Source organism: Lampetra fluviatilis, chromosome 15 (genome assembly GCF_964198595.1).
Source record: "Lampetra fluviatilis chromosome 15, kcLamFluv1.1, whole genome shotgun sequence".
NCBI classification, from domain to species: Eukaryota; Metazoa; Chordata; class Hyperoartia; order Petromyzontiformes; family Petromyzontidae; genus Lampetra; species Lampetra fluviatilis.
This window is the reverse complement of record NC_136289.1, coordinates 14368657-14438803: the sequence shown is the minus strand read 5'-3', so window position 1 is coordinate 14438803 and position 70147 is coordinate 14368657. Positions and strand designations below refer to the sequence as shown.

The 70147-nt window shown below is 56.7% G+C and overlaps 3 protein-coding genes across 3 annotated transcripts; 2 read left to right on the top strand and 1 right to left on the bottom strand.

Annotated features, from left to right (window-relative positions):
* Positions 1–11599: 11599 nt before the first annotated feature.
* On the bottom strand, positions 11600–32686 carry TMCO6 (transmembrane and coiled-coil domains 6). Its single transcript, XM_078862888.1, has 13 exons — positions 32676–32686; positions 23991–24087; positions 21641–21765; positions 20496–20620; positions 19652–19832; positions 19009–19113; positions 18089–18174; positions 17220–17342; positions 16530–16638; positions 15976–16156; positions 14401–14495; positions 12958–13149; positions 11600–12083 (listed from the first exon to the last, which is right to left on the bottom strand). The coding sequence occupies exons 2-13, from the start codon at positions 24079–24081 to the stop codon at positions 11940–11942; spliced, it is 1557 nt and encodes a 518-aa protein (XP_078719014.1). The 5' UTR covers positions 24082–24087; positions 32676–32686; the 3' UTR covers positions 11600–11939.
* Positions 25250–30002, top strand: MND1 (meiotic nuclear divisions 1). Its single transcript, XM_078862887.1, has 8 exons — positions 25250–25290; positions 26365–26430; positions 26819–26876; positions 27373–27521; positions 27737–27811; positions 28792–28906; positions 29561–29605; positions 29735–30002. Exons 1-8 carry the CDS (start codon positions 25288–25290, stop codon positions 29839–29841), a joined length of 618 nt encoding a protein of 205 aa, XP_078719013.1. The 5' UTR covers positions 25250–25287; the 3' UTR covers positions 29842–30002.
* A 1292-nt stretch (positions 32687–33978) lies between the features above and the next one.
* Positions 33979–56447, top strand: TBC1D1 (TBC1 domain family member 1). The gene is made up of 18 exons (XM_078863342.1): positions 33979–34247; positions 37062–37457; positions 38527–38616; positions 39136–39243; positions 43443–43560; positions 44160–44251; positions 44429–44584; positions 47405–47485; positions 47857–48188; positions 51766–51887; positions 52187–52378; positions 52570–52731; positions 53421–53594; positions 54102–54346; positions 54716–54875; positions 55150–55322; positions 55593–55868; positions 56256–56447. Exons 1-18 carry the CDS (start codon positions 34200–34202, stop codon positions 56421–56423), a joined length of 3093 nt encoding a protein of 1030 aa, XP_078719468.1. The 5' UTR covers positions 33979–34199; the 3' UTR covers positions 56424–56447.
* Positions 56448–70147: the final 13700 nt, after the last annotated feature.

Below are 70147 nucleotides of genomic sequence, written 5' to 3'. Positions count from 1 at the left end.
CTTTAAATAAATATAGACACGTTATACTTTGTTAAATAGACTTTTTAATAAATGTTTTCTCCTACAACATCAGAATGCAGCGCCACATTAAATACGCACTACAATGATAATAGTTTAAAGCGATTTGAAGAATGTTTAAAAAAAGTGGGGGGGGGGGGCAGAGCTTTGTGACATCATATTTGAGGAGGGTCTGACTTTTTGTCTACGCCGTGTGACAAGGGGGGGAGGGGTCAAAAATCGTCCAAAATCGCGTGACGTCATTTATGGACGGCCCCTTGAGGAATCCACTGGGGCTATGCACTTTTAAATCATCGAGATTGAAAACTCATTTCATTGGAGCTGCTTTTTGTGTTTAGTTTGTTGTCCTTCCCCGCACCTCCGATTCGCGCGGTTGTCTGCGTATGGTGCAAAAGAAGTTCAACATACATACGACCTCTGCAGGGAGGGGGCTCCTCTGTGGGAGGGGGATGCAGCAGCGATGCAGGGCGGGTCACCACGTGGCTGGGTGACGGCCTCGCAGCAGGCGGCCGGGTGACCGCCCCTGGGCCGCCGGGCTACGGAGAGCAGTGCGTGGGGGGGGGGCAACTTAGCGAGGGGACCCCCCCCCCCCACTCCATGTCCTGCACCACCATGGCACGGCTCAGCCACGCGACGCCACTGGGGGGGGGGGGGGGTGAGGTCATTGTTGGGACGGCGTTGGGGGGAGCAGCGGTACCGGGAGCTCTCCACCGGCCCGCCATTCGCGTGCCCCCTACGAAGTGGGGTGGGGGGCGGGGGTCCGAGAGACGCGACAGCACCGTATGGTCTGGCGGCAGCAGCCGCCGGGGTCCCTAATCCGATGGAAGCAGGCACGGGCCCTTCCACCATCCTCCCGTAATCCCCGCGAGAGGGGGGAGACAGCGGATGAGGTGGGGGCGGATGAGAGGGGTACGTGGGGGAGGGGGGGGCAGTATCCCCCTACCACCCTCCCCCTTCTTAAGGGGCATACCCCTTCGACTCCTTCCCTCCCTAAGGCCGGTGAGCCGAAACGTCGACGTTAGTTGTAATTCCATCAAGCCGGGTACTCGCCTAAGCGATAAATGAGCAGATTGCCGCTTGAAAGTCAAATATCTCCGCTGCGAGCAACCGGTTGTGCAACTGCTCGCCACCGGTTGCATGCCCACGCGGCTGGGCGAGACGTGCGGTCTCCTTTAAATATTTACAGAGGTGCCCCCCCCTCCCCCTCGCGATCACCGGAGAGGTCGCGAAATCAGCGGTCGCTTTCTCATTACAGAGACACGGGGCGATATGAAGTACGCGTACAGACGCGTACTTACACACACACAGCCAAAGATCCCCCGTATCGCCTCTTACAGCAAGTGCTGTTAGCGAGCACCTTTAAAGGGTATCACGGCACACGTGTGGGTGGGTGGCCTGCACCACAAAGACAAAGATTCCCCGTATAGCCTTAACAGACTGTTGGGGCAAGTGCTGTTAGCGAGCACCTATGAAGGCCATCACGGCACACGAGTGGGTGGGTGGCCAGCACCACAGACACAAAGACACACAAACACAAAGATAAAGACAAAGATACCCCGGATAGCCTGAACGTACTATTTGGGCAAGTGATGTTAGCGAGCACCAAAGACAAAGACACACGCGCACACAGCGAGACACACACGCAAGAGACGCAACAATTGAGACACAATTCCCGCACGGGGCTGTAACCCTACGCACCGCGCGCTCTCAGAGTCGAGACGCCCCGTGATTACCGGCGACAACCTTTGATCGACAGCTCGGCAGCAAATGCAATATGTTGTGGTCGACAGAGTGAGGCGCTCCGGGGATACTTGGACCCCGCCTCCCCTCCCCCCATGAACCTCCTAAACCGCATCGCCCCCACCCCCAATTACTCCGCTACTTCTCAGGGCTCTGCCGTGATAAAAATACCTCCTCGCTAAATCGAGAGGAGCACTCGACTGGACAGAGGAGACCGCAGCCAAGCGCAGAGATCGCGCCATCAATAATGCAGCGGCGGGGCGGCTGCACCCTCGGCCCGAGAGGCCGCGATGTCGCGGTTCAACTCCTGTACCGGACTCAGGGCCGCCACCCACCCCGCTCGCGCGCGTCCGAGCCACCTACCCCCTTGACGATGATAATGGAATCAGCTGGTGGGTAGGTGCAGGCACGTGTATATAATATCCTGGCTAGATATGTTTCATATATATATACATTTCGAGTTTGGCACAATCTTGGCGCATTGAGGCCAAAATGAGGGCGGCACACAAATGGGTTCCTCTCTTTTTAAATCATTTATATTAAGTTCACTTGCGCGCTTGCTTGCTTACGACCGTGCAAATCTTTCGGTCGTTTTTTAACCCACTTCCCGTGATCCAATCGAGCTGACATTTTCCACACAGACTCATTGTGCGTGACACTTAATGTTCGTGAAATTTTTTTCCAAAATTTTACACTTTTAGGAGAAAAATATAATATTTAATTACCAATTGCTTAATGGTGCCATGCAATCATCTGACCCATAGGTGGTAGCCATCTCAAGCCTGAGGACGAGAGAACTCTAGCCGCCACGCATATTAAGGATTTATAGTGAAAAACTTTGTTTTTACGGGCTATACTTGTTTAAAATCTCCCTCGAATAGCGTCACGGGGTCGTTAGGGTCCATATTACAGCAGACGGCGCCGAATTAGTGGTGGTTAACGTAATCACTGGTGGTTAACGTAATCAGTGGTGGTTAATGTAATCAGTAGTGGTTAACGCGCACGCGCAGTGTTAACCCGGGCGGCCGCGAGCACCGAACCGCACACCTCCACCCCGAGCGTCCCGCGTGCCCACGGCTCGGCCCGCGTCACCGCCCAGACGTGACACGAGAACGGGATCTGGTTCTCGGCACTCCGTCTGTAAGTGCTCTGATAGAAGCGAAACACCGTCACGTTCACCGCTCCGAGCCCACCACCTGTGCCGCGCTGGGGACTCTTCGGCTTACTCGCAGTTGGACGCCTGAAGCTTGGATTAGAAGCTCGGCTCTGATCAAATGACGGCCCTGACACGGCCCTTTAGGAAGCCACCCGGCGCTTAAGCAATCCGTGTGGGTCGTGTTGATGATCACTGCCCTTTATCGCGGCGCTCCGCACTCTCACGCGATACCCCGTGTCCCCGATTTAGCAACACGCAGGGGTGACCCCCACTCACAGCCTTGAGAATCGATTCACGTGGCTCCCCCCACGGACCCCACTACCCTCTTCGCTGGGGAGGGGGGGGGGATAGGGGGAAGTGGAGGTCATCCCCGGGGTCATCCCCCCAACCCTGCCCCCATTCGCCCACGGGGAGTTTGACAACATTCGTGTGATCCACCAACCCTCGATGCTGCCTCCACAGTTCTGGATGATCACAAGCCGTGTGCTACAAATAAGGGCCATTACCCAAAACGTCAACTATTGTATATTATTATGTTGTGTTGAGTGTTTGCGTAGCGCAGTTCAGCGCTAACCACTGCGCCACCGATCCTCACTCTGGAGAACCATGCGCACGCGCGCGGCAGAGAGCGTCCTAACAAACGCGCACACGCGCACACAAAGATCCCCCGTATAGCCTTAACAGGCTGTTGGGACAAGTGCTGCGCACACCACCCCGGGGTGGGCGGTGTGGTTGAGTGGGTGGGGGGCAGTGTGGCTGAGTTGGTGGGGGGGGGGGCAGTGTGACCGAGTTGGTGGGGTGGGGGGGGCGGTGTGGCTGGGTTGGTGGGGGGGGTGGTGTGGCTGGGTTGGTGGGGGGGGGCGGTGTGGCTGAGTTGGCAGGTGGTGGTGGTGGGGCCGCCACGGGGCTAAGCTTGGGGCTGCGGCTGCTTGGGGCTGCAGCAGTGGTTGAGGGTGGGGGCGGTGGGGGGCCACGTCTGACGGGAGGGGAGTTGTGTGTGGGGGGGGGGGTCAGTGTGTGGGGGGGGGGGTCAGTGTGGGGGGGGGGGTCTGCAGATTGTGAGTGAGCGATGGCTCTGGGCGCTAATTGTCTCGGTAACGCGCGCGACGTGCTCGCCCCCCCCCACCTCCGTCTTTGTTTCCAAAAATAATCTGTGGCAAGCAGCGAGTGCCGGCAAACAACGAGGGGAGACTGAGCGATGGTGATGATCAAGTAAATAAATAAATACACAGACAACACTGTACCCCCCCTCCCTCCCTACTCATAGTGAACCGGTCCTGGGCCTTCTCCCCTAGGTCGACTCGGCCTCAATTGCGTACCTGGTTCGATGTGTTAACATCGTCGCTAGGGAGACAAAGGCGGCCAGGCGTGGTGCTGGCCACCCATCCCCTCGTGTGCCGTACCGGCCTTCTTAGGTGCTACTCGCTAACAGCACTTGCCCCTACAGTCTTAGGCCAGATGGGGATAATCTTTGCCTTTAGTGATAGGTGTGATGACGATGACGGCCTTAATAGGTGCTCGCTAACAGCACTTGCCGCAAACAATTCTGTCAAGGCAGTCGCGTAACTCGCGTGGGGCAGGCAGGAGGTGCTCTGCCCCCCCCCACTCCCTTGGTGGGGGGGGGGCAAAGCTACGATATGTGTGTTCAACAACAACAGCAGTGCAAGAGAACAACAACAACAGCAGTGTAAGAGAACAACAACAACAGCAGTGCAAGAGAACAACAACAACAGCAGTGCAAGAGAACAACAACAACAACAGCAGTGTAAGAGAAAAACAACAACAGCAGTGTAAGAGAACAACAACAACAGCAGTGCAAGAGAACAACAACAACAGCAGTGTAAGAGAACAACAACAACAACAACAGCAGTGCAAGAGAACAACAACAACAACAACAGCAGTGTAAGAGAAAAACAACAACAGCAGTGTAAGAGAACAACAACAACAGCAGTGCAAGAGAACAACAACAACAACAGCAGTGTAAGAGAACAACAACAACAGCAGTGCAAGAGAACAACAACAACAGCAGTGTAAGAGAACAACAACAACAACAGCAGTGCAAGAGAACAACAACAACAGCAGTGTAAGAGAACAACAACAACAGCAGTGCAAGAGAACAACAACAACAGCAGTGTAAGAGAACAACAACAACAACAGCAGTGCAAGAGAACAACAACAACAACAGCAGTGTAAGAGAAAAACAACAACAGCAGTGTAAGAGAACAACAACAACAGCAGTGCAAGAGAACAACAACAACAGCAGTGTAAGAGAACAACAACAACAGCAGTGCAAGAGAACAACAACAACAGCAGTGTAAGAGAACAACAACAACAACAGCAGTGCAAGAGAACAACAACAACAACAGCAGTGTAAGAGAACAACAACAACAGCAGTGCAAGAGAACAACAACAGCAGTGTAAGAGAACAACAACAACAACAGCAGTGCAAGAGAACAACAACAACAACAGCAGTGTAAGAGAACAACAACAACAGCAGTGCAAGAGAACAACAACAACAGCAGTGTAAGAGAACAACAACAACAGCAGTGCAAGAGAACAACAACAACAGCAGTGTAAGAGAACAACAACAACAACAGCAGTGTAAGAGAACGACAACAACAACAGCAGTGCAAGAGAACAACAACAACAGCAGTGTAAGAGAACAACAACGACAACAGCAGTGTAAGAGAACGACGACGACAACAACAACAGCAGTGCAAGAGAACAACAACAACAGCAGTGCAAGAGAACAACAACAACAGTGTAAGAGAACGACGACGACACTTATGTAACGATGTGATGAGAAGCAAGAGCAGCCACAATAGCCGAGTTTTGACCGTGCGAGACAAATCAAACATTGGGGGCCCCACCTGATCGATTTCCGCATCCCCTGAGCTGATAATGTCGTCACTACGCCACTGATAATGTTGTCACTACGCCGCTGTGTCAAGGCGATATGTGTGGGGGCATCGTTTCCATTCCCTTTAATAAAGTCTCGGACTGCTCATAACTACAGGGGCAGGGTCGCGGTAGTCAATACCCAATAAGCTTGGACGTGACATGCATCCCGTTATTAATTCATAGTGGCCCGTGTGTGTGTCCGCGTGTATCTGTACACGCGGACACACACACGCACGTGTATCTGTACACGTGCGTGCGTGTGCTCAGACGCGGCACGCCAGATGTCAGCCCCCCCCCCCACACTGCCCTCGATGCCCCCCCCCCACAATCCCACGTCTACCGCCGAACACCCTTAAGAAGACAAAGCAGCGTGTAGGCTACATCAGCTATCGGGACAAGTGCTGTCTGTTGCCGTGCACCTATGAAGGCCGGTACAGCGCACGAGGGGAGTGGGTGGCCAACACCCAGCCCGGCCGCCTTTGTCTCTTCAGTGGGCGATGTTTTCACACCGCACCATGCACTGTTGTTTAAAGCCGAGTCGACCTAGGGGAAGCCCAGGACCGGTTCATATATTCGTCACTTGTGTTGGCCGTGAGCGGGTGGCCGCGTTTGTAACGCAGCGCGTCGCCACTACCCCCCGCACACCCAGACAGCCCCCCCCCTCGCCGCCTGATCACCACCACCACCACCATCATCATCATCCTCTCGCCAGACAGCAGACAGACGAACACCAGGTGCCCGCCAGCCCCCCCCACCCCCCCACGGACGCTCTCTCCTAATTTGCGACTCTAAGCCTCGGCGTCTGCAAGGACGGAGATGAGGACGGGGGGGCTAAGTGGGATGAGACACGGGGGTTTACTTGAGGGTTTTGCTCAATCATCACGATCATCTGTCCGATTCCGTGCGGTCCATCCACAACCACACGCGGTTGTGGCGACCATCATCCCGTCATGGCTTGCATCAACATCGCCATCGTCAGCAGCAGCAGCACCGCGATTAATTGAGATGACGCATTCGCCTCCAGACGCCGTAGCAATCATCCGCACAACATTATAACGTAGTCTCTCATCACTCGTCACTATGCTTAGCATCATCGTCACAACTCGTTATCCTCATGCATCGTCCACAGTGATCATTGTATCGAGACGTCATCACATCGGCTGTTAACAAAAGTTGGGCTTGGACAGGACGCGTGACGGCTGCTCGAAGCACGACGCCCGCTGCTGCTGCTGGAGGAGGAGACGCCTCCTCATCACCACCACCACACAGAGTGGCAGCCGAGCCGAGGGAACGCGCCCGAGAGGACGGCCACCGCTCGGGGATTTTTGCACGGGGGGGGGGGTCCGGAGAGGCGACCCACGGCCACGGGCTAGTGGCCTTCATCCGGCAAGGGGTCGAGCATGGCCGCTGCTGCTGCGAAGTTGGATCGGAGTGACCCATTGCTTGGATGGGACGGCAAGCGGCGCGTGACGGGGCGAGGTGAATGGGAGCCGCGCTCATCCATTAATCACTCTGGGGGGTCACGGGCAGGGGAGGGACCCCACTAGCTCCCCCTACCCCCTCCTGCCGCTCCCCCCAGGCTCCTCTTAAACCTCTCCTCCCCCACCCCGTATGGCGCCCCTAACCGATCACCGCCCCATTAGTCCCCCGCCCATCTCCCCCTAATCCCCCCCCCATCCTGCGGCTCCGGCTTAACCCTCGTCCTGCGCTGCTCCCCCCAGCCCCTACCCCGCGGCTCCCACCGACCCCTCACTCTGGCTCCCTCTACCCCCCACACACCCCCGTGGCTCCGACGAACAATTCTCCCTCAACCCCCTCCCCATAGCCCCTCCCCCACCGCTGGCGGTCAAGGGCGGCGAGGCGCACGCGGCACGCGAGGGATCGATGCGCCATCGCCCCTCCCCCCTCCCCGCAGCAGCGCGCGAGGCCGCGGAGCGCGTCTCAAGGTCACAATGGCACCGTGACCCCCCCCCCCCCCTCCGTAGCAATGCGATGCCATCGCAGTTTCGTCGTCGCCTCTTTCCGTTCTGCTCGATCTCCCAGCTCGGCGTCGATAGGTTTCGCATCGGACCTTCAACATCTCCTCTTCGTCTCATCGTCGTCATCGTGATTTAGCACCGTTGGCTACGTACGATGCGAAAGAAGTCCATCGCGCATACATACATTCCCATCGCCACCATCTATCTGACTTTCGGTCTTCTACTTGATGCACAGTTGACGCGTCGTTCAAGGACCGCTCTTACGGTCTCACCACCACCGTATTCTGGCCTTAGGCCTTCTCCTCCCTCCACACCACGTGTCACTCATCACGACCTCCTCCTCCCTCCACACCACGTGTCCCACTCATCACGACCTCCTCCTCCCTCCACACCACGTGTCCCACTCATCACGACCTCCTCCTCCCTCCACACCACGTGTCCCACTCATCACGACCTCCTCCTCCCTGCACACGTGTCACTCATCACAACCTCCTCCTCCCTCCACACCACGTGTCCCACTCACCACAACCTCCTCCTCCCTCCACACCACGTGTCCCACTCACCACAACCTCATCCCTCCACACCACGTGTCACACTCACCACAACCTCCTCCTCCCTCCACACCACGTGTCCCACTAACCACAACCTCCTCCCTCCACACCACGTGTCCCACTCATCACAACCTACTCCTCCCTGCACACCACGTGTCCCACTCATCACAACCTCCTCCTCCCTCCACACCACGTGTCCCACTTACCACAACCTCCTCCCTCCACACCACGTGTCCCACTCATCACAACCTCCTCCTCCCTGCACACCACGTGTCCCACTCACAACCTCCTCCTCCCTCCACACCACGTGACCCACTCATCACAACCTCCTCCTCCCTCCACACCACGTGACCCACTCATCACAACCTCCTCCTCCCTCCACACCACGTGACCCACTCATCACAACCTCCTCCTCCCTCCACACCACGTGACCCACTCATCACAACCTCCTCCTCCCTCCACACCACGTGTCCCACTCATCACGACCTCCTCCTCCCTGCACACCACGTGTCACACTCATCACAACCTCCTCCCTCCACACCACGTGTCACACTCACCACAACCTCCTCCTCCCTCCACACCACGTGTCCCACTAACCACAACCTCCTCCCTCCACACCACGTGTCCCACTCACCACAACCTCCTCCTCCCTCCACACCACGTGTCCCACTCACCACAACCTCCTCCTCCCTCCACACCACGTGTCCCACTCACCACAACCTCCTCCTCCCTCCACACCACGTGTCCCACTCACCACAACCTCCTCCTCCCTGCACACCACGTGTCCCACTCACAACCTCCTCCTCCCTCCACACCACGTGTCCCACTCACAACCTCCTCCTCCCTGCACACGTGTCCCACTCACAACCTCCTCCTCCCTCCACACCACGTGTCCCACTCATCACAACCTCCTCCTCCCTCCACACCACGTGTCCCACTCATCACAACCTCCTCCTCCCTCCACACCACGTGTCCCACTCACAACCTCCTCCTCCCTGCACACGTGTCCCACTCACAACCTCCTCCTCCCTCCACACCACGTGTCCCACTCATCACAACCTCCTCCTCCCTCCACACCACGTGTCCCACTCACAACCTCCTCCTCCCTGCACACGTGTCCCATTCACAACCTCCTCCTCCCTCCACACCACGTGTCCCACTCACCACGACCTCCTCCTCCCTCCACACCACGTGTCCCACTCACCACAACCTCCTCCTCCCTCCACACCACGTGTCCCACTCACCACGACCTCCTCCTCTACCCCACGTGTCCCACTCACCACAACCTCCTCCTCCCTCCACACCACGTGTCCCACTCACCACGACCTCCTCCTCCCTCCACACCACGTGTCACACTCACCACGACATCCTTTTCCCTCCACACCACGTGTCACACTCACCACGACCTCCTCCTCTACCCCACGTGTCCCACTCACCACAACCTCCTCCTCCCTCCACACCACGTGTCCCACTAACCACAACCTCCTCCCTCCACACCACGTGTCCCACTCATCACAACCTACTCCTCCCTGCACACCACGTGTCCCACTCACAACCTCCTCCTCCCTCCACACCACGTGTCCCACTCATCACAACCTCCTCCTCCCTCCACACCACGTGTCCCACTTACCACAACCTCCTCCCTCCACACCACGTGTCCCACTCATCACAACCTCCTCCTCCCTGCACACCACGTGTCCCACTCACAACCTCCTCCTCCCTCCACACCACGTGACCCACTCATCACAACCTCCTCCTCCCTCCACACCACGTGACCCACTCATCACAACCTCCTCCTCCCTCCACACCACGTGACCCACTCATCACAACCTCCTCCTCCCTCCACACCACGTGACCCACTCATCACAACCTCCTCCTCCCTCCACACCACGTGTCCCACTCATCACGACCTCCTCCTCCCTGCACACCACGTGTCACACTCATCACAACCTCCTCCCTCCACACCACGTGTCACACTCACCACAACCTCCTCCTCCCTCCACACCACGTGTCCCACTAACCACAACCTCCTCCCTCCACACCACGTGTCCCACTCACCACAACCTCCTCCTCCCTCCACACCACGTGTCCCACTCACCACAACCTCCTCCTCCCTCCACACCACGTGTCCCACTCACCACAACCTCCTCCTCCCTCCACACCACGTGTCCCACTCACCACAACCTCCTCCTCCCTGCACACCACGTGTCCCACTCACAACCTCCTCCTCCCTCCACACCACGTGTCCCACTCACAACCTCCTCCTCCCTGCACACGTGTCCCACTCACAACCTCCTCCTCCCTCCACACCACGTGTCCCACTCATCACAACCTCCTCCTCCCTCCACACCACGTGTCCCACTCATCACAACCTCCTCCTCCCTCCACACCACGTGTCCCACTCACAACCTCCTCCTCCCTGCACACGTGTCCCACTCACAACCTCCTCCTCCCTCCACACCACGTGTCCCACTCATCACAACCTCCTCCTCCCTCCACACCACGTGTCCCACTCACAACCTCCTCCTCCCTCCACACCACGTGTCCCACTCACCACGACCTCCTCCTCCCTCCACACCACGTGTCCCACTCACCACAACCTCCTCCTCCCTCCACACCACGTGTCCCACTCACCACGACCTCCTCCTCCCTCCACACCACGTGTCCCACTCACCACGACCTCCTCCTCTACCCCACGTGTCCCACTCACCACAACCTCCTCCTCCCTCCACACCACGTGTCCCACTCACCACGACCTCCTCCTCCCTCCACACCACGTGTCACACTCACCACGACCTCCTCCTCTACCCCACGTGTCCCACTCACCACAACCTCCTCCTCCCTCCACACCACGTGTCCCACTCACCACGACCTCCTCCTCCCTCCACACCACGTGTCACACTCACCACAACCTCCTCCAATATTTTCACAGATTGTTTTCTCTCCAGAATCCCGTTTTTAATCATTGCTGTTCTGGTTCGTGCGACTCCCAGTGGCTTAGAGGCGAGTGCATTTTATTTTAAATCCGACGAGCAGAGATCCCGTTGTTGCTCTGCAATGTAAAATAATAAACAGCTGTCATTGTTCATACTCTTCCCACAACCCTCCTGTACTCGGAGCACTACAATTAATCTGTATTTTTACTTAAGATAATATGTACCGTGAGGGGTTTAAAAAATATTGCATAGGATTTAAAGAATATTCTGGTGAATGACATTAATAGGAGCACAGATTGAAATGTGGTAACAATTTTAAATGAACCGTGGCAGTCCTCTGTATTTGTTACTCCAATCTCTTCGGTGTCGCTATCTATAATAATAATAATTATTAAACTTCTTCTGAACTTCAACCGAATGTTTATTTGTTACACAGAAAATCTCGCGTAGCCAGTTACCCAGCTAGCTTCGGTAGCATCGACCAGCAGCAGCCACTGAGGAGCCCAGCCAGCCGCCAGCCAGGAATCTCGAGGCATAATTGACAAATCGTCCCAGCTCGACTCCATTTCCTCGCTCGTTGAGCTGGTCCAGTCGACGACGGCAAGTCAGGGGCAGGGAGGATAGTGAGGGGGGGGGCAGAGTGGGGGGGGGGCGATATTCACGTGACTAGCCACCCCTCCGCAGGGGGCGGCGCTTGCAGCAGGACTCGGGCGACTTGTCGCACTCGCTCGTCCGCGGCGCTGCTCTGCAGCAGCGACTCCAGCTGTGCGGGGCCCCCCTCGTTCTCGAACCACGCACGGGCCTGGCGGGGGGCGGGGGGCAGGCAGGTGTCACACAAGGGTCAGATTCATAGGGTCAGCGAGTCGGACACCAGGGTCACGGTTCGGGTGTTGCAGGGAATAGCAAGAGTTGGACGTTGTGTGCCGGCATCAGGGTCCAAAAAAGTTCGAACATTATGCCACAAATGACTCGACTGGATCTCACGCTCAAACAGCAGCAGCAGCAGAGATCGCCCCTCATGGCGGACTCATGTCCCAGGGTCACTCCCGCAAATGAGACTCCATCCTGGTCTCTTGAACTCTCACTTGGTTACATAAAATACATTTGAAGTGTGACCAATGCCTCTGGAGTTGAGTGTCTGTGGAATTCTCCTGGTGGCTGAGATGTCACGTTATTGTTTACCGTTGTTATCAACGTCCAGAATGAACGCCTCACTCGAGACTAAAACATCGCCCGCCTCCTGGCTTCCACACTCCCCCTCCTCCCCAATGAACACTCGTGGTTGTAAACCTCGACCGCATCAGAGCATCAACAGCAGGCCCACGTCCACAATGGAACATAAGTTCGTATATTGAACTTCATTCGCACCGTACGTAGCCAACCGTGCTAATCGGAGGTGCCACTGCGGCCGTGCAAGCCATCTATGGACCGGAAAATGAACCACCATTGTCTGCACTCCTTCAACAGAGGAGGAGGGGGAGCAGTGACACGACACCATCTCTCTCTCTCTCTGCTGAAGCCCTCAAATCGTGGCCAGCAGCAGACCGCGACACGGGCGTTCAGCTGCACCACACCGCTGCTGCCATCATTCGCACGAAGAGATAACGAGTTTATCGTCATCGTTGTTTGCGATATATTTTATCATCGTCCTAGCTTCTCATCGTTGCCGTTGTCACCTCGGGGCTATTGGCCAGCAGCGGCTGCCACAGCTGCAGCGCCGTGACCCGGAGCTCGGGGTCAGGATCCCCCGGCGCCGCTTCGCCGCCCAGGGCCACGGAGGCGGCGGCGCTCAGCAGCTCCGGGCAGCCCCCGAGCAGCGAGCACGAGGGCCCAGCACGCACGGCCACGGTGCAGAGCACGCGCGCCGCCTGTGGGACACGCGCGCACGCACACACAGACAAAGATCCCCCGTGTGGCCTTGAACTGCTGGGGCAAGTGCCGATAGCGAGTAGCAGCACCTATGAAGGCCGGCACGGCACGCGAGCGGGCGGGTGGCCAACATCACGCCCGGCTGCCTTGTCTCACCCCTGCGGATGTTTACATACTGTACCAGGTACTCGTTTGAGGCTGAGTAGACCTAGGGGAGACCCAGGACCGATTCAGATAATCGTCACTGATTTTGGCCGTGAGCAGGAATCAACTCCGGTCTCCAGATTCGTAGCGCTGGGCACTAACTGCTACGCCACCGCTCCCCAAACAAACATACACACAAAGACAAAGATCCCCCGTATAGCCTTAACAGACTGTTGGGGAAAGTGCTGTTAGTGAGCACCTATTCAGGCCGGAACGGTACACGAGGGGGTGGGTGGCCAGCACTACGCCCGACCGCCTTTGTCTATCTAGTGGCGATGTTTACACACCACGCCAGGTACTTATTTGAGGCTGAGTCGATCTTGGGGAGGCCCAGGACCAGTTCAAATATTCGTCACTGGTGTTGGTCGTGGGCGGGAATTGAACTCGGGCTGCCGGGTTCGTAGCGCAGCGCGCGAACCGCGACACTACTCCTCTCAACACGCACACACACACACACGTGTACACAATCACACAGGCAGACACGTGCCATCATGAATTAATAACCGGCACGCGTCTCCCCTCCCTGCTTATTTGATGTTGACTGAAATGACCCCGCCCGGAGTCGGTTATCAGCGGAGCGGTTATTCATCACCCGCACACAGGCGCCCCGTGTAACGTGCAGAGACTGTTGGGACAAGAGCAGCTATTGTCAGCCGGTAACTTCCCACTGCTGGATACAGGCCTCCCTCGTTCTCTCCCATCCCCCCCCTCCTTTGCTGTGTCAGTCTACGGGTCTCTGTCGGTCTCTGGGTCAGTCTGTGGGTCTCTGCGTGAGTCTACGGGTCTCTGCGTTCCGTTGACGGGTCTCTGTCTGAGTCTATGGGTCTCATTGTGAGTCTGTGGGTCTCTATGTGCTTGGGGAATTGTTGGTAGCGACGGCTCATCACCGCGTGGCTGCTGCTGCTGCCTCCCATCTCGTCTGTGGTTCCTGTTCGTGCCTCCGAGTCGTTCCCTCTGTACGAAAGCGAGCAATTTAACGCCCGGCGGCGGCATGCGCCGCACCGTGTAACTCATTTAAGGCCGAGTCGACCTGGAGGGGGACCCACCATGAGTCCGACCCCTTGACCGTGGCGCAGCAGTGCGGCGAGGCGAACGTGAGCGCCCAGACGGAGCAGCACGGAGCACCAGGCCGGCTCGCCGGCTGGGAGGCGAACCGGGACGGGGGAGGTTGAGAGGGGTCGGGGTCGGGGTTAGAGGGACGCGTCAGGAGACTCGCGTGTGGCACGGAGGCGACGCTGGGAGGCGACGCTGTCCGCCCCGAGTCCACTCAACGGCGCGTATGAGCGTAGCGAGCTCAGAGGAGGACTGTCGAATGCATCTCAGTGTGGTTCTGCGGTCATCTTACGGGGGCCGTTCTCTGTCACAACGTGGTGCACTGCTCACTGTGATGGACATTTCTTGGTAGCGGAGTGCGAAGGGACAGAGGCGTCCCACCGGTGGTGGGGAGCCGCTCCTGTGGAATCTGCCACTAGAGGGCCCCATCAGCCCTGGCTCGGATAAACCCAGCGATTGGCGATTGTTGCTGGCCCTGCTGCTGCGTTGGCAGTGGTGCACAACCAACAACAACTTTCATAAGAGGTTCCATGAGAGGTTTTTCGGTTAGATCGTGTACATATAAATGTGTCATAAAACTCGCCACCACCAGACAAAGCCAATCTGTTGTAATTAATGGCGAAGCGTCATACTCGAATGTAAATGTTGAGTTTACTCTCTACTTACCGGTGTGCTGTACTCATGACGAATTTGCATGTTTTGTTTTCGTGACAAACCTTACTAATTGGCTGTGTGGATGGTGGCGGGTTTAACGACGTATTTATATTTACGCGATCTAACCCACAAACCTCGATTATGGATAATGGTCGCGTAAGCCTGCTACGTGTTAAAACTCAACACGTTCCGTGTCAACAACAGCAACAATGTGCGTGGCCTTAAGATGAAAAAGCAGTACTGGTTTGAAATTGGGTCCATCTTTTTGAAATACTCTGTATAATAGGAGACGTTTTCGACAATGGCCCTTCTTTATGTCCTATGACAAAGGACCATTATCAGAAACGTTGCCTATTATATATTATTTCCTTCCAAGGCCACAGAGTGTGATTGATGCGCGTGTTGAGTTGTTTGTCAATTGAGACAAATTATTTGGTGATGCTGCTGCGTTAGCAGTGGTGATCCACAAGCACAATTAACAACAAAAACCAAACTCGACACTTTCGTCAATAAAATGGAGTTTGCATGTCTCTCTCTCCCCTTGGTCACGTGGATTTTTCTCCACGTCCTCCGGTTTTTCCCTCCACATTTAAAAACAACATGACGCGTTTAGAGTACTTGGCTGGTATAAGTTTCCACATGATGATAAGCAACTTAGTTGAGCTGTCATTTGTGATAATTGTTTTTTTACCCTTTTATCTGGCAACAAAACTGACACCTTTTTTACAAGGAGTCATGTTTGCATTGACCACAATACCTCCACCCTCGCCTCCACCCTCGCCTCCACCCTCGCCTCCACCCTCGCCTCCACCCTCGCCTCCACCCTCGCCTCCACCCTCGCCTCCACCCTCGCCTCCACCCTCGCCTCCACCCTCGCCTCTACCCACGTTCGCCAAAGCGGCGCCAGCACCCACCGGTCAAGTTGCCCACGAGCCAGAGGCACTCGCGGCTCACGAACGGGCGCTTGGGCAGGAAGCGCTCGGCCAAGACCAGCAGCGCCGGCAGGAGCCCCGCGTCGCGCACGGCTCGCCGGGACCCCTCGCCGAGCCCCCCGCAAACCGCGTTGCCCACGCAGCGGACCAGCGGCATGACCAGCTGCGTCGCGCGGGCACAGGGAGGGGGAGCGCGCAGACCAAACTCGCGGTCATCGTTAGCCGTGCTCGATCCACTGAGGCTCTCCCACCCCCCCAAGTGGACAAACGGGCAATGATGGGACCTCATTCTGACTAGCCGTGGTCTATCCACTGGTGGATGAAAGTCTCCCCAAGTAATAATCATCATCATGACCGTGGCTCACGGTTCTGTGATGCAACGATCCGTGTGTCACCTGTGCCACGAGCTAATTTCGTCGCTCCATCTCCGCGTTGGGTTGTCACAGCGAACTTGCACCTAAAACCACGACCACCCTCGAGGTGTGCGCGTGACCCCTGTGACCCCCGTGACCCCCCGTGACTCCTCTCGGACCTACCAGCTCGGCGTACTCCGGGATGGGGGAGCTCAGAAGCCGCCCCCCGAGCTCGACCAGCACCCCCACGGCCTCGCGGATCAGGGGCTCCTCCACAAGATCGCTCGCTCCACTGTGGGGGGTATGCGGCAATGGGAGGTCAGCGATAAAGCATCGTCATCATCGCGGATATTATCATCATCATCATCAATATCATCATCAGGGCCGGATGTAGGCATAAGCTAAGCAAGCTACAGCTTAGGGCCTCACATCATAAATACAAAGTTTTACATAGTCTGTTCAAAAATAAAGAAGATAGGGAAAAAAATGTTCTGTAAAACGGTTTAAATTCTGATATGACAAAAATATAGAGGGATTCGTCGATGGTGCCTCTTAAGCGTGACATAGCTTAGGGCCCTAGCGATGTCATAATCCAGCTCTGGTCACCATTGTTGTCAAGATCAATGATTCATCATCATCATTATCTTCATCGTGGCCGTTAGCAGGAATCAAACTCAGGTGGCTGGGTTCGTAGCGCAGCGCACTAACCACTACACTCCCGCTCCACACACACCCATCCACAGACACGCACGCCATCCTCTCTCCTCCTCCTGCTGCTGCTGCTGCGGCTGCAGGGAACACAGGCCTCCAGCCTCGGAACGCAGCCCCCATGTGCCCCGCGTGCCCCTGTGTGTTGCGCGCCACGTGGGCAACCTGCACGCCAGGTAGTGGAGGCACCACGCCGCTTCTACGGCGCTCGGCGGAATGTCGCGAGCCCCGGGGGGCAGCACCAGCGGCGTCCGCAGGAGCGAGGGCAGCCCGGCCACCCGCACCGCCCTGCAGCGCCGGCACGTAAACAACAAAAAAACGATAGCCGCCATTCGCCACCAAGTGAAGGAGATGTCACCGCAGCCTTTATAATGATGTCAACTCGTACCGCGCCACAGAGTATCCGCTCCTCGCTCTCGTATAGAGAGAAAGGACGACTCGGAGGCGCCATGAGGAGGAACCACAGACGAGCGGGAAGGCAGCAGTAGCAGCCAGGCGGTGAGGCTGGCACCACCAACAACTGCCCAAGCTCTGCGGATCTCTTTATTATATCAAGATGCTTCCAGCTACGCGTGCGAGCGAGGGGGCCGCACTCTGTTCAGTACGGGTGGAAGATTGGCAGGTCCACATTTTGCTGCACCGCCTTGGCCTGGCAAAAACTAAGCCAGGCGGTAGGCACACTGGCAGGAGCTCACGGGACAGACCCAGGTGCAATGGGTCGACTGAGATGACTAGCAGATGCACCACCTGTGCTGCCCACTGTGCTACCTCACTGTGTTTTAGCTGCACGGCGCTCCTCCGCCCGTTGTTGTGAGCATCACTCCTCTGCCCCTCCTTGGTTCTAGAGGGCGACTGTCTCCAACTACCCAGTAGCCTCACAGTACACCTAGCCTGGCACTGCCCAGTAGCGCCCTTCACGAGCCTCCTCCAGAGGCCGATCTTGACACCGCTTGTACACACGCACATAGACGTACACGTACGTGTACGTGTGTGTGCGGGGGAACGATGGGGCGGATCGAGGGGGAGCGACTCACGGGATGATGCGGTCGAAGGCTTCGGGCGCCTGGAGCAGCTGGGACAGCGCAAACGCAGCGGCCTCCTGCACCGCCCCGTGGGGAGACTGCGGGTGCACGCAGCGCGGAGCGCGCATGAGTGTGTGCGAGTGTTTGAGCGAGTGTTTGTACGCACGTGTGCACGTTGTTTTACGCCTATACGCCCTTAATAGGTGCTCCCTAACAATGCTCGCGGTCGTCATTGCATTACTGCACTACTTTAGCGAACAAAAGGTGAATGAGCAGGCCCGACGTTAACCAATGCAGAGATAATCATCGAGATTGCATTGCTACTTCTTGATTAACGTAAGTCCATACTGCCCGTCACAAATAACATACGCAACACGACGTGTGTGGCAGAGAGATTGCTTCGCTAATGCAGCCTGCGTGGAACTCGACTTTTAAATCATTACAGTCCCCGCGCGAGCTTTAATTCAATTACGCGTGCCGCTCCGCAAAGCTGGCACACGGGCCCTGCTCGTGCCACTGTCGAATGATTTAATACGAGTCGTCGTTTCAGCTCCCGGCTTCCTCGTCAGTTCCAGGTCTCTCCCCGGTCCCAGGTCTCCCTTGCCTCAGATCTCCCGGTTCCCACAAGTTCACACGACCCCTTCTGCCCAGCTCTCCAAATCTGCCTGGTCCGTAGGCCTCCCGGTCTTTAGGTTCCTGCACCCAGGTCCCCCTGCCCCAAGTATTCCTTCGTACCACAGCTCCCGCTTTCTCCCTGTGCCACGTCTCCCTATGCTCAGGCCTGCTAGGCCCTCTGTCCACATGTCCGCAGGTCCCCGTCTCCCTGTGCCCATCTCTCTGCCACCCCCCCCCCTCACTCCGAACTCCTCCCCATCTCCCAGGTCTCCCTGGTCTCCAGATCCCCATGGCTGCCAGGTTCCCCCTGTGCAGACCTGCAGGCAGGATGCGATCCCGGGGAGGAGCCCCTGTGCCATCATCTGTTCCCGCGCCCTTTCGCTCTCCGTCACCAGGTTTGCCAGCGTGTACAGACACACCTCCTGCAAGAGCACACGCACAAAGACACGCATGTGTCAGTGTGTGCGAGTATTAATAGGACGACTCTGCCTCGATTGAACACACGGTGCGGTGTGTAAACAACGGCACTGACCGGGGAGACAAAGGCAGCCAGGTGAGGCGTTGGCCACGCCACTTCTCCGTGTGCTGTGCCAGCCTCCACCGGTGCTCGTTAACAGCACTTGCCCAAACAGTCTGTTAAAGGCTACGAAGGGGAACTTTGAATTTATATTGTGTGTGTGTGTTAGCCCATACTACCTGGGTCTGTTCCGTGACCTCCCGTCAGAAGGGAGCCTTGGAAGCTCACGTGATACCTTCAAGGTGCACCTAGCCTGGCATGGTGTGTACGCACGGGCGTGTGTGTACGCGCGGGCGTGCCTGTGGGCATGCGTGTGTACGTGTGGGCATGTGTGTGCACGTGTGGGCGTGTGTGTACATGAGGGGGTGTGTGTACGTGCGGGAGTGCCTGTGGGCATGCGTGTGTACGCGCGGGCGTGCCTGTGGGCATGCGTGTGTACGTGCCGTGAGCTGGGGGCTGTGGCCGCCCAGCAGCGTGACGAGGTAGGAGGTGGAGGCGAGGCAGGCGAGCGGCGCCGCGGGCAGCGCGGAGTGCGACAGGCGCAGCAGCGAGCGCGCCGCCTCCAGCTGCAGCTCGGGGCCGCGCGCCAGCAGCGCCACGAGCGAGCGGACGCCACCCTCCACGCTGGCACACAGAGACGGAGATCCCCCGCGTAGCCTCAACAGGCTGTCGGGACAAGTGCTGGGAGCGCGTAGCACTGGTCTAGGCCGGCACGGTGGGTGACCAGCACCACGCCCGGCCGCCTTTGTCTCTCCAGTCCTAGGACTGGTTCAGATAATCACCACTGTTATTGGTCGTGAGAGGGGGTCCAAGTCAAGTAGCTGAGTTCGGAATGTAGTGCGGCGGCAGCCACTACGGCACAACTCCCCACAACACTGACACACACACACGCACGCACACACGCACACACACACACGCACACACACACATACACACACGCACACACACGCACACACACACCCACACACACGCACACACACACACGCACACACGCACACACACACAGACACACACACGCACACACGCACACACACACGCACACACACACGCACACACACACGCGTCACGTAACCCACTGCGGCACAACTCCCCTCAACACTGACACACACACACACACGCGTCACGTAACCCACTGCGGCACAACTCCCCTCAACACTGACACACACACACACACGCGTCACGTAACCCACTGCGGAACCCCATGATGGAGCTCCACGGTGAAGCCCCACGGTTTAGCTCCACGGTGAAGCCCCACGATGGGAGCTCCTTCGTGCAGCCCCTGCTCACCCAATGAAGGCCGCCTGTGCGTCCTGGCTGGACAGGGCCCGGCGTAACACGCGCAGGGCCTCCAGCCTGGGGCCAAGGGCCCCAGACGACGCCGTCCTCTGCACCTCCAGCCACAGCTGCGGCACCTGTGTACGGTAGGGGGTGCACGCACCAACAACAATACTCGCATGGCGAAAAAATGTTCGTGGGACCCTCCTCCACCACCCGACATGACAAATATAACCGTATAGACATGCAAATACAAAGATCCCCACTATATACATTAACAGTCTGTCGAAGCGAGTTCTGTGTGTGAGCACCTATTTAGGCCAGGATGGCACACGAGGGGGTGGGTGGCCAGCACCACGCCCGGCCACAATTTGTCTCCCCAGGGATGACGTTTACACATCGTACCATTTAATGCTGAGTTAACCTCGTGGAGGCCCAGGACCGGTTCAAGTATACATCGCCCAATGTTAGCTGTGAGTAGGAATTGAACTCAGGTCAGCTAGATCGTAGTGCAGTGCACTCACCACTGTACTAATGCACCCCATGTATGAATGCGTAAACACCCCACACGTGCATACACGGAGATATGTGCGAGGAATAAATGTCCTCTGTTGTGGGCATAACATTGTTTGTACGTGCATATATGCCTGTACAATAATAATTATTCTGTTTTGATAGAGCCACCCTCCTTTACGCCGTGACATTTGAAGAGCGCTTTACAGGCATCATATCTAACGTCGACATATTTGAAAGGGTACCCCCAGTGGCAGCTGACCCTGTCGGGCACAGGGTACCCGACCTGCAAACCAGTATAAGTTTGCCAGTAGGGGCTGATGATTGGTACTGTGTGTAATCCCCTCCAACTAATTAGCAGTGTAATTTTTCGAATTTCGCCAAAATTTTGGCCACAATGCCGGCACACAATAGCCGGCACTTGCAAATGATGCCAGGGGATCGTTAACGTCCACTGCGGAGCAGACAGCACATATTAATGCGTTCAATACACCGGAAGTAATGACTAGGGCGGCCTGCCGAATTCGAACCACAATTCTCTGCAACAATGGCAAACCCGCTATCGCTGGGCCGCATCACCACCTTAACCACCGCACGCAGCCAAAGTGTCGCGTCTGAAGCGATGCTCCCTGCGAGCCACTCACGGTCTCTGCTGCTGTTGCTGCTGCCTGTGGCTCGTGGGGGGAGCTGGGGGAGCCAGGGGAGGCTGCGGGGCCCCTGGGAGCTCGCTTGCTCACGAGCTGAGATTCTCTCCGAGCGCGACGCAACTCTGTCGAGCGGACGGCAGAGGGACATTGGCGCGGCACTCGCACACACGTGTACAGAGCTGCACACTCGCTAACAGACACGAAATACAAAGAGCCCTCGTGTAGCCTGTCACCGGCTGTTGGAGGGAGTGCTGTTTGCGAGCACCAATGAAGCTCAGAATGGTACGCGATGAGGTGGTGTGGCTAGAACCACGTCCGGCTGTCTTTGTCTCCCCAATGCCGATGTTGCACGCTGCACCAGCTTCACATTTAAACCCCAGGACGAGTTCAGATATTCTTCACCGAGGTTGACCGCGAGTGGGAATCGAACTCGGGTCACCGGCTTTGTAGCGCATTGCGCGAACCACTGCACCACTGCTCCCACATACGTAGGCATGCATGAACACGCACACACAGACACCATTACCTCCAGGTAAAGGACACTCAGAGGAGAGGTGGGACAAGTGAAGGAGGAAGTCGTAAAGGGGGATAGAAAAGAAGACCTGGGAGAGAGGGAGGTCTGGGAAGGGAGGGGGGGTGTTAGAGGGGGAGGGAGACTCGGTTGGAGGGGGAGGGAGACCAGGGTAGAGGGGGAGGGAGACCCGGGTAGAGGGGGTGGGAGACCTGGGTGGAGGGGGAGGGAGACATGGGTGGAGGGAGAGAGACCTGGGTGGAGGGAGAGGGAGACCCGGGTGGAGGGGGAGGGAGACCAGGGTGGAGGGAGAGAGACCTGGGTGGAGGGAGAGGGAGACCTGGGTGGAGGGAGAGGGAGACCCGGGTGGAGGGGGAGGGAGACCTGGGTGGAGGGGGAGGGAGACCCGGGTAGAGGGGGAGGGAGACCCGGGTGGAGGGAGAGGGAGACCAGGGTAGAGGGGGAGGGAGACCCGGGTGGAGGGGGAGGGAGACCTGGGTGGAGGGAGACCAGGGTAGAGGGGGAGGGAGACCTGGGTGGAGGGAGAGGGAGACCAGGGTAGAGGGGGAGGGAGACCTGGGTGGAGGGAGAGGGAGACCCGGGTGGAGGGGGAGGGAGACCTGGGTAGAGGGGGAGGGAGACCCGGGTGGAGGGAGAGGGAGACCAGGGTAGAGGGGGAGGGAGACCCGGGTGGAGGGGGAGGGAGACCTGGGTGGAGGGAGACCAGGGTAGAGGGGGAGGGAGACCTGGGTGGAGGGAGAGGGAGACCAGGGTAGAGGGGGAGGGAGACCTGGGTGGAGGGAGAGAGACCCGGGTGGAGGGGGAGGGAGACCAGGGTAGAGGGGGAGGGAGACCTGGGTGGAGGGGGAGGGAGACCTGGGTGGAGGGGGAGGGAGACCTGGGTGGAGGGGGAGGGAGACCTGGTTAGAGGGGGAGGGAGACCTGGTTAGAGGGGGAGGGAGACCTGGTTAGAGGGGGAGGGAGACCTGGGTGGAGGGAGAGAGACCTGGGTGGAGGGAGAGAGACCTGGGTGGAGGGGGAGGGAGACCCGGGTAGAGGGGGAGGGAGACCTGGGTAGAGGGGGAGGGAGACCCGGGTAGAGGGGGAGGGAGACCTGGTTAGAGGGGGAGGGAGACCCGGGTAGAGGGGGAGGGAGACCTGGGTGGAGGGAGAGAGACCTGGGTGGAGGGGGAGGGAGACCCGGGTAGAGGGGGAGGGAGACCCGGGTAGAGGGGGAGGGAGACCCGGGTAGAGGGGGTGGGAGACCTGGTTAGAGGGGGTGGGAGACCTGGTTAGAGGGGGGGTGGAGAAGGGACGAAGGGGGTCTGGAAGGAAGGGGAATCTGGGAGGGGGGGTGCTGTAGATGAAGATCTGGGAGGGAGGGGGGGTGCAGAGGAAGGGAGATCGGAGCAGCGGGGAGGTGCAGATGGAAATCTGGGGGGGGGGGGGGCTGCAGAGGGAGATTTGGGGGGGGGGGGGGAGATCTGGGAGGGGGGGGGGAGATCTGGGAGGGGAGATCTGGGAGGGGGGGGGGAGATCTGGGAGGGGGGGGGGAGATCTGGGAGGGGGGGGGGAGATCTGGGAGGGGAGATCTGGGAGGGGGGGGGAGATCTGGGAGGGGGGGGGAGATCTGGGAGGGGGGGGGGGAGATCTGGGAGAGGGGGGGGAGATCTGGGAGGGGGGGGGGAGATCTGGGAGGGGGGGAGATCTGGGAGGGGGGGGGGAGATCTGGGAGGGGGAGATCTGGGAGGGGGGGGGGGAGATCTGGGAGGGGGGGGGGGGAGATCTGGGAGGGGGGGGGGGGAGATCTGGGCCGGATGAAGCAGGGCCCCTCACCGGCCTCCTCCTCCCTGCGCCGTGCCCTCATGTCGTGCACGCTGCTGCTGGGCCCTGCTGCCTTGTACAGATCTCTCCGCCGATTCTCCATCACCGCCTGGGGCAGGGCAAGGCAGTGCACGACCGGTTACTGCAGGAAACAGCAGGGCACAGCAGGCTACTGCACGGCAAGGTGCCGCAGGTTTCTGTCGGGCACAGCAGGGCTCGTGAAGCTGTGCGAATTACTTCACGCGGCAAACAACAGCTGGACTACAGCTGGAATACAGCGGGCAACAGCTGGCGTATGCGGCAGACCGGTGCACAAACCCGCGACACGTTCATAACATGCCCACATACAGCCTGCCACATAGATAACCCGCGACACGTTCATAGCATGCCCACATACAACCTGCTACACAGATAACCCGCGACACGTTCATAGCATGCCCCACATATAGCCTGCCACATAGATAACAGCAGGCTGTAGCTACAGCAGACTGTAGTTAGAGCATGCCCACACAGCTCACGTGGCTGTCGGCAGGCCGTAGGCTCCTGCTGTCGTCAAGTTGTAGGTGCAGATGTTGTGCTTGCTGTTGCTGACAGCAGGCTGCAGACGTCTCCGTGTCCTGCTGTAGCCCGTGCTGTCCTGGCTGTATCGATGGTGCTGTTACTATTGTTCAGCTGTAGCTGATACTGGGCTGTAGGTCCTGCTATGCAGACTGCTGCTGTTACACCGGGTGTACCGACAACAGCAGCTATCCTGGCCGTAGACGCTGCTGTCTCTGCTGCAGACGATGCTGTTGTCGGTCTGTCTGCTGCTGTGCGAACTGGAGCTGTTGGTGTTGTCAGACTGGAGCGAGTGTTGTTAGGCTGTCTTGGCAGCTGCTGCTGCTGACATGCTGTTGCGAGCGCTATGCCGACTGAGATGCGTGTTGTTGTTGTTATCGCGCTCTACTACGATGGGAGCTGTTGCCAGGCTCGATCCGCTGCTCGCTATGGCAGCGTTCGGTTGTTCCTGCCCCCCCCCCACGCACGTGGCACAAGCAAAACTATCCGCTTATAAGTGTTCGCAGATTCGCGAAGAGTGGGCGCGTTTAAACTGAATAATTTCGCAGTATTATTAATTTGCCGAATATATATATTGAGCGCGATTTAAATCCCTTATTTTTTTAATGTTTATAATTTAGTAAAACAGCTTAGGTGTTCCAAATATTCTACCATCAATCACGAATGTGCGGACGCGGAATCTGCGCGCTGCTGTGAGCAATGCAAGAACACGCGCCAAATTCATCAGGGAGAGGAGAGTTTCTGAGGCAGAATGGTGCGTGGTGTGTGCTGTGTCTCCTGTGTGTTGTGTTGTCTGTGTGTTGTGTCTCCTGTGTGTGTCTTCTGTGTGTGTTGTCTGTGTCTCCTGTGTATGTTATGTTGTCTGTGTGTGTTGTGTCTCCTGTGTGTGTGTTGTGTCTTCTGTGTGTGTTGTGTCTTCTGTGTGTGTTGTCTGTGTGTGTTGTGTTGTCTGTGTGTGTTGTGTTGTATGTGTGTGTTGTGTCGTTTGTGTGTGTTGTGTCTCCTGTGTGTGTTGTGTTGTATGTGTGTGTTGTGTCGTTTGTGTGTGTGTTGTGTCTCCTGTGTGTGTTGTGTTGTCTGTGTGTGTTGTGTGTGATGTGTCGCCTGTGTGTGTTGTCTCCTTCTGTGTCTGCTGTGTCTTCCGTGTCCCCTGCGTCTGCTGTCTTCTGTGCCTGCTGCTTCCTGTCTGCTGTGTCTGCTGTGTGTGCTGTCTCTGCTTCGTCTGCGGTGCCTTTTTTGTCTTCTGCGTCTACAATTGCTCACTAGCAACAGCAGGCCCGCTCCTTATGCCACCATCGCTTGCTGTTCCCAGGACTATGCGTGCTCAACAGTTGTGGCTGAGTGGGGGCAGCAGCCACCAGCAGGGCTCTAAGGAGTACAGCAGCCAGCGTGCCAGTCATAAACCCACACTGTGCTGTGCCACACTTAATCGTACTTCTGTGCCAGCCTCAAGATCATTGTTGCTGTGTCAGTCATCATTCTACTGCCGTGTTCATTATTATTGCATTGCTGTGTCAGTCAAAAGCTTACTGCCGCGTTATAATTGCATTGCCGTGTGAGTCTTGAGTTCATTGCTTTGTCAGCCATCAGCTTTCCTGCTCTGTCAATGATTGCTTTGGGGTTATAATCAGCCGCGAGCTCGCTGATGCGTCCGTCTTGAGCTCATTGTTACGTAAGCTATCATTTTTATTTCTCTGTCGGTCATAAGCTCCTTGCTTGCGTGAGTTTGAAGCTCACTGCTGTTGCCAGTCTTTAGTCGTGGCACGCCTGCCCGGTGACCCGTGTCGGTGCTTCTCGCTGCAAATCGTCGACCTGTGTTCGTTTTCAGTCGAAGAAAAGGGGCCTGAGTTCGGAGGAAAAGCGAACGAAAATGATGGAGATATTTTTCGAAACGGTTTGTGGATTATTATTATAATTATGCCTGTCATGTTTACAATCTATACATTGCGTCCTTGTCGTCCTTTGCTAAATGACGGCACCAACAACAATTGCCCAAGCTCTGCAGTCCTATAAATAAATAAAACCTCAACACATTCATCAATTAGACCGTGACCTGAAAATGGAAAATATATTACAGGCGACGTTTTGGGAAAATCGTCCCAGTCATGCCACATGTGCAAACGCGGTGTCACCAAATAATTTGTCTAAATATGAAGATTGTTTGATAGTCAAACTGATATATTTTTAATTCTCAGAGTTAGAAATTGGAAAAATGAAATGGAAAGTTATATGTTGAGCTGTGTGGTCTTCGAGGGTTCAGCGCTGTCCTTGTCCGTCTGCAGAAGGACGTATTCCAGCTGAAGGACTTGGAGAAGATCGCTCCACGGGAAAAGGGCATCAGTGCGTCCAGCTTCAACGCTCTTGCACTCCCCAAACAGCACTCATCATCTGCCTCCTCCTCCATCATCATCATTGTCATCATTACACGGGCTTTGGCGTGGTGTGTGTATGACGCAGCGTGTGTGATTGCGGTGTGTGGCTGGTTTCCGTGGCCCAGCGTGTGTGGAATGGAGTGTGTGTGATGCGATGTCTGCCTGGCACGGTGTGCGTGCCTGGCGTGCGTGACGTGCTGTGTGGCGCACAGTGTGGGGCTCTGTGCGGCGTGCTGCGTGGCGTGCCATGTGACCCGGTACACAATGTGTGCCTGGCATGCTGAGTGACATAATCTGTGTGATGCGATGTGCGACTTGCACGGTGTGTGTGATGCAATGTGCGTGATGCAATGTGCGTGATGCAATGTGCGACGCGGTGTGTGCGACGTGCCGTGTGCGACGTGCCGTGTGTGACGTGGTGTGTGTGACGCGGTGTGTGCGACGTGCCGTGTGCCTGTGCGCAGCTGCGATGTCGGTGAAGGAGGTGCTGCAGAGCGTGGTGGACGATGCCATGGTGGACACCGACCGCATCGGCACCTCCAACTACTACTGGGCCTTCCCCAGCAAGGCCCTGAACTCCCGGCAGAACAAGCTTATGGCCCTGGAGGCACAGGTACCACCACTCGCCGCGCGTGAGGGAAAGTTAAATCGTCGTCATCGACATCGTCACCACCGTGGGGCGGTGACATGGCCTTGCAGTAGCACGCTAGGTAGTGCGTGGGGCCAGCAGAGATTTACGAAACTGTCCAGACGTGCCGGGCGGCGTCTTGGGATGCCCTTGGGAAGGGAGCCGGGGTCGATCCTGTGTCTCTTCGTCTCGGCCCGCAGCTGAAAGAGGGGGAGGTGCGGCGCCATGGCCTACAGGAGAGCGTGGTGAGGGCCACGGCGGGCCGGGAGGACACGGTAAGCATCGTTTCTCGGCAGGCGGCATCCGACGGCGGTGAAGGCGGACATTCTGCACCGTTTTCGACAAAAACACGACAGCCGAAATCTCGCACAATCCAACGCGTCCATTTTAAAAGTGGAAGGAGCAAGCGTTACGGATGAATAGGCACATCCCTGCACAAGTCTGAGGAATCTCCTGCTGCATACCTGAGCAATGAGGCATTGGTGCTCACCTTCCCGTTTATAGCCCTGCAGAGCCAGTAGTGGAAATTCCACGTTCCTTTGGCATGGGCAATACTTGCCCATAGGACGACCACTGCTGACTTTCCCACAAAGTGGGTATTAATTGTATCGACCCCAGAGGAATGATGTAAGTGACCATTATATAACCTGAGATGCGTGCCTCTGAAAATATTTTCTGGCCCAAAACCTACTCAAATAACACCTTTCTACACAACTAAGATACATTCATGCATACATATGGAGAATATCAACTGAGGCAGGTCATTTACTCACCAAAACTGGAGCACGTCAGGTGAGGTGATGCTGTGCTAAGGGGTGGGGGGGGGGGGTGAGGGTGAGGGAGGGGCAGTAGGAGTGCCTGTCTTGCTTTGTGGGTCATCTAACGTAATAGCACAACTAACGCGACGTAAACCGATAAAAACAAAGGTGTTAAATTATGACGAACGCAATAACGGATCATTGTATAATATCGGGGTACGCCCGTAAACAAAAAGGTGACTGGCTGAGTCAAACCCCCGCCAGTCCAAGACTTGAACTCACGATCGTTCTCACTATGAGCCGCTCGCCTTGCCGCTGAAGCTGCTGGTCAGATAGAAGAAGTCGCTGCACAGCCGTCTGCTAAAGGCTCGGCTGAACTCGCAGCAGTGACTGTGTTACAGCTTGGGGGGAGGGGGGGCGTCTCACCACGGCCTGTGTGAGTATTGATGGTGCCGCCTTCTTATGCCACTTCCATCGTCTCTTCTCGCCGGCCGCAGGAGGAACGCACCGAGCTGCTGCAGGAGCTGGCGCGGCTACGCTCCTGCAAGGAGAAGCTGCAGGCTGAGCTGGAGAAACATCGCGAGTGCGACCCCGAGGTCATCAGCGACCTCCGTGAGTCACTGAACACACGGTCCTTCTCGCCGGGGCGGCTACGCTGCACGTGGCCGCCTGTGATCCGGCACTGGGGAGGCGGAGAGGGTTGGTGGATCGGATAAATGACAAAATGTTGCCAGACTCCCTTCCCGTGAACATCGAGGTGCAATGCCCTCGCTCGCCAGCCGAATGCAGTGCAGCAAATTGTGGACAGATCGCCATCTGTTTCCATCTGTACGGGATAGCGTGTTGCCCCCTCGCACGTGTGGTTTTTCTCCGGGCACTTTGGTTTCCTCCCACGTGTAAATACCCATTAATTGAGTGATAGCACCTTAATATATAGAGGGACACAGAGCTTGGGAGGGAATTTCGTGCCCGTTCATTCATCCATGGTTCCTCCTCGCCCCTCTGAGTCATCCTTTATCTTCGAGAGGGAGCGCTGCGTGGCAGCGACAGAGCGCTACGAGTTGTCATCATTATTATTATTATTTGACCCAATGCTGCACTTCGGTGATTGGTGTGCACTGACGAAGGTGGCGGGGGAAGCAAAGATGTGACACTGGAAGTGCAGTACAACGATGGAATGTTGCCGCACTGCCCTGTGCTGTCCGCAGTGGCCTGTCACCTTGCTGTAAAGAGACATCATCTCTTCTTCCCTCATTCTCTTCGCAGGAAAAGAGAACGAGGTATCCAAGGATGCCGCGAACAGATGGACAGGTATCGTACTTATATGTGCTATGCCAGCTTACGAACAGCACTTACCCCAGAAGGCTGTTAAAGCTATAGGGGGCGATCTTTGTAATGTAAGCGTCTCTCTGTGCTTGTGCTGTTTTTGTGTGAGTGCAGACAATGTGTTCTCCATCAAGTCGTGGGCCAAGAGGAGGTTCGGGCTGGAGGAGGATCAGCTGGACAAGTCTTTCGGGATTCCTGAGGAGTTTGACTACATCGAGTAACGATCGGGGATTTGTCCCAGCCGGCACACCACGTCCAGTATCCCCCTCCCCTTGGCCACAGCTACTCGTCGCAGCCAAAGCGGACAGCAGCATGAAGCCCACGTGGAGTCCTCTTGACGAGTTGACGACACGTGGCGTTTTCCCGGTTTATTTCTCCAACGTGTGTTCATGCTGTACCGCGTTGTCGTTCAGCGTGATGTCCGACGTTTCGTTCCACGCACCAGGAGCCAAATTCAGGTCCTGCAGAAGCTGTCGGCACGAGGAGTGGAACGTCATCGAGGCCGTTCCCTTCGTCTCCGCGCGCTTTCCCACATCTTTGACTTCCTAATTTCGACCTCATCCCCTCCTCGGCTCCCACCTCTTCCAAGTGGTCACCTTGCCAGCGTGGAAGAGTAGGCCAACTACCGTCTAGATCTGCGGCCTGTGGAAGCAACGCCCGCCAGCAAGGGGCGTGTGCAAGCCATTGCAGGGCTGCACCTGTGTCTCTGCTTACTGCAGGCTCTACCAGAAGTGAATGAATCCCTGGTGACCACCAAAGCCTTTGACAGGCCACTTGCCTGTGGTGGACACGGTGAGTGGAGGTGGTGGGTGGAGGTAGCGGTGTTTCACTGCTTCCATGCCCGTGCGGGGCGATCCCGCGACTCGCTGTGGGTGGTGGCTCTGACCCTGACCAAAACCTGAACCCTCTCCGTGACCTTGTCTCAAAACCCGATCTGCCTGACCCTTATCCTGCCCATCCTGTTGTACCCATACATAGTTGCGTCTCGATCGATTCAATTGGCAGCAACGGTGTTTTTAACAACGGGGGTGTTGTTCTGGCCGTCTTGCATTTGTGAGTGCTGGTTGTGAGGGCCTATAAGGACGCCTGTGTTTAAACATGTGTGTGCTCACATGTGTTCATGTGTGTTTTCACGGTTGCGCTATCTCTCCGATGCATTTTTCGGGTCGTGCCGCTTGCGTGTTGTTCGTGCATGGTGTCCGATGTCTCGCTCCGCATGCTGGGTACTTGTTCAGGAACTGAATCGCATCGGAGAGCTGCTGCACGTGAGTGAGCCTGCACCTCTGTGTTGATTGATCCATGGACCGGAGCAGACATTCAGCTGAGGTTCCAGCTCGGCACCATCGTTATTCTACCATCTGATATCTCCACTCTTTTCAAGAGGTTATCATTAATTCACTGTTGTTGGCCACGTAAAGGAATTGGGACATCTAAGGTTACACCACCTCTGGTGGAACCGACAACATTAAATATCTGAAAGCAAACTCAACACATTGTTCATTAACCCAGTGAGCGGCCTTAAAATAAAATAAAACAAATGTAATAAAAGACGTTTCGGGCATTGATCCTCCTCCGATGTAATATATTGACGAATATGTTGAGTTAAATGTTTTGTTATTTTATTTACTGTGCTCGTACACCACTGTCCACGCAGCAGCAGCCCCAACTCATTTGATAGTAAATGATCTGGTCCTGGGCACATGGCCATAAATATACCACGTGTAGATTCTAGCAGAAGGAAGGAAGCGATGACATGTGTGATGGCATCAGTGACCCTTAACATGATGACGTCTTGACCTCGTCTGTTTGTGAGTTTTTTTACGGGAGCGGTAGTGTAGTGCTTAGCACGCTCTGAACCTGGCAACCCAAAGTTTATTCCGATCTCTGCCAACACCAGGGACGATTATCTGAATCAGTCCTGGGCGTCCCCTAGGTCAACTTGGCCTCAAATGAGTACCTGCTGCGATGTATAAACATCACTCGAGAGACAAAGGTGGCCAGGCGTGGTTCTGGCCGCCCACTCCTTCGTGTACCGTGCCGGCCTTCATAGTTTCGTGCTAATATTACTTGCCCCAACAGTTTGTTGAGACTATACCGAGGATATTTGTATTGTTGGCAAACAAAAATAAACCTATTTCCATTGTTTGACTTTTACAAAATTCCTTTGAAATGTTGATGTTTATATCACCAGGTATAGTTGCAACCGCATCTCATGACCCTGTACAGAATAGCAATGAGTAGGACATGCGCGTCACGGAGAAAGGAGGCATTTAATTATTTATTGTGAAGGCGCTGTCAGGCAAATGAGAAGAGGGCAGTATTCATTCTGAACAGGGGCAGGGAGTCTACCTCCTGCCAACGAGCCTTCGACACTTCACGAGACGGCCTCAAGGTGCACCTAGCCTGGCACAAGCGGCATTGTAACGCGACCGCCACTTTGTTGTTGGTGTGTGCGGCCAGATTTGCAGAACTTTACTGATGCCACCGAGCACAAGCTTTGGGGTGCGTCTTTCCATCACGTCTTATAATTCTTGGAATGTGGAATGTGGTGCTAATCTCTATCCAAACCGGATCAAGCCTCTTCTAAATCTCCCCGCCGCCCGCTGTGAAAGCAGACGCTGCTCCTCCGTGAAGCTCTCTCGCTCCTGCCTCTCTTCCCTCCTCCCACATCATCATCACCGCCCTCTCGTCATCTCCGTCATCTCGGCCCGGTCATTCCTCCTCTCTCTTCCTGCTGCTCATCTTGAGCCGTGCCCGCGTCTTTGTCCGTCTTGGGGGACTCCCGTCCCGTGATCCCTTCTCTCTCCCATCCCTTTCTCCATGTGCCGAGCGTCACATTCTTGCCTTCCCTACTCCTCCTCCAGCTCACGTGCCACGTGTTGTTGTTATATTAGTGGCATGCGGGCATGCCCCGGGAGCGTGTTTGCGGGGGTGTGTGTTGCAGTGTTCATATACACAATGCCTTAAACTGAGTACCTGGGCGCCGTGTGTAACCTTCGACACTGGGGAGACAAAGGGGGCCGGGCGTGGTGTTGGTCACCCACCCCCTCGTTACCTCGTGTGCCGTGTCGGCCTTCGTAGTTGCTCGCTAACAGCACTTGCGCCAACACCCTGTTAAAGGCGACATGGGGACATTTTTTTGCAGTGTTCAGTGCAGGAATACATGGTGTGTTTAAAAAAAAAACGTACCGTGCGATGTGTCTGTGAGTAATGAGAGACGTAAGACTGCTGATGGGTCTAGGGTTAGGTCCCGGTTGCTGATGCACTTTAGTGCGGCCCTTTGAAACGTTGGTATTAACCATTAACCATGCCATGTCCTAAGGGTGCCTTCGTCTGGCTCGATGAGATATTCGCATTCCACATCATTGTGCCTTATCATCATCATCAGTCGTGAAATATCCACTGCTGGATGAGAGCCTGCCCCCAAATCCGTCGCCATCTGTCACGGTCATACGAGTCCATTCCATCGCTCCGTCTCCACGGAGAGCGCTCTTCTCGGTTGGCGATCGCTCCGCTGGCTCCCGCGTCGCCCTTAGTCTCAGCCACGGCCATCGCCATTCTCGTCTCAGCCACGTGCCCTGCTCGATGGCAATTCGTACCGCCAGTCCCCTGCTTTACGAACGTCTCCCGGTGGCTTGTTGGTTCATGGGGGCCTATTTGACCATACCGCACCATCCTAGTCAGTGGCGACTCGGATTGTAACATCATTGCTCTACACCTGATGTTCGCCGTGGCCAGAAATCGAACTCAGGTACCCGGGTTCATAGCCCAGTAGGCTAACCACTGCGCCACCGCTCCACAGCGTGTTGTGATTGATGTCGAGGCTCGTGGTGGTGGTGGTGTCGGAGCGCGCACGTGTCCATGCGCGATGGAAAATGCACGCAGCTCGATCGTGGAATTTGTGGAATGAAACGGCCGGCACAGTGACTCGAGAATGGTCCTTTTTAATCCGCGAATTCCTCACCGAGTCTCACAATCCCGGTGATTTTGGCTTGTTTTGAAATCTATCATCATTGAATAATTCATTATCCATGCATTATAATTCATAATCGTCATATATGTATAAATGATTTAAACTCTTTTGCACCGTACGTAACCAACCGTGCTAATACATCAATCAATCTACCTATCCATAATTATCCACCAATCACCACATATCCATTAATCGCAAATAAATTGCCATAGATCATCATCAAATCATAAAGTGTCATCCACCATCATCATCCGTCACTCGTCTCCCCGTGCCGTCGTTCCCTGCAGGATGCGAGTGGCTGTATGGGAGGAGCAGGCGGGCAATCGCAGTGGGCGCGGTGAGCCCGCTCACCTTGGCGCACGAGGGTCTCAGGTGAGCGCGGAGAGGGGGAGGGAGTAGGAGGAGGAGGAAGCGAGAGGGAGGAGGGAGTGTTCCGAGAGGGAGAGAGAGGCGGGTCCTGCTCCTTTGTGCTCAAAGTCATCGCCGTCGCCTGGATTACTTCGCGACATCGCCGTGCTCCCTCGCTCTCCCGGGAGAGGAGAAGGGAGAGGGAGGGGATAGGAGAGAGGAGAAGGGAGAGGAGGGATAGCGTCCCTCGGAGTCACGATGAGCCAGCTCGCGAGCAAGTTGCGCACACTGGCGCAGAGACGAGAGGTGAGTGGGTGGCTCGTAGCGACTCACTCCGACCATACACTCACTCGTAGCGACTCACTCCGACTATACAGACTCATAGCGACTCACTCCGACTATAACACAACGATGCTCTGTGTAGCCTTAACAAACTTATTTGGAGCAAGTGCTGTCAGCAAGCGCATATGAAGGCCGGCACAGCACACAAGGGGTGGCTTTGTTTCCTCCGTGGGGATGTTTACACACCGCACCAGGTAGTCGTGTGAGGCTGAGTTGACTCAGGGGAGGTCCAGGACCGGTTCAGATAATCGTCACTGGTGTGGACCGTGAGTGGGAATCGAACTCGGTTCGCCGGGTTCGTAGCGCAGCGTAGCGCTAACCGTTACTCTACCGCGCCTCTTTAATGCCTACACACATCCGCATACACACACACACAGACATACACACACACCAACTTACACACATCCATACACAGGCCGACTCACGCACACTTGTACGCAGACATCACACGCAGGCACGCACACTCACGCGTACGTATCCACACTCCGACTTGCGCACACACGCAGACACGCACACACACAGACACGCACACACACACACACAGACACGCGCACACACAGACACGCACACACAGACACGCACACACAGACACGCACACACAGACACGCACACACAGACACGCACACACAGACACGCACACACAGACACGCACACACAGACACGCACACACAGACACGCACACACAGACACGCACAGAGACACGCACACACACACACAGACACGCGGGCGTGCACACAGGGCGCTTTAACGTATCCGCCTCGGGACATTCCCGTGAATGTGATTCAAATGTACAAGCGCGTAAGCATCTTTGTGTGCAGTCCATCTCATCTCCATCTCATCATCTCCGGAGCCGCGTGACGATGGCAGCCTCGTCACGTGGTGCGCGCCCGTGTACAGTGCCGCTCACTTTACCTGCGAGTCCGGCTCTCACCTGTGTCTGAGCCTGTGAGCGTGGACCTGTGTCTCTCACGTCGTGTCCCTCACCTGACTATCACCTGTGTCTCACGTCGTGTCCCTCACCTGACTATCACCTGTGTCTCTCACGTCGTATCCCTCACCTGACTATCACCTGTGTCTCTCACGTCGTGTCCCTCACCTGACTATCACCTGTGTCTCACGTCGTGTCCCTCACCCGACTATCACCTGTGTCTCTCACGTCGTATCCCTCACCTGACTATCACCTGTGTCTCACGTCGTGTCCCTCACCTGACTATCACCTGTGTCTCACGTCGTGTCCCTCACCCGTGTCTCACCTGTGCCTAAACCCCACCTGTCTACACCTCACCTGTGCATCTGAACCTATGTCTGAACCTCGCCTTTATTACCTTTCTCTCTGCTGTATCATTCCTGTGTCTGATTCTCACCTTTGTCTCACCTGTGTATCTCACCTGTCTGTCTGAATCTCTCGGTCTCACCTGCGCATCTAATCTGTGTGTCTAACATGTGTATCTGAATCTCGCCTGTGTAGCTCACCCGTGTCTGAAACTCATCCTATCTTATCCACGTCTCTCACCTGTATATCACCTATGTATCTCAACCTCAGCTGTGTATTTCAGCTGTAAGGCTTAGCTTCACACGCTCACACGCATAGCAATGAATATTATATTTGCACGCATGCATCCGCTAGAGGCCGCTACGTTAGTCGAATCTTAAATCATCATCGGACATGATCTATCGGCCGTTGGATCAAGACTTCCCCAAGCCTGAGCGAATGGGGGATGGGGGGAGTAGCTGGTGAGAGTTAATGAATACACCTTGATTAAGGATTAAGAGTCGGTGGTTTCCTGCTCAAGCGAGCGTGGGGGCGTTGCTCGCTTTGTTACAGCCTGGAGCCGGTAGTGGAAATTCCACATTCCTAAGGCGAGGGCGGGCTAAGAAGCAGCACACCTTTTCGAGAGGAAAGTTAGGAGAGTCGAGTGAGAAGAGAGGGGAGAGGCAGGAGAGCGCGTGGAGGGGAGTGCTGAGATGAGAGCTTAGAGCGAGGCATGGAGGGAGGATCTGGAGGACTGAGTGAGATGTTGAAGTTGGACCGGGATCGTACCGGGAGCCGTGGTGAGTGTTGGGGTTCGTGGGGGGTGGAGCCGGTGACAGCGGCTGAGATTTCATCATCGCTCAGCGATGGGTGACTCTGCTGGTGTCTGCATTCCTCTGCGACTTCCCACGTCTAGCATAGTGACATATAAACACGGTGGCACGCGGCCGTGGACAAGGCGAGATAAGAGTGCGTTCCCTCTTTAACCTTCACGGCCCCGTTTCCGTGTTTACCGATCTGCACCATCCTTCGTCTATCGCACCATGTCCTTAAAATGAAAATCATTAAATACGCGACGTTTCGGGCAACGGCCCTGCTAACGAGCACACTAAACCATATCTTCGAGTGGTATGAAGGCTATTGTTCCACATGTGCTATGAAGGCCCATTTCCCGAAACGTCTTAAAAATATACGGATTCAGGAACCTTCCTCCCAAAAGACAAAGATCCCCCGTATAGCCTTTAACAGACTCACGGGCCAAGTGCCGCTTACGAGCGAGCACCGATATCAAGGACGGCACGGCGGCACACGAGTGGGTGGCGTGGGCAACACCGCGCCCGGCCGCCTTTGTCTCTCCGGTGATGATTGATGTCGACTTAGGGAAGGCCTAGGACGGGTTCAGATATTTGCTGTCACCGTTACAGTTGTTGCTGCTGCCGTGCGTGCAAATCGTTCTCTGTTCGCCGTGTTTGCAGCGCAGTGCACTAACCACTGCGCCACCGCTCCTCGTGTCCCCGCGCGCACAGCTCTCCCGAGCTCCGAGTCCCATCGGCACGTCGGAGACCCCGAGCAGACCCCCGCTCGCCGCCCCCTCCGCTCCGAGCCCGGGGGGGGACCCCGACCAGCAGGGCGAGGCGGGCGGTGGCGTGAAGCGTTTCGAGGTCCTCTATGTGGGGCGCCTCGCAGTGGGGGGCAAATTGGGCCCCCCCTCGCTTGTCGACGACAGCATCACGGCGCTGCACTGGCGCTACGGCGCTGAAGGGGACAGCTCCCCGGAGGAGCCCTGCGAGCCCGGTCGAGACCCCTTCGAAGCCGACCCCCCCGACCCCGCGGGGAGCCCGGGCGGGCCCCGTGGCGGGCAGAGTGCGGGGTCCAGGAGGAGCAAGCTGGACACGCAGAGGGACCGCACGATGCTATTCCAAGTGCGCGCCTTTACCTTTAGCTGCGTGTGCTGTTTTATATTTTTCAATATTAGCGCGTTCCCACTCAGGTTGAATTGTGTGTTGTGATCGCTCTGCCTGCCCGCGTGTCCGTCTGTCTGGAGTTCCCAGTCAACGTCAGGCAAACATTTCCACGTGGTTGGAACCGTTGGGAACAACGTGTTTCTACTCATCCCATCAAGCAAAACTCTGCGCCGGTTTCAACATTCAGTCTCTCGTCAGCAGCCGAGTGAGGCTTGCTTGGACCCATGCTGGTGAACCGTCGATCTTACCCGGCAAGGAGGAGCCCAGAGCGTAAAGAGAGGAAGTGTCCTTGCCTCGTTTTGCTTGAGCTTGCTTGTCTGGAATCAGTGCTGCTGATATTGTGCATGTCCATAAGGAAGGCCGTGCCGCTGATGGGATGTGTAAGGGCTTCAGGTGAGGGGGGAGTGGGTGAGGAGGAGGTGAGGTTGGGGGGGGGGACACGTGACCGTGAGATTTCAGGGAGGCATCCTCGTGGGAAATTGCGGTGATTGAGCCACGGGCCATGAGCCAGCATCTCGATGCCTCGAGGGAGCGAATCTGACCACTCGCATACACTGTGAGTGATGGGGTGAGTGAGTGATGGGGTGAGTGGGTGATGGGGTGAGTAGGTGATGGGGTGAGTGGGTGATGGGTTGAGTGGGTGAGTGGATGATGGGGTGAGTGGATGATGGGGTGAGTGGGTGATGGGGTGAGTGGGTGATGGGGTGAGTGGGTGATGGGGTGAGTGGGTGAGTGGGTGATGGGGTGAGTGGGTGATAGGGCGAGCGGGTGATGGGATGCGTGCTTGATGCTATGAGAGGATGAGAGTGATGTTATGAGTGGGTAGTTTGAGTAAGTGAAAGTACGAGTGTTGATGGGGTTAGTGAGCGATTTGGGTGAGTGAATGGTGTGGTGAGTGGGCAATGTTGCAAATGGGTGATAATGTGAGTGATTGGGTGGGTAACATTGTGTGTGTGTTTGGAAGGGAAGAGTGTGTGAGTGATGTTGTGAGCGAGTGATCGAGTGGCCGCGTGCACCTCGTCCCCAGGTGGGTGAGGCGTACGTCACTCTGGTGAGTCCCGACTGCAAGGGCGTGGTGCTGGAGAGGTCTTTCCAAGACATCTCCTACTGCTCGCGGGTCAGGGGCCACACACGTACACCACACACACGTACACCACACACACCACGCCACACACGTACACCACACACACGTACACCACACACACGTACACCACACACACGTACACCACACACGTACACCACATCACACACTAAACACACCACACACAAGTACACCACACACACGTACACACCACACGCACACTACACACACACGTACACACCACAAACACACCGCACACACCACACACACGTACACACCACACACACACCGCACACACATGTACACACGCACACCACATACACACGTACACACCACACACACACGTACACACCACACGCACACCACACACACACCTACAGGAACAACCCCTTACCCAAGCCACCACTATACAGGTCACGTGATCACGCTGGCCATTATGAACCGCGGTTTACATCACCAATCAACTTGGCAGGCTCAGCCGGGGGAATGCCGCTCACTTGCCCCCCCCCCCCTTTTTATTACCCCCCCCCGCCCCCCTCCCCCCTCCCCCCTCAGGGCCTCTCCAGGACCGACCACTTCGGCTTCATCTGCAGGGAGGCGGCCGACTCGGGGCCCGCCAGCACGCACATCTGCTACGTGTTCCAGTGTACGGACACGTCACTGGTCAGCCAGCCCCCCCCCCCCCTTCCAAACATTCAAAGCCCCCTATCACCCCCCCCCCTCCCAGCTGTGCGTGTGTGTGCGTGTAACCAATTATTGGTATTGGTATGTGTGTGGGGAGCAGCGGTTAGCGCGCTGCGCTACGAACCCGGCAATTCGGGTTCGATTCCCTCTGTCAACACCAGTCAAGATTATCTCAATCGGTCCTGGGCCTCCCCTAGGTCAACTCGGCCTCAAATAAATACCCGGTGCGGTGTAAGCATCGTCACTGGAGAGACAAAGGCGGCCGGGCGTGGTGCTGGCCACCCACCCCCTCGTGTAGCCTGCCGGCCTTCATAGGTGGTCGCTAACCGCACTTGCCCCAACAGTCTCTTGGGGCTATCCGGGGGGTGGTCTTTGTATGTATGAATGTCTTTGTACGTGGGTCTCCCCTAGGTCGACTCAGCTTTACATATATGAATATCTGCTGCGGTGTGCAAACAGCAGGGAGACAAAGGTGGTATTGGCCACCCACCCCCACGTGTGCCCTTACCAGAGGTGTGGACTCGAGTCATGTGACTTGGACTCGAGTCAGACTCGAGTCATGAATTTGATGACTTGCGACTCGACTTGGACTTGCATAACAATGACTTTGTCCCACCTCTGAGATGTGGACTCGAGTCATGTGACTTGGACTCGAGTCAGACTCGAGTCATGAATTTGATGACTTGCGACTCGACTTGGACTTGCATAACAATGACTTTGTCCCACCTATGAGATGTGGACTCGAGTCATGTGACTTGGACTCGAGTCAGACTCGAGTCATGAATTTGATGACTTGCGACTCGACTTGGACTTGCATAACAATGACTTTGTCCCACCTCTGGCCCTTACCACGCTGAAGATGTCCTCACTAACAGTAGTTGGCCAAGCAGTCTGTTCTTACCCTTGACTCGCCACGTGTTATTCTTATCCTTTGATCGAGCGGCGCGGATGCGATTCGTCTCTACGGGGGGGGGGGGACGTGGGCATTTGTTTGTGATGCGGGAATTTGTTTGTGATGCATACCTGCGTGCGCGTGCGTGCGCGCGCTCATTCCTCCTGATGAATGGGCAGGGGGCCGTCCCATCCCTCCTCGGCCGTAAGATTCACTAAAGAGAGGCGGCGAGCACGAGTGAGTCATCCACCCAGCGGGTGGCATGGGGGAGAGGTTTGGGCTGGAGTAGTAGTGGGGGCGGAGTAGTAGTGGGGGGTAGTGGGGGTAGTGGGGTGGGGGTTGCGCAGCCCCAACCAAACAGAGCAAACCGGTTCCGTGCGCGTCGGCCAGTCTGTGCGCCTGCTTGGCCCTCGCCTCCCGCCCGCGCTGCGACGTCTCGGGGCGGTGATCGCGACTTGGGCGCGAGCGGCGACTCGGCAGCGGCGCGTTTCGCCTCCTCGCATCCCCCCCCCCCCCTAGTGACCCCCCCCCCCTCCACCCCGAACCCCCCCACCCCGAACTTGCACTCCGCCTACGCTCCAACCGCATCCTGCCCCCAGCCCGGGTTCGACACCAGGATGAATGTAAGTGACAACTGCGCGCGGCTTGGCGCCGCCGCCGCCTCTCCTGTGCTGCTCGACCTGCAGCTGCTGTCCGTCGTGTTTTCGAGTTGAACTCTCCCACCCCCCCACCCCCCACGTGTTTGGTCGGCACGATGTCCGACGTTTCGCTCGTGCTGGTGGAGAGGTTGTTCGGCATCCTCAGGTGCTTAATAATAAACAGGTGTATATTAAATTAAATGAAAACTAAACATTTGCTGCTGATGCTACCTTGGTAATGATACAAACGCATAATTGACAAACACAACGCATCGGTCAATAACACCGGCCCAATATGAAACCTCGGATACGATTTAAGTGCTACGAAGTAGGGCCATTGCCTGAAACGTCGCCTATTATATATCATTTTAACGTCGTCACACAGTGGTGTTGCTGACGATTGTCTTGAGTAGTTGAAAGATAATGGCTGGGACTGGCTCCAGGTCAGGAGGACTGTAATCTCCATCCCGGGTTTTCCCAGCCGAGAAATCCATGCGGTCGTTTAGCGGCAGAACTGGTCCGGTGACATCCCTGCAAGTTCTCGCCGCGTGATCAGCGGCAGCGTCGCCTCTGCTTGCCCATTGTGCTCCCGCCTCGTGGCGTCCGCCCTTGGCAATTACGAAACCCCGGAGCGGAGTTCAACGTCCAGCCTGACCTGGCTCCACTCGTCCATCAAATTTAATGTTCAGCAGATTGCTGGCTTGCCGATGCTTGCCCAGCTGCTGCATTGGCAGCGGCGTGCGAGCACACTTCACAACAACAACACAATTGTGTGTGTGGCCTTAGAAGGGAAACAACATGTAATACGCGACGCTGCGGGCTATTGAAGGTTGTGCGGAATTTAACACGTTTTTTCACGGAAACTGGTTTGTGTGTGATTCGGTTAAGTGGAACCCCCGTGTGGCCCCGGGTTCTTTGTAGGTTACTCTTTCGGTAAAGTCAGGTATAACGAAAAAATAATAAATTAAATACTAGCATACGACGTTTAGATTGCAACACAAGCAATCATCGTCAGGTATAAATGAAATAGAAAACAAACCTAGTATACTTAGAAATGTAATGTAATACAACACAGAGAGTCGGCTAACATAACAGTCAACACCCTACCTGGTTAATTACGTTCTTCCTGAGAATGCTACATTTGAACGTTCAAGAATGCTAAATTTGCAATCGAAACGTCGTATGCTAGTATTTAATTTATTATTTCCTCTTTATACGTGACTTTACCGAAAGAACCAAAGAGTAATTCCTGCAGTCACGAAAGCTCCAAATTAAGTTTCTCTGTCGGTTACAGAGTCTCTCCGCTTGTGACCAAATCACGTTGAGCTAAGGAGGTTCGAGTCTGGGTAGTGATGGATGGGACCACGAACAGTGCCCGAGCAGCCGTTCTCAAGGCACTCGACACACTCGTCAACAACAACAACACCGCCGCGTGTGTGGCCTTAAAAGGAAGAAACACATAATAGACGACGTTTTGGGCAATTACCCTTATTCATGTGCTATGAAGAAGAGCCATTGCTCGAAACGTCGCTGTGGGGCCTTGGTGCACCACTGCCAACGCAGCAGCACCACCACCACCACCAAGTGTTTTGTTCAGCAGGTGCTGTGGGCGTCTTGGGGGCTAGGTAGTGGGCAGCAGAGGGCAGTGCTACAACAATGACGAGTTGGTTGTCTTGCGCGGTACTGCTACGCTCGCCGCCTTCGCCCACCGGCACTGACTGGCGAGCGAGCCGGGCGAGCGTTGCGCGGTTCCTCCTCCTCTCACTCCGCGTCGGAGGAGGAGGAGGATCGGCAGCAGCAGCGCACGCACGGACGCCTGCGCCCCCGAACAGATGTCACGCGCGGCGTTTCAAGTCACTCATTCATGCGCTGACCTTTACCCAAGCGAGGAGGGCCTTTGAGAGTCCTCGTGTGTTTACTCCAGCCCAGTGGGGGGGGGGGGGCTGTGTTACGCGCGTGCTCGTGGGTTTTCGCGTTGGAAGCGACACTGCGCGCTCATTGGCTCGGGTACGCGGGGGGGGGGGTAACGTAGTAGGTCCACGTGACAGCAGAGGGCTCGCGCTTGGGTAGAGAGACCTGTGCCTGGATCATCTCCTCCTCCTGCTCGTGTGCTGCCACCAGAGTCACGTGTCTATCCGGTACTCGGCACATGGTGACGATGAGTTGGTCCCATCTGAGCCCTGCAGGTGCACAGCTCCATACTAATGATGTGGTGATGATGAAGACCACGATGATGAAGTGCTCGCTCACAGAACTTGCCCAAGAGTGTTGAAGGCTTTCCGGAGGATGTGGAGTGGAGTTTCCTTCGTGTAGTGGGGGGGGGGGGGGTAGCATAGCGGTTAGCGCGCTGCAAACCTGGCCACCCGAGTTCGATTTGCACCCACGGCCAATATCGGGTGACGAATATCTGAACCGGTCCTGGTCTCTCCTAGGTCGACTCAGCCTTGAATGAATATATGATGCAGTGTGTAAAATATCAGTCCTGGGGAGACAAAGGCGGCTGGCAGGTCGCGGTTATTGCCACACCACTCCGTCGTGCAGTTGGTCCGGGCTTCACCGGTGCTCACTAACAGTACTTGCCCCAACAGCCTGCCACAAGGCTATACGGGGGAGAACCTTTGTCACGTCTTTGTGGTGTCGCCCCGCAGGTGGATGAGATCATGATGACGCTGCGGCAGGCCTTCCAATCTGCGGCCGCCACCAAGGTCGCCCGTCGCAGGCCTGGGCCGGAGACGCGGGCAACCACAACCACCCGGCCAGCACACGGTGCGGCACAGGCCGGGAGCCACCCCTACATGCCTGGAGGTGCATGCCAGGCTGGGGCCAGGGGGCCATCCATAAATGACGTCACGCACCTGGGAGGGTCAGACATTTGTGACGATGTGTGACGAGGGGGGGGTGGTTGAGAAATGTGACGTCACATCAAAATGCGCAACTTTAAATAAATATAGACAACACGTTCTACTTAATTAAATAGACTTTCTAATAATTTTTTTCTCCTACAACATCAGAGTACAGCGCCACATTAAATGCGCACTACAATGACAATAGTTTAAAGCGATTTGAAGCATGTTTAATTTTTTTGGGGAGGGGGGGGGGGGCAGAGCTTCGTGACGTCATATTTGAGGGGGGGGTCTGACTTTTTGTGATGCCGTGTGACGAGGAGGGGGGTCAAAAATCTTCCAAAATCCTGTGACGTCATTTATGGACGGCCCCCAGGCTGTGGCGGTGGCGGAGCGTAGCTGCTCCACGTGTGCTCGGGTTATACTGCGCGTCGTTTGGTGTGATGTCCGACGTTTCGCTCCAGTCTGTTCATCTGTTCATCTGTCCCTATCCGCATTAACGTCACCCCCCCCCCCCCCCAGCCGGTGTCCACGCGAGGAGGGACGACGCTGGTGGGGGGCGAGGCGGGGAGGGCGACGCGCGCACGGCGACGTCCACGCGTCTACGTGCACAGGTGTGGAGAGCGGGTAGGCGCGCCACGCCAGGTTGTGAAGTCGTGGGCCGCGTGTGGCCCCGTGGGCCCTTGCTGTCCCCACCGCCACGTCACATGCTCTGTGCGGCACAGCGAGCGTCGTTCTCGTTGCGCGTTTGGTAAAAACCACCGCTCCTTCCTGCTTCCTGCTGTGTGCAGGAGCCCACGCGGAGCCACAGAAGCTCGGCCCAGCAGCAGCAGCAGCAAGAGCAGCAGCATCATCAGAGCTCAGGTGGTTTCGGCAAACTGGAATTCCTGAAGAGCAAGGCCTCCAAGGGTCTCGCCACCTCTCTGGAGAACATCTTCTCAGCGCTGGTGAGCGAGTGGGCAGGGGAGAGCGAGTGCAGGGAGGAGAGGGAGTGTGTCTGTGTGGACTGGAGAGTGATGCTGCATGGAGTTTAGGGCTGTGTGTGTTTGTGCGTGTGTGTGGGGAGCGGTACGAACCCGGCGACCTGGGTGCAATTCCCGCTCACGGCCAACACCAGTGACGATTATCTGAACTGGTCCTGAGCCTCCCCTAGGTCGACTCAGCCTCAAATGAGTACTTGGTGCGGTGTGTAAACATCGCCACTAGGGAGACAAAGGCGGTCGGGCGTGGTGCTGGCCACCCACCCCATCATGTACCGTGTCGGCCTTCATAGGTGCTCATTAACAGCACTTACCCCAACAGTCTTTTACAGACTACACGGGGGTCTTTGTGCATGCATGTGTGTTCGTGTGTGTGTTCATATGGGGAGCGGTAGTGCAATGGATAGCGCGCGACAAACCCGGCGGTCCGAGTCCGATTCCCACCCGTGGCCCCGCGTGACACATCGGTGACACATATGTGAACCGGTTCGTGGCCTCCCAGCTCTGTTGATTCATCAGCACTCACCCTGATGTGGAGTGTAACACACCATCACCGGAGAGACAAAGGCGGCCAGGTGTGGTGCTGGCCATGCACCACCTCGTGTGCCATGCCACCCTTATGGGTGTTCGCTGACAACACTTGCCCTGCAGTCTGTTTGTCTTTGTGTGTGTGAATGGGTGTGTCTCCATGGGGGGGGGGGGGGGGTGCGTGTAAGTGTACAAGTGGGTATCGGCCATCGTCATCATCAGCATGCTTTATCCACTACCGGATCGAGGTCTGTCCAAGCGCGTCGCACGCTCCTCACGATCCTGAAACGCGTTAACGATCCACGCGGCCGCTTGCAGAACGAGCCGGTTCCACCACTCCATCTGCACGGTCGACGCCCTCCCCCCCCCCCACCGCGATGCATTGCTTCTGTGGGAACAGTGCTGTGCTGATTGCCACTCTTCTTGGTTCTTTCGGTAAAGTCACGTAGAAGGGAAATAATAAAAATAAAACATAATCAAATAATTCTCACGACGAAACGTCGTTATTATTTTATTATTTCCCTTCTACGTGACTTTACCGAAAGAACCAAGAAGATGAATCCCTGCAGTCACGAAAGCTTTAAATCGAAATCTGATTGCCACTGTCACGTGCAGAGAGAGCGCTCCGACCCGGTCACCCTTCACCACTTTGATTCGTAAACTTTGTTTGGAAGGAGTGGGGGGGGGGTAGAGTCAAGGATGTGATGCATGGGAAAGAGGAATGGGAGAGGGAAGAGAGAAAGAATGGGGGATGAGAGGGAAAGGGATGGAGAAAGGATAGGAGGAATCGGAGCACGGGGGTCAGGGAGGGAGAGAGGCAGCGTTGGGGTCTCGACGCTGCTGCGGCTGCATGGAGAAGCAGTGGCGTCCATTCTCACGGGGGGTGGCGGGGAGCCGAAGGGGCTCCTGGGCCATGGAGCGAAACGTCTGACATCGTGCCAAACGACACGCGGTACGACCCTTAAACAAGCCGGAGAGCTGCGTTGAGGAGTGTTTCCGTGAAGATTCAAGAGTGCGTACATAGTGAAGAGCGTTTGTGTGCTTTGCAGGCCGAGTACAGATCGGAGAGTGTTGCTAGTAAGTAATTTTTGTGCGGAGTGTGCGTGGTTATTGTAGAGGTGTTTGATGTGTGGAGCAAGCGAGTGTTTCTGTACGGATCGATGAGTGCGTACAGAGTGTGGAGTGTTTGGTGGCGGTGTGGAGTGTTTGAAGGGGGGGGGGGGGATGTGGGCACGAGGCTGTGGCGAGCGTTCCGATTATGTGGCCCTGCTTATCTCGGTTGACCTTTGACCCCGCGCCATTATAATAACGAATGTTTGAAACCGCGCTGTGTGGTTCTTCTCTTGCTCCATTTCAATTTTCACATTTTCCGATCCTTTAAAGGGCACAATCATTTACCTTGCACCAACACAAATAACACATCCTCACCTTCCTCCTCTGCTTCAGCCGTGCTCAACACGCTGCTGGATGAAACTGCATCCTACTACTTTAACGATATCTTTTTTTTTTACTTGAAAACATGTTTATTATGTACTTTTAATGTTTGCCATATTCTTATAGCGTTTATTTAATCGTAATTTCTTAATATAAATTACTATTAATCAGTACTGTCTGCTGCCAATCCACTGCTGGATGAAGGCCTCCCTTTACGTGTGCAATGTGTGTCACTTGGGGGGTTGTTTGACCATACTTCACCACGCCGGTCAGTACCGATTGATTGGTCTAGTGAGGGCGACAGGTCGGTCAAGTTCATAGGGCAGTGCGCTATCCAGCGCACCACCACTGCACACCACGTTACAATGTTACGTTAATCCTCACGATACCATTCATCGATCGGTGCACCATTGTTAGCCTCGGCTAGCATGTTGACGTCTTTAATGAAGACTGGAGAAAGAGGAACGCGTGGATTAGAGAACAAACTGCAGGTTGCTTGCTCGGCAAAGGAAGAGGAGGGGGGTTTGGCAGGGCGGGATGGCTGGCGAGAGAGAGTCACTCGTGAATCACTGACAAAGGTTGGCACCGCAGCCTCGAGGACGTCCTCCACGGGAGATGGAGCGGTGGAATCGGCTTGCGCTTTGAGCCGGATGAATCGTTCACTTGGCAGGATTGCTGAGAGAATGGCGACAACTTGGGGGTGGGGGGGCCTTCATCCAGCAGTGGGTAGATCTTGGCACGCTACAACGACGGCTGCGGCGGTGGTGACGACGACGTTACGGATGAACGCTGTTGTTGTTGCTGTCGTTTTGTCTCTCGGTGCAGGGAGGCGCCAAGCCCAGGAGTGGCTCTGGGAGCGACAACCTCAGGTCCCGGAGTAACACCTTCACCTCCGACTCCTCCAGGGTGAGTGGGGCGAGGGGGGGGTCACAGCCCTGTGGGGGGTTCACGGTCTTCAGAGGGGGTGGCGGCGGCGGCGGGGAGAGGGGAGAGGGGAGAGGTTCGGCGTGGGGGTGGCCACACACAAGTCGCGTGGTGTGCAGGAGGCTCGAGCTAAAACTTAGTCAAGTGACCTCTGTGCACCTACGGCCACTCGGCTGCCAAGCGCAATGCGCAGGCGGTGGAACTGCACCGGGACTAGCGGGCCGCAGAGGCCACAGGTGCCGGGCTACTCGGGGTTAAATAAAGGCCGTCAATGCTGCATATTGGCAGAATCTCGCGTGGGTGAATAATGGGCAACATTCACAAGGCGACGAATCGTCCCGTGTTCTCCGCAGGAGTCGACATCTCCCCCACCCTCCCCCCCTCCACTGCGGCCCCCCCCCACGGGGACCCAGGCCGGCGGAGGGCTGCGTGCCCCCCACGCCCTCTCCACCTCCTCCAACGACCAGGACAGCAGCGACTCCGACACCCCGGAACTGGTGACCCCCAAATACCGGCGGGGGGGTCCGGAGGCGACTGTGGTCGGGGAGGGGCTATCCCGAGGCCGGGACCCCCGTCCTGGGGTCCCACAGGGGTCTGGAGAGGGGGCCTCCTGGAGGAGACCCCCACGTGTGCCGCGGCATCCCACGGTCACCCCAGAAGCCATGGCGGTGCGCAGACGAAGCAGGTGGGGTCCTCAGGGGTCTGTGTGTGTGGTCACTTTTACAAGGTGTGCCCAAAAAACAGGACCACGGGCTCCTGTTTGTGTTGAACAGGTGAAGGCTGCGCGTGTGTTTTTTTGGGTGCAGTTTGTAAATGTGCTCGTGACTGAGTGCACCCAACGCGTGTATTTGGGATGGCAGTTTTTGGGTGCACTTGTGGCGGTCTTGTTGTTTTTGGGGTGCACATTGCAAGCGTGAGTTTGCGTGTAGCTTCGGCACTGGGTGAAGTGTGGGTGTCTGTGTTCTCGAGTGCACTCGGGAAATATGCGAGTGGAGCCGGTCATGGCTCAACATTATTGGCGAGAGCTATCTGCAAACTGGGCTTGGTTGGGTACCCCCTCCCATCTCGCCAATCCGCATTTACCAGCATGGTGAAGTATGGTTAAGCACAACATCCCGTGACTCGAAGGCGTTGGGAGACATTCATCCAGAAGTGGATTGACAAAGGGCTGTAAATTATTATTGTGGGTGGACTTTGTGAAACGGTCGCCACTCTTCCTTTCTCTCTACCCCCACGCTCACCCTCACACCAACATCTCCACACACACACACATGCTCATCCTCACCCTCCACTCACCCCCACGCTCACCCTCACACCATCACCTCCACGCACTCACCTCCAAGCACTCACCCTCCACTCACCCGTACATTCACCTCACTCCCACGCTAACCCTCACCGATCCCCACAGCGGCGCGTGAGATCTATTTCATCCGAGGGAATGAGATTATCGGCACAGTTTAATTAAGAATCGCGACGGGGGGGGGGGAAGGAGGAGGAGGGGGGGGCAGTGCCCCTGCACCCCTGGCAAGGAACGTTACCTCCGTGTCTCTCTGTCCCTCTGTTTCCCTGTCCCCCTGTCCCCGTGTCCTCGACTCCCCCCGTCTCAACGCCCATGCCCCCGATGGTTCCCGTGCTCCCCTCCTCCCTACGTCTGTATCCGCCGTGTCCCCCGTGACCCCCCTGTCTCTGCCTATCCCCGTGTCCCCACAATCTGCTTGCTCCTCCGGGTGACGTGGCACATCCTCCGTCCACACATTCCCCCCCTCCACTCCCTCCCCCTTCTTCCCCCCCTCCCCCATTTCCCATCCTCCCCCCACCACAACTCCCTCCATCTCCCTCCTCCCTGCTGGGGATTGGCCGCTCCGCTCTCTGCACACCTGGTGACGTCACGTCTATTTTTAGACGAATGCCTTCTCAATGGAAGGAGGGGGGGTTCAGAGGGGAGGGGGGAATAGTATGGGGGGTGAAGGGGGAGGGGCTGTCTAAACTCAATGGAGGCAGAGACAGCTGCTGTTGCTGCTGTCACCACGATCTGCAGGCATGGACCTGCCCGCCTCCTCCTGAAACATTCCAGCACAAGGAGCTCTGTAAGTTAATGCGCCGTCGCGTTTCTACGTTAATAAGTCGTTAAGTTAATACGTTATGAGGTCAGTGGGTTATTTGGTTAATGAGTCATTGGCCGTAAGCTTACTCCCGTCTGCTACGGCATCCTTAGGCTGGGCCATTAAGTTAATGAGCCGTCACGTCAATGAGCGATCAAGCTGCCGTGGCAGAGAAGTGGCGACACTCGCGCCTCTCAGGTTCAACTCCCGTCCCGGGCTCCTCCTTGTGGAGTTTCTGTGTTCTAGCCCTGTTCTACTCGGTGAGAGGCTGGAAGTGTTGGTGTGTGTCTGTGTGCGTCTGTGTGTCTGTCTGTGTGCGTCTGTGTGTCTGGGGAGCGGTGGTGGAGCAGTTAGCGCTGCGCTACGAACCTGGCGACCCGGGGTCGATTGCCGCTCACGGCCATCACCAGTGACGATTATCTGAACCGGTCCTGGGCCCTCTCCTAGGTAGACTCGGCCTGAAATGAGTACCGGGTGCGATGTGTAAAAACCGCCACTAGGGAGGTAAAGGCGGCCGGGCGTGGTGTTGGCCACCCACCCCCTCGTGTGCAGTGCCGGCCTTTATAGGTGCTCGCTAACAGCACTTGCCCCAACAGTCTGTGAAGGCTATACGGGGGATCTTTTTGAGCAGCAGTGTAGTGGTGAGCACCTCCCCCGAGGGGGGGAGCCCCAGGACCGGTTCAGATAATAATCCTCGCTGGTGTTGATCGCGAGCGGGAATCTAACTCTGGTCACGGGGTTTGTAGTCGAGCGTGCGCTGACCGCGACACGACCATTGTAACCCTGCCACCCCGGGAAACGGCGCCAGCGCTGAGCCGATGGAGAGGCGGGGGAGCCGTTATCAGTCTGCGGCGGGGGCTGTGAGCGATGGGCCACCTATGGAGTGCCATTGTAGTCCCAAGTCCCTGCGCGTGAGTCCACGCGGTATTGCGTGAGTCCACACGGCACTGCGTGCGTGACCAGTCTGAGCTCACGTTGTGCGCCTGCGGCCTTCATCGGTGCTTCTCGCTCACAACTATTGCCCCAACGGCTTGTTAGAGGCTATTCGGGGGATCTTTGGCTCGTCCTTTGTTACCGTTGCCAATTTGGGAGTTTGGAGTGAGGCAGCTCGCAGCGGGAGCGGCTTTCCCCCCCAAATAGTTTTTATCTCTCTACGCAAGTCAGCTCAACATTCACGTGGATCCCCACAGAATCCCTCCCCTCTCCTTCCGCCCCCGCCCCCTGTGAAAACGCACCCCGTTCCGTGCAGCGGCGCCGAGGCCCCCGGTGCAGCCTCTCCCTCTCCTACCCCCATGCTCCCGTTTCTCCATTCCTTCCCCATCCCCTTTCCTCTCATCCCCCATTCTGTCTCTTCTCTTTTTCGCTTCCCTCTCCCGTTCCTTTTCCCCATGCATTATTACATTCTTGACTCTCCACCCCTGTCCGTGGTGCTATGCCACGGCTAATACCGGGGCTGGTGAAACTCCCTCGTCTGGTGTACAGGAGGTCGTGGGTTCGATCCTGACCTTGACGCCTGCTGCTGCATACTTGGAGTTTGCGTGTCTTTCTTCCCGTGGTAGTGTGGATTTTTATCAGTTTTTTTTCTCTCTACATTTAGAAACATAATATTAGAGTATTTGTCGGCTATACATTTCCACGTGACAAGACACTTGGTTGATATGTCATTTGTGGCCAGTATAGAGCTCAGTGGGCCTGAACTAAATAACGATTGCATTTCCCAGATCAGCGCGTCTTCCGTCACGGGGCACACACGCCGCTCCCCTCACTGTTTGCTCCGCTGCTTTCGAGCCATTGTGTTTGCTTTTGCATCACATCGTGCGTGTCGTGTGTCGGCATCTGTGTGTGGGGAGCAGTAGCGCAGTGATTAGCCCACTGCGTTGCAAACCCGACGATCCAGGTTCGATTCCCGCTCGTGACTAATACTATTGGTGGATATTTGAACCGGTCCTAGGCCTTCTCTAGGTCGTCTTGGCCTTATACGAGTACCCGATGCGGTGTGTAAACATTACCAATGGGGGAAGACAAAGACGGCTGGGCATGGTGTTGGCCACCCACCCCTTCATGTGCGCCGTGCCCTCCTTGATAGGCGCTCGCCAACAGCGATTGCCCCAATAATGTTGAAGGCTATACGGGGGTCTTTGTCTTTGTGCGGTCGTGCAGTGAGGTTGTTGCGGAGCCGCGGAGTGGGGGGGCGCGCCCCCCGCTGGTGCGCCGCCTCTCGTGGAGGCAGCAAATCTTCCTGCGCGCCTCCGAGCTCGACGCGAGCTCCTTCACGCGCCCAGGTCAAGAGGTCACCCTGACCAGCGATCCACCGCTCGCACCGCCGCACCCTCGCCCACCCTTTGCTTCCCACCCATCGCAACCTCCTCCTCTATTCCCAACCTCAAAGTTGCTTAACCAATCCTCCTCCTCCTCCGCCCTACACACGTGTCCCAGCCGTCACAACCTACGCAGCACACAGAGACCAGTGGCACGGAGTGGTGAGCGTCGTGCCCTGGTGCAAGCATTCTGCCACGACCCGGTGACCCTATAACGTTGCCCCCCCATCGCCCCCCCCCCCCCCCGCTCATTGGGTAAGCAGATTCTCTGGACAGCTGCCCGCCGGACGTACCGGTGCTGTCCCCCACGGCGGAGGAGGGGGAGGGGGGGGAGGAGGAGGGGGGAGCGGCGCAGCGCCGCTGGCACCGCCACGCGGTGAGGACGCGGTGGCGCAAGGCGATCCAGGAGCAGATCCTGCTGCTCAGGATGGACCGCGAGAACCGGAGACTCCAGGGTACGAGCGCGGACAGAGAGCCCAGCCACAGCGACTCGCCACGACTCGCCACGACTCGCCACGACTCACGACGACTCACGACGACTCACGACGACTCGCCACGCCAGCTCGCCTGAACTAACTCCCTCCCTCGCCTGACCTCTGTCTCGCCCCCCCCCCCCCCCCCCGTGATGGCGCGACCGCCGGTGCAGCCCACCACGACGACCTGAACACGAAGCGCGTGAAGCTGGACTACGAGGAGGTGACGCCCTGCCTCAGGGAGGTGACGGCGCTCTGGGAGCACTGGCTCGCCGCTCCCGACCGCGCCCACGCGCTCCGCAGCCACGAGCAGCTCAGCGCCGCCGTGTGCCGCGGTGAGCCTCCCCTCACCCCCCCCTCACGTTGAGCCTCCCCTCACCCCCCCCTCGCCCCTCCCCCACGTTGAGCCTGCCAGAAACGCGGTGGCTTCACGCGTACTGGGCTGGCGTGACACGTGCGGTCACAATAATACGGAGGCACCGGCAGATTTGCATAGAGACCCAAAGAGGCCCTTAGAGATCCGTTAACTGATACGGGGACCCATTGACGTGCACGCAGGCCAAGAGACTCGCGCACAGAAACACAGATAACCATGGATTAATAGAGTTTTTTTGGGTTAGGTCGCGTAAATATATAAATGTGTCGTTAAACCCGCCACCACCCGACACAGCCAACTAGTAAGGGTTGTCGCGTAAAGAGAACGTGGCCAATTCGTCACTAGTACCTCTATCATGGATGATATTGGTCGCGAAAGCCTACGTGTTAAACTCACCACATAGTCATAAACTTCACATCGAAACCGATAAAATCACAGACGCATGGACTCGCATTATAGAGACCCATAAGCTCTCATCGAGAGCCACACAATTGCATAGAACCCACGTGCACGTGCGTGGTGCTGGCCACCCACCCCCTCGTGTGCCGTGCCGGCTTTCACTCGCGCTACTCGCCATCAGCACCTTCCCCAACACTCTGTGCGGGCTACACGGAGGGGGTGGTGGTCTTTGTGTGCGTGCGTGTGCAGGCGTGCCGCGCGCCCGGCGTGGTGAGATCTGGCAGTTCCTCGCTGAGCAGCACCGGCTCCGGCACCCGCAGCGGAGTCAGCACGAGGGGGGGCAGCAGCAGCTGGCGGACGTCCCCTACCACACGCTGCTCAAACAGCTGACGGCACAGCAGCACGCCATCCTCATAGACCTGGGTGAGACCACGGGCGGCTGTCGAGCGAGCGCCGGCGTTCACGGCGGGCTTGCCGAACGGCGCCACCGCCGCGTCAGCCTCGAGCGTGGCGGAGGTCTCGCTCCACCATGGAGCCCGGTGGCTCTGTGGTGGAGCAAGCGACGCGGCCTTTCGCTTCTCCTCCGCTCGCTCCTCCTCGCTCTCCGTATCCCCGCTCGCTCCTCGTGTTCCTCACGCGCACTATTCCTCACTCCACCTTGGTCCCCACCTCCTCATCACCGCCCCCTCCTCCTCCCCCCCCCCCTTCATTACCTCCACCACCCCTCCCGTATCCCGGCAGGCTACACAGCCCCAATGTCACCCTGACTCCTCTTTCTCCTCCTCACTTCTCCTCGTCACACTCCTCCCTCTTCCCATGTTCCTGAAGGCCACACGTTTCCCAGGCATCCTCACTCCTCCTCACCCCTCCTCACCCCTCCTCACCCCTCCTCATTCCTCCTCACCTCCCCGTGCCCGCCCCTTCCCGCAGGCCGCACGTTCCCCGCCCACCCGTACTTCTCGGCGCAGCTGGGCTCGGGCCAGCTGGCGCTCTACAACCTGCTCAAGGCCTACTCGCTGCTGGACCCCGAGGTGGGCTACTGCCAGGGCCTGAGCTTCGTGGCCGGTGTGCTGCTGCTGCACCTCGACGAGCGCGACGCCTTCGCCCTCCTCAAGTTCCTCATGGGCCACATGGGCCTGCGCCGCCAGTACCAGCCCGACATGACCACGCTGCAGGTGGGCACCGCGCCAACAGCGCCACCGCCGCCACGGCGCCACCGTGCAACCGCTACCACAATAATAATACTAACAAATAACCTCTGTCTTATAATGCGCCTTTTGGTATTGAAGTATCCCAAAGGACTGCATGTAAAATTAATACTGCGCTCGCAAGTATGGATAAAAATCCCAGCGAAAGAGACGGCTAATGATAACAATATCAATGACTTCTCTCCAAATTCCAATGAAATTATACCATCACTGCACCACCGACACCACCGCCAACACCAAACCCCTCTCCCTGCTCTGCTTTCTCCTCTCTCTCCACTCTTTCCTCGCACTCTCCCCATGCCCTCCCTGTGCTCTCCCCGCGCTCTCCCCGCGTAGATCCAGATGTACCAGCTGTCGCGGCTGCTGCACGACCACCACCGGGAGCTGCACGCTCACATGGAGGAGGCGGAGATTGGGCCCAGCCTCTACGCTCCGCCCTGGTTCCTCACTCTTTTCGCATCGCAGTTCCCCCTCGGATTCGTCGCCCGCGTGTTCGGTCGGTGCCTCGCGCTCGCTCACTCGTCCTCACTCACTCGCCCTCACTCGCCCTCACTCACTTACTCGCACTCACTCTGACTCACTCACTCTCACTCACTCTCACTCACTCACCCCTGTCTTACCCATCCTCACCCTCGCCCGCACCATCCTCACCCTGGCTCGCCGCGTCTCGCTCAGTCTTGCCCCTTCCCCACAGGATGCTGCTGCTTTGGTTGTCATCAGCAGACCCAGCGAACGGCTCCACATGATCTCCCCCCACCCCCGGCCCCCAGACCTGGTGTTCCTGCAGGGCCCCGAGGTGGTGTTCAAGGTGGCGCTGGCGCTGCTGGGCTCGCACGACGCGCTGCTCATGCAGACGTGCGACAGCTTCGAGAGCATCGTGGAGTTCCTCAAGAGCACGCTGCCCAACCTCGGCCTCGTGCAGATGGAGAAGACCATCAACCAGGTACCACGGGGGGGAGGGGTGGGGGGGCAACCGCGTGCAACCGGGTACAATCTGGTAGAATTCGGAGAAATCGGGTGCAATCGGGTGCAACCTGGTGCAGTCTGATGCAACCGGGATTCAATAAAAAAAGATGTGTGGCGGTTGATTGATGATGATGATGATGTGTGTGGTGTGACAATTCCGAGTCATGCTGCTGGTGCTGGAGGTTATGTCCTTGGTGACGACGATGGCGATGATTAAGATGACGACGAGGCGATCTGGCCTCCGCAGGTGCTGAGTCTGGACCTGACGCAGCAGCTGCAGGCGTTCGAGGTGGAGTACCGCGTGCTGCGCGACGAGATGCACGCCGGTTCCACGCCGCCCCCCCAGCCTTCCAGGACCCCCCGCGGGGGGAGTGCCGGCGATCAAAACCACGACGACGATCACGACGACGAGGACGACGAGGAGGCGAGGAGCGGGACGAGCGGAGCGACGCGCTCCGCGGCGCTGGAGAGGGAGAACGCGGCGCTCCGCCAGGAGAACGCCGGACTCCGTGCGGAGCTTCAGGTGAGGGGTGGCGGTCGCGCATCCATGCTTGCATTGTCCTTGTACCGGTCGCCTTTTGCCGGTGTTCCTCTGGTCTGGAGGAGGCCGTTTCTAGTGGAGGCCAATTCGTTTCAACAACAATGCGCACATTGTCACCAAAGTGCGTTTGTTTGCAGACTTTTGACGTCTTGTGGTATTGGGTGTCTATTAGGTGTTTCAACATGTCAACGCCTCCTGTATTCTTGCCAGGAAGGGTAAAGGCCTGTTCTTTTTCTTCCTCTTGATGCTGGCAAAATGGGTCCGCCGCCACGCAGAGCGGGCCCGGGACAATTTCAACGATGCCAGCGACGTGGCCGTATTGGTCCATCCTGAACGTGCCTCCCTCCTCTTACCCCCCCTGCCCCCCAGGCGTTCGTGGACCGCGTGCGGAGCCTGGAGGCGAGCGTCGAGAGCCTGGCGAGCGCCGAGTGCAAGCTGCGGCAGAGCGCGCGCGCCGCCGACATCGAGCGCTCCGCCCTCCTCGCCACCGTGGAGGCCCTGCGACTGCGAGGCGCGGCGGCCGACCCCCCACTATGAAAGGGCACCCCCCCCGCTCGCTGCTCTGAGCATCCCCCCCCCCTCACCGACTATGAGAACGTCTCTGGCATCGCCAGCACGACACCGCCTCTGCGGGATGCGGGGAGGACGATGATTGCGAGTCACGTGGGGTAGAGAGCTGGGGGGAGCTGAGCCCCCCCCCCCCCACTCCACTACGCTCACCCCAGACGCCCTGCGATAAAAGACTTCAGCTCCCACGGAGATCACACGTTTGGAGGGGGGCGCATGAGCGTCGATTTTATTCTGGTGGTCGGGGCGGGGGGGGTTGTATTGGGGGGCCGTGCCCCACCTACTGTACAGCAGTGTTGTCCATCTGTTGTGCCCGCCGAGCTGGGGAGCAGCTCGGAGTTGACAGGTCACCACCGGCACTCTGGACGGCGCCGGTGGTGATGCCACCAACAAACATCGTCATCGCTCCCCTCTGGCAGACCCCGACAGCTGTTTGCACAGTCAACACCTCTGTGGCGGATCCAAGGGGGAAGGTAATGGGGGATTGGTAGGCGAGGGGCGATGGGGTCAATTAAAAAATCGAGACCTTGAAAATTTTAATTTCATTGATATTTACCACGGAAAAGATATCGACTTGTATTTTTAATGTAAGGGCTTGTTTAAAAAGCTTGACATATCGGGATGTGCCCCCTCCCGTGCCCCCTCTCCCTTGGGAAGTTTCTGATCTGCCTCTGTGCCACCTCGTGACCGCGTGCCCCAAGTCCCATCACACCCATGACGTTACCTCCACTGACGGTGTGGGCGAGTGCCGCCCCCCCCCCTCACCACGTGGCAATCGGTGCCCCCCCCCGTGCCTGAGAATCAACTTCAGGGGCAGCGCTGGCAGCCCCATTGATAGGAAAGTGGCTGTGAGTGGACGAAAGCCAAAAACCAGCACCCCCCCCCCCCCTTGCCCTTGTAAAGTCCCAAATAGTCCATGACCCCAGGCCAGATATTTCGTTCAACGGTACCATCCGAGGTTGGCGTAACTTTATCGATTCCAATCAAAATTTGCGGCAAATTAAGAGCGAATTACTTGATAAATGTGTGCGGCTCTGGAGTGTTGTTACCTTCGCTTCTACAGAGTTCTGCTCGGGCCTTCGGACTTGAGAAGGCCCAGAGGGCCCCAAAACATCAAGGTGGGGGGGGGGGGGAGCGAGGAGCGGATTCCATGCGGCCAAAGTAGCGGTGCAGTGTTACGAGTTGGCGTCATTGTGACGGTGATGATGATGGTGCTGCTGCTGCCTCCTAGCGGCCCAACTGGGAGTCACAACATTTACACGGGTTCCCCGTGTAAATGTTAAACTCGCGTGTAATTTTATATATTATACATTAACGTTGAAACGACGTGAGCTTGCCAAACTAGACCTTTTTTTAACGCGAAAGAAAAATCCGTATAATATAAAGCCAGTATACCGCAACACTATTGACCCAATTCTTGAACAGCAACAATGTTTTTATACGTTCGGTCAATTCACCATGCGTGAGTGGGGAGCATTATGGGTGAAATCGAATGACAGGAACAGGGTTATCTTCCGGTTTTCTCCACGTGTAAATACGTGTTTCGGTCCCATTGATGAATGTTATGCGGTAGAACACTGTTGGAGCTGGATGGATTTTTATCAAAGTACGCCTCAGTCGATTCAGGTCTGCTCTTGAAGTAGAAACGCCACTTGCTGCTGTTACTTCAGATGCAGCTGCGTGTACACGTGGCCGATCCTGCACGATGCACATGCAGCACGGTGCTGAATAGAATCTCGACAAACAACACGGCAGACGTGTATCACCCTCCTGGAGTTCAGGTGTAAGTTGCAAACACGTTGTGAAACTCCCACGCGTGTGATTGTCCATCTTGGCGCACTGTGTTTGGGGTGGCCGCGATCGTGACGTGGAGGAGGACGACCAGGGGAGGTGTTGGTTCGAGCGCCGCGAGTGTTGTGGAGATTGGTCGTGCAAGGGTTTCGTGCGGTCGACACGGAGCCCATCACGGGGATGAGTGGGGGGGGGAATGGATGTCCAGTGTTTTTGAGAGGTCACGATTTGCCCTCCGCCTTTGGCGATTCGATGAATTATCGCGATGAATAATCGTACCTCGATGCGAGAATCGATTTTTTTGTTTTTGTTTTAGTTTGGCGGCTAGTGGCTGCAATGGGTCATGTGAACGCACAATTACTCGTCGATGAATCGATGCGCTATCGTCACGCCTGCCAGTTGTTTTGACTCGAGCTCATTTTAACAAAAAGCACCCCACGAACCCAGCCACTCGCCGGGCGCCCTCTCTCCATCTACTTTTCGAGGACAATACAAATACAGCGCCGTGTCTCCGTGCTTGTGTCTACGCGTTAAAAGAAAACTATTTAAGTTTATTTTATGGCATCGGCCACACGAGCAGTGCATGGTCACGGCAGCATTGGTTCGATGCAAGCAAATGTTGTACCGGTTTCAACCACGCATCGTCTCATCAGCAGTGCGCCTACAGCGTCAATGCTGCTGAACTCCCGGCACAACACGCGCTTTCTGTCTGTAACGCGATTGGGTTGAGGCTAAACCGTCGCCATCCATCAAGTAATTTAATTTCACCCTGAACCCTGTTTTTAATGATTTTCACGTGGAGAGGAAAAAAAAGTTATATTTTTACGTAAAAAAAATATATTTTTAATGAAAACCAAAGCGATGATGGGGCGGGGGGGTAGCTTCTCCCCCCCCCGGTCCCCGAACACCTCTTCTCTGAACGCGCACACAACGATCCCATGACTCAGAGCCGTCCCTTGGGTACGGCGAATCGGAGCGACCGCCCCGGGCCCCGCGTTTCGGGGTGGGGGGCGGGTTGGGGTGTTTCGACGTCACAGCGTCCGACGTAATATTTCCGGTTTAGTGTGAAGGCGTCGGAGGGCCCACGCGGTGGGGTTTACCACGGGCCCCCCCCCCCCCCTATGGACGGCCCTGCTGTGAATAACAACAACAATAATTATACTGTGCTTCCAATAAAACGTGCTTCCAAACGTGCTTCTTTAAATTTCAGGACATTTTGTTTTAATCTGTGGGGGAGTGATGATGGACAGCGAGGACTAAACACCGCGCAGACGCATGGATTCTGTAGCTCCTCTCGCGCCGGCACGCGTTGACCCACCGACATATACACAATCTTGATTTGAAGTTTTCGTGACTGCAGGAATCCATACTCTTTGGTTGTTTCGGTAAAGTCACGTGGGTATAAAATAAATCACGACGTTTCGATCGCAACACAAGCGACCGTCATCAGATGGAACAGATACAGCAGTTCTGCTGTATCTGTTCCACCTGATGACGTGACTTTACCGAAAGAACCTAAGAGTATGGACATATATACATTTATGATCGTATATTATGATGCGGTTCTCACTCGAGTAAGTGGCTAAGTTAATCGTGCGTACTGCCAATATTTTGTTTGTGCCCGCGACTCGAGCAGGGGAAGGGGAGTAAGAGTCCAGGATGTAATGCATTAGAGAACATACGCAAGTGGTTAGAGACGCATCCGCCTCGCGAGGAGGAGGAGGTGATGCTCGTGAAGGGCGCTGCCGCGAGAAGGAGGCGTCGTGGCCGCCAGGGGGCGGAGTGGTCCAGGGGCTGAGTTCGCTTCCCCGACCCCGGTCGTGTTTGCCGGGGCGCGTGACTGCGCGTGTGTATTTGGAGTGGACCCGCATGCCCAGCCACCGCATGCCTAAACAGCTTTTGTTCGGCCGGATAGAGGGGGGCTAAACGGGCGCGGCACGGGCTAGAGAAGATATGGAGTGACGTGGTACAGGAGGATGTGGAGCTGAGTGGACTTTGCCGATGACCGGTACTAGCGGTGTGAATATCGGCCTCTGTGGAGGAGGCTCGTGAAGGACGCTACTGCTGGGCAGTTGGAGGCAGTCGCCCTCCAACAACAACGGAGGGCGGAGGAGCGACGCTCACAACAACGAGCGGAGCGCCGGGTGGCTAAACCACAGCAAGTTGGCACAGTAGGGGGCACAGGTGGTGCATCAGCCAGTCGTCTCAGTCAGTCGACCCGTGGCACCTGGGTCTGCCCCGTGACCTGCCAGCGGGCGTTCGACACTTCACGTGGCCTCAACGTGCACCCAGCCTGGCACAAGCGCCGTGGTGACATCACCGCCACTTAGTGGCGAATGGCGGTTGTTGTTGTTGAGCCTCGGTGTGTGTGTGTCTTTGTGGGGAGCGGTAGTGTTGCGGTTAGCGCGCTGCACTACGAACCTGGCGACCCGAGCTCCATTCCCGCTCACGACCAATAACAGTGGGGGAACATTTTCACCGGTCCTGGTCATCCCCTAGGTCGACTCGGCCTTAAAAACCAGTACGTGTCACAGGAGTTGTTTTTATTGGCCACTCGATCCCCCTTATGCCGTGTGTCGGCCTTCATAGGCGCTCGCGAACAGCACTTGCCCCAACAGTCCTGTTCAAGGCTATACGGGGGTCTTTGTCTTTACGCCTGTGACCAAAGCATCCGGAATGCGCCCGATCTCGCCAGATATCTGCGGCTAAGCAGGTTTGAGCCTGGCTGGCGCTTGAGGGTGCCATGGGCAGTTGGGGCACATGTGACGGGCGGCAGAGAGCGGCGCGCCGGATTCTCCCTCCACTGGCGCCGAGCACCGTTAAGTATCGAATGACCCCCCCTCCCCCCCACCATACACCCACTCGCACGGCGTGAGGAGGCCCTCATCCAGCAGTGGATCGACTACATGACTGTACAGGGACGTGTTGTCGGCAATTGGGGGGGGGGGAGCGTGTGTGTTGGGACCCGTGCGCGTGGGGTGTCAGGGGCCCGCAGAAGTGACGCTCCCGTAATGGCTGGGTTAGCCAGCTTGTTCTCGCTGTATCACCGTCGATCTCGAACACGTGGAGATGAGTTGATGAGCCGTGTCTGTGACAGAGGGCGACTGTCACACGTGAGTAGACGTGCATGCCTGCACTACCTCCATATCGCCACTCCCTCCCTGCCTCCCCTCCTTGACCCCCCTGATCCCAGTCCACCCCCTCCCTTACCCTCCTGCATCGCTGACGCTAACCGTGGCGGGGAATCGACTCGCCTGGTTCGGAACGCAGCGTAACAACTGCTGTGTCAGCGGCACCCCCCACCCGCCCCCTGCCACTCCCCTCACCAACCCGCACTGACCTACGTGGTGAAGTATGGTCAAAACGTGACCAATCCAGTAGTGGATTGATACACAAAGCGGGGCTGTAACGTCACAGAGACACACGGGCATTGCGAACCAGGCGTGTCTCAGTTCGAATCCCGGCCACGGCTAACATCCGTGGCGAGTGACATCACCTAATGCGTGCACACGACTGCATATTTACACGCGCAGTTTTAACTTTAGCCCGGGGCCTATTCGATGATGTGTGACCGGGACTAAACATTTTCTGGGAGTGGGTGGGTGGGAGGTGGGAAAGGAGTACAGTCGGCGGCGGAAGGCTTGAATACTTGTAGGGGAAGGGGGGGGGCGAGAGGGAGGGGGGCGAACTCCGCCAATATTCACTGCCACCCAGGCGCCCACCTCCTCCTCTGCGGGCGCGTGGCCGCTGCGAGCCATGGGGCCGCTCTGCTGGGCCCGTGGCGGCAGGAAGCGGCCTGTTTATACAGCTGCTCTGCCGGGCTCCTGCTGCTGAGTCGGGCTTGGGAGAAGGAGGAGGGGTTGGGTGGGAGAAGGAGGAGGAAGAAGGAGGGGGGTGGTGGTAACGGCGGTGGTGGTGGTTGTGGAGGAGGAGGAGGTGTGGACGCTGTTATTGAGATGAATGGATGAAGAGCGAGAGGCGTCAGTCCTGTAGCATCCTTGTTCGTCCTCGCTGGAACGAGTGACCGAATGACCGATTGAACGATCGATTGACAGAAGCCCCTCCCCTCCACACCCCGCTCCCTTTCCGGCCGGTGTCCACTCTTGTCCACTACCCACCACGCCCTCCCCCCTTCCCTTCCTCCCTCCCTCCCTCTCTCGCCCGCCTCCCCCGCACCCTCCCCTGCTGAGCCAGGCGTGTGGAGGGACCGCAGTGGAGAAGTGGCATTTCCTGCGCATTCCTCGTGATTTAGGTTATAGCACCTCCGAGTGGGGGGCGGATGGGGAGGGGGTGTATTGCGGGAGGTAGAGGCGAGCCGTCCAGAATGTGTTGTTGTTAACCGCCTACGCTGAATTAAAGACGTTGCTTAATGCTGCTGCTGCGTTTCGCAGTAGTGCACCAAACACTCTCAACAACAACACGCGTGTGTGTGTGGGTTTGATAAGCACAATACATAATAATAAGCGACGTTTTGGGCAATGACCCTTCTTGTATGTCGAACTTCTTTCGCGCCGTACGTAGCCAACCGTGCTAATCGGAGGTGCGGGGGAAGGACAACAAACGAACACACATCAGTGTTCATCGCACAGAGAGAGGCCAGTAGCGAGACAGTGGCTAAGAAGAGACTGCGCCTGTAGAGACCATGGGGCCCTGATGATGATGATGAGAATACAAAATACGAGTCCTGACTATAACTATTATAACTAGCATTACAACTAGTATAACTATTAATACTATAACTATTCAATTGCCAATTTACAAAATAGGGTCGCGAACAAACACGAGTCACATGATGGCCCTTCTTCATAATACATGCAGGTAGGGCCATTCCGCGAAACGTCGCCCATTATATATTTGTTTTATATATTTGTTTGATGTGAATCCGGTGTTTATTGAGAATTAGTGAGATGACATTCTCCACCGCGTGAGGCTCTGCTCATCCAGTAGAGGGCTGCGAGGGCCGATTTCCTCTCGCGAAGCCACTGCCTCGATTTAGAAATTCGGCAAAGATTTATGATCGCAAACACGGGACAATAGCAGCAAAGAACAATAGCAGCAAGAACAATGCCACTAAAGAACAAGAGCATCACCAGCAACACCAATAAGAACAATCGTAGCATTTCAAGTTGTGTCTTGAGGCTGGTGCTCATCTGCTTTCGTGTTGACGCTCGCAAGGGAAAACATTTGATGGATATTCCACATTCCTATGGTAGGGGGCAGTGTGTCTGCAGCAAGATCACCTGTTGATGTGCGACAAAAGTGGCGTTGATTGTATCGGCCATGGAGCAGCTGTGATGATTGATGATACAGCAGTTGCTTCTCATTAACGATGATTCCACCTCTAACTGGGATTTGGATTCGTCTGCATCTGAGAGTCGAGCACACGTGATGGATTGCAATAATTGATCTTGCTTGGGGACGATGTCCGCCTGTGATCCGCCCCTTTGGAGGGCGACGGTTGGTGGATCACACCGAGATGGTGTGGAACTCCTTCACGTGGGCGTCGAGGAGGAGTCGGACCCTGGCTCAAATGTGGACTTCCACCCATTCTGTCTGTGTGGGATAGAGTGTTTCTACCTCGCACGCGTGGATTTTCTCCAGTTTCCTTCCACAGGAAGCCACACTCTCCCTATTCCTGAAGAGAGAAGTGGCCAAACATCCCAATGTAGCGGGACCTGGGGCATCATTTTTGCCGTATCTGTCTTTATCGGCAATCACCCCGGCCACCACAACCGGTACACCACATCCAGTATACGTCTCGCTGTGGCCACGTTTCTCCAGCGACCCAAAACATAGTCATGTAATTTAAAATTAAGCCCTGCGCAGGACCACCCTGGAGCCTTGAGACTCGGAAAAATACAGAAAAATTACGTAATTACAATTCTCATGATCATGTTTATGATTAGCACAACAATGCATCATCCACACTATATGTATTTATATCTACTTGCTTATCGAGAAGAGCCAGACTGAGCCGCAGGGCTCCTTCTCAGTCGCGTTCTGCATTATCTCGCTTTTGTTTTAACGACGAATCGTGTTTATTATACACCGGGGGAGGAAGCCAGAGCACCCGGGGGAAACCCCACGCCTTGCGCAACGGCGCAACACGCCACCCCCGTACAGATTGAAACAGATGGCGATTAGTCCACCCGATGCCTGTACCGCCTTCTCCTGGAGAGCCAGGCCTGTGGCAATCTCCTCGACGCCCAGCCACGGGGAGGGAGTTTCACAACGCGCGCGTGATTCACCAACCCTCACTGCCCACCGCAGGGCTGGCTTACAGGCCACGTGCAGCCTCGCCAACGCCGCCCTGCGAGTAAACAAACGCTCGCTCGCTCGCTCGCTCCCTTGTGCACGTGACCGCGCTGGGTAATTTGCATCAGGGCCCTCACGCGCTCCGATCGTTTACCTGCTCCGATTTTCGCCGATGCTCGCATTTCCCTGTAGCGAGTCAACAGCAGTTGGCGTCAGCACCGCCAGCCAGCCCCCTCTCCACCCCCTCCCTCCCTCCTTGCCTCACTGCCCTTACCCCGTGTCGTGCTGGAAGCACGCGTGACTGCCGAGCCTGGCAGGGGTGGCGAGGGGGTGTATGTGTGTGTGTGTGCGTGAGGCTGTCTGTGTGTGTGTCCGTGAGGCTGTCTGTGTGTGTGTGTCCGTGAGGCTGTCTGTGTGTGTATGTATGTGTCGTGTGTCGTGCCGGCCTTCATAGGTGCAGGAAAACAGCACTTGCCCCAAAAGTCTGTTCAGGTTATATGGGGGATCTTCGTCTTTTTGTGTGTTTATATCTGTGTCGTCGTATGTGTCTGTCTGTGTGCATTTGTATGTATGTGGTTGGGTGCTATATGCGCTTGTGGAGAGCAACCCGGGTTCGATTGCTGCTCACGGTCAACACCAGTGAAGATTATCTGAACCGGTCCTGGGCCTCCCCTAGGTCGACTCAGCCTAAAATGACTACTGTATCTGGTGCGGTGTGTAAACATCGCCACTAGGGAGACAAAGTCGGTCGGGTCTGGTGCTGGCCACCCACCCCTTTGTGTTCCGTGCCGGCTTTCATGTGCTCGCTGATAGCACTTGCCCCAACATTCTGTTGCGGATATACGGGGGATCTTTGTCTTTATTTTTAGATGTGGTGGTGGTGGTGCTGGTGATGCAAGAGCTGTTGGTGGTAGCCTCCATCTGACCTCGATGGGGGTGGGGCGGCCGGTTTTGGGCGCGTCCCCTGCTATTGTAGACAAGGATTATGTACTGGCAGTCACGGTCAAATGCGGAAAAGAACACACACACACACGTACACACGATTACACATACACCGACTCGTACTGCAAGCACGCTCTCCACACACACGCACGCACGCACACTCATGCACTCCAATCACACCCAGATGCACGCCAGGCGCACGCACAGCACCGACAGCACACGAAGGGGCTCAGTGGCCAGAACAATTTGAGGTTGAGGCGACCTAGGGGAGGCCCTGAACTGGTTCAAATAGTCGTCACTGGTGTTGGTCGTAAGCGGGAATTGAACTGGGCTCGCCACCACCACCATCATTGTCGTCATCTTCTTCACTACGACCACCACTAACATCACCACCACCATCATCATTGTCATCTTCACTACGACCACCAACCAACACCACCACCACCATCCCCTCTATCACCAGCACGAGAAACCACCACCATTATCATCACGAAGGCGTGGCGCGTTCCACGCGTCAAACTAAGCTCTTGCATCATCCCGACCGCCAACTTCACGACTCCGAAGCGGTATCGGCATCCCGAGGCCCGGGTTCCAACGCAGTTGGACTCCCTTTGTGCGGAGATTATTCACTCGAAGAATAAAACCGAACCCGCGCACAGCACCGTTTTACATTTGTGAATCATCGACTGGTTGTTGGGAGCGGTGGCGCAGCGGTTAGCGCCACTGCGCCATGGACCCGGCTTGCATCAAGTAGAATGCGCCGCATATCGTCAGATCTAGGAGGCTAAGCAGGTTTCAGCCTGGATACTGTTTGGCTGGGTCACCACCGTACATGAGGCGGCTTGTCATTGGCTGCTGTTGGGCCACGTGGTGGACAAAGCGGCGGGCAGCACAGCATGCGCCATTGTTGTACTACACTGCCCCGACCCCCTGCTCCCCCGCCGTCACCAACCCCCACTGACCAGCGTGGTGAAGCCACTCCCCCTCCCCCCAACTCGGGGAGCTGCTCTGTCCTCAAGCACCCAGCTCCGGTTCATCATCAACGAGGCATCCGATCCTCAATCAATCAATCAAGCCACGTGCGCGTGCTGCTCTGACTTTGGAATCGCCAGGTGGAATTAATCGCTGGCTGACCTCGCCCTCTCCTCCTGCCCGCCCGTGCGTTGCTCTGCTCAGTCTGTGACAGTCGCGACATTGACCGGAGGCAGCAGCAGCAGCAGTCGCTTCCGAGCAGCTGCTGGGGTTCAGCCACCGCTGCTCCGAGGCGAGGTTCCTACCAAGATCGCGTGGGACGCACACGGTTGTGGTCAATGTGGCTTGTGTGGAGCTGCTGAGTTGGCTTCAGTCCGGCGGGAGGTTAGCGAGCCAGAGTTCTCATGTGATGTTGAAAGTGTGTGAGTGTGTGTGAGTGTGTGACCGTGTGTGTGTGTGTGGGGAGCGGTAGTGTAGCGGTTAGCGCTACGCTGCGCTACGAACCCAGCGACCCGAGTTCGATTCCCGCTCACGGCCAACACCGGTGACGGTTATCTGAACCGGTCCGGGACCTCTTCTAGGTCGAGTCAGCCTAAAATGCTGACCTGGCGCGGTGTGTAAACATCGAAGATATGGAGGGAAAGGCGGCCGGGCGTGGTGCTGGCCACCCACCCCCTCGTGTGCCGTCGGCCTTCATAGCTGCTCGCTAACGGCACTTGCCCCTACAGTCTGTTGAGGCTATTCGGGGAATCTTTGTCCGTGCCTTTATTGTGTCAGCGTGGTTCTTGTCACAACCACCCCCTTTGTGCGCCGAGCCGACTTCAATAGGAGCTCGCTAACAGAGCCTTGCCCCGGTATTCAGTGAGTCGACGCGGGGGGCGGGGGGCGGGGGGGGGCGATCTTTGCGTTGAGTCGGCGTGTGCCGTCTCCACGGACACATTCTGGCCAACATTCCAGAAAGTCACTCTGATACGGGGCAAGTCAAGGTCACACACACACACGCACCTGTGACTCCGTCACCCCGAATGCCCCTCATCTCGGAAGCTCATCAGTTTTGGGAGCCTTGTTCGTACTCTTATGGGTGGACTGCCGGCTCTCGTACGAGGCGGCGGGAGAGTCGGTTGGCTGGGGCTGTGAGGTGGCCGGTGGATGGCACGGCCAGCGAACGATGGATCGATGAGTCTGTTTACTCTGAGCCGCGTGACCACCACTCGCGTGCTCAGTGGGGTTGTCTGCGAAAACTAAGAAGCCGAACTCTCATTCACTCACTTCAACGCACTCGTCAACAACACCGTTTGCCCTTAAAAAATAAATGTGTATATATAATCGGTGACGTTTCAAGCAACGGCCCTTCTTCTTCATAGCAATCGTGTGTACGTGTGTAATGGCAGTATGCCATCTGGTGGCCGTGAGTGCTTAACTACAGTATGCGATGCGGTATAGAACGCCGCATAATGCAAGCGCCCACAAGGGGGGCAATAACTGGGCCAAGGGTCAAAGAGGGGATCGAACTGGAAGCTCCTGGAACCCGCGAGAGGGTTCCAGAAGAGGGGCCTGGCCAAGGGCGGGGCTTGGCGGCCCTGGGTGAATATAAGGGAGAAGCAAACGGGGGGGGGGGGTGAGTTCTGGCTGTCGTCGCTGCCAGTCAGCTATACGGTCTTCATCTCCGGCGTCGCTGCGTAGCCAGCCAGCTCTATAGTTGTACGTTGCCGATGTCGCTGTATGGATGGCTAAGCTACAAGTTACTCTGTGACCTCTGTCGTTAAAGTATTAAGAAATAAATAAGAAACCTTCGAAAAGTCGCGTCTTGGAAGTCGTCTCATTACACGTGTCGTGGCCTACACGGGGTCCCAATGGCGTTAGCGTCAACTGCTGTCACGTGGGGAGTGTCTCTCTCTCTCTCTGCCACGGAAGGGGGCCAGAGGGGGCACAGAGAGAGCAAGGGGGGACGTGCTCCTCTGTGTGGACCCGAGAGGGCACGTGACGGGGACAGGGTAGCGAGGGGGCCCGAAAGGGGGCTCGGGGGACACGTGATGAGGGCCGAGACGCTTCTGGAGCGATCCAGAAGGGGGCGTGAAGCCGGGGAACTGGGAGCGATCGAGGCTCTCTGGGGGAAGTCGGCGCGTCCTCCACTCTTCGGTCGGCAGCTCGTTACTGACCGACCTTGCTATGTCGTAGCCCTGTTGGGGTGTTCTAATAATCGTGTTGCCTCCATGAAGAACACTACACACGTGTGTGGTTGTTGGGGACGAGTCTCGCCAAGTGATTTGTGGTGGGCAAGGCAGCGATGTGCGGCGAGGGAGCACGCACGAGTTGAAGCCTGTCACGGGTGGCGCGGGGGGGGGGCTGAGGGGGAGGGGCTGAGGGAGGGGCTGAGGGGGAGGAGGGGGGCTGAGGGGGAGGGGGGGGGGCTGAGGGGGAGGGGGGGCTGGGGGTGATTTACGGTAAACGATCCGTGTCGAATCGCATCTCGGGAACATGCGGGTTCCGATCCCCTCGCGGTGGTTGCTGGGGGAGGGAGTTGACAATTTTCGATTCTGAAAATCCCTGAAGAGCGGAAACGTTGGGAAGGGATGTCGCAATCGGTTTGGGTGGTTAAAAGAATCGCCAACAACACAGACACTGGGCAATGCACAAACGCCACACGTGCATTACGCAACACGCACAGTACTCAACACCCGTTACATCGCATGCAAGCACAGACCGCCCAGTACAGCCTTAACAGACTATTGGGGCAAGTGCTGTTAGCGAGCACCTATGGAGACCGGCACGGCACACGAGGGGGTGGATGGTCGGCACCACGCCCAACCGCTTTTGTATCCCTAGTGACGATGTTTACACACCGCAACAGGTACCGATTTGAGGCTGAGTCGACCTAGGGGAGGCCCACGACCGGTTCAGATGATGGGCCACTGGTGTTGGCCGGGAATTTAATTCGGGTCGCCAGATTGATAGCGCAGCGTGCTAACAGCTGCTCCACAGTTCCCCACGCAGCACACAGCAGAGACACAGCAGACACAGCAGACAAAGCAGACACAGCACACAGCACACACACAGCACACACACAGCAGACACACAGCACACGCAGACACACACAGCAGACACAGCAGACAGCACACAGCACACACACAGCACACACACAGCAGACACACAGCACACACACAGCACACACACACAGCACACACAGCAGACACACAGCACACAGCAGACACACACACACGGACCACGCGCACGTGGTTGCGACCCAAGGTCTGCTGCGAAAGTTCAAGGCGACCAGAGCATAGGTGGGGTGGGGGGCGATGGGGGGGTGGGGGGGGCGATGGTAGGGTAGGGGGGCGATGGGAGGGTGGGGGGATGATTGGAGGGTGGGGGGACGATGGGAGGGTGGGGGGGGGAAGTGGGGGGTGCGCCAAGTCCGTGAGCCCCCCCCGCCCACCCGCCCCCTTCTCCCCCCACCCCTCGCCCTCTCATCGATCCCCTCCCCCCACGCCGGAATCTCCACACGTCACAAAGTCCTGCCGTTGTCTGATCGTACCACGTGTGTTTGTATATGGTGGGGTGCGTGTTTGTGATTGTTATTGAGTGTCTGGGGAGCGGTGGTGCAACGGTTAGCGCGCTGCGCTACAAACCCGGCGACCCGAGTTCGATTCCCGCTCACGGCCAACACCGGTGACGATTATCCGAATCGGTTCGGGGCCTCCCCTCGGTCGACTCGGCCTCAAACGGGTACCTGG

What these genes read in the sequence shown, in the direction of transcription:
- TMCO6 (XM_078862888.1), bottom strand. Translation starts at nt 24,081, where the DNA reads ATGGAGAATCGGCGGAGAGATCTGTACAAGGCAGCAGGGCCCAGCAGC. An exon ending in CTCCACTACCTGGCGTGCAG is followed by an intron (nt 16,639 to 17,219) that starts GTTGCCCACGTG and finishes TACCCCCCACAG; the next exon opens with TGGAGCGAGCGATCTTGTGG. An exon ending in GCTCGTGGGCAACTTGACCG is followed by an intron (nt 14,496 to 15,975) that starts GTGGGTGCTGGC and finishes TTCGCCTCCCAG; the next exon opens with CCGGCGAGCCGGCCTGGTGC.
- MND1 (XM_078862887.1), top strand. An exon ending in TCCACGGGAAAAGGGCATCA is followed by an intron (nt 26,877 to 27,372) that starts GTGCGTCCAGCT and finishes GCCTGTGCGCAG; the next exon opens with CTGCGATGTCGGTGAAGGAG. An exon ending in CGGCGGGCCGGGAGGACACG is followed by an intron (nt 27,812 to 28,791) that starts GTAAGCATCGTT and finishes CGCCGGCCGCAG; the next exon opens with GAGGAACGCACCGAGCTGCT.
- TBC1D1 (XM_078863342.1), top strand. Translation starts at nt 34,200, where the DNA reads ATGAGCCAGCTCGCGAGCAAGTTGCGCACACTGGCGCAGAGACGAGAG. An exon ending in ACCGCACGATGCTATTCCAA is followed by an intron (nt 37,458 to 38,526) that starts GTGCGCGCCTTT and finishes CCTCGTCCCCAG; the next exon opens with GTGGGTGAGGCGTACGTCAC. An exon ending in AGAACATCTTCTCAGCGCTG is followed by an intron (nt 44,585 to 47,404) that starts GTGAGCGAGTGG and finishes CTCTCGGTGCAG; the next exon opens with GGAGGCGCCAAGCCCAGGAG.